Source organism: Asparagus officinalis, chromosome 3 (assembly GCF_001876935.1).
Source record: "Asparagus officinalis chromosome 3, Aspof.V1, whole genome shotgun sequence".
Classification (NCBI taxonomy): Eukaryota; Viridiplantae; Streptophyta; class Magnoliopsida; order Asparagales; family Asparagaceae; genus Asparagus; species Asparagus officinalis.
In genome coordinates this window covers 99,804,313-99,864,033 of record NC_033796.1, presented here as the reverse complement: position 1 = coordinate 99,864,033, position 59,721 = coordinate 99,804,313, and the positions used below count along the sequence as shown (strand labels likewise).

Below are 59,721 nucleotides of genomic sequence, written 5' to 3'. Positions count from 1 at the left end.
TGTTACACTGAGAGTGATCTATTAAATGTCAGTTTCTGGACTTAGCCAACAAAAGGAGGAGGTGGGGAATTTTTTTTTTTGGGTGTGCGTGAATTAAAATTTGGTTGATCGAGTTAGGTGGGATCATAGGGACATCACTTGTGCAACGCAACACGTACAATTGGCCTTGCTAATTAAACCCTTTGACACTACTAAACACCCAATTATCATTAGTATTAATCAATTAGTGGTTGACGAGATTGTTAGCTACCTCGGAGAAAAAAATGGATGGGGATCAAAACCAAAAGAAAAGGTAATAAAAGATCATGATGGCAAGGCAAGGCGGGGGCAATGCCAAAAATTTCCCCCAAAGTGCTTTCTCGCTCTAGTAAAACTTTTTGCCCTTTAAGTAGCATGCTCGAGTGCATAGGAGAATGTTGCTCAAAATTTAAGCTTCAAAAGTATATATGTTTATATACATATTTTAAACTATCAGTATATAAAGAGTTGTCCATGCGTTTAATGTATGTAAATTATTTTTCTTTTAATATAAGAATAATGCCTTAGGGACCCAAAAACATGGGACAGGTGAGGTGTCGGCTCCCTGTCCCATGATACAGTGTTTTATGAATAGTGCATCATTGGACAGGGAGCCGACACCTCACCTGTCCCATTTAGGGTCCCATGTTTTTGGGTCCCTATAGCACTATTATTATCAGATAACCCCGGGGTGGATATCTATAACATTTGATGATTATCAGTTTACCCCCACAAATTTCAAAATATCACAAAACTCCCTTAAGTTTAGGGGTACCAAAATACCCCATTCAACTTTCAATGCTATCCACAAAAGTTTTCCCTGTGCAACTTTACTCACCAATGTGGAAATTGCTCATTACACCATTAGGGGGGTTTTATGAAATATGTTGAAAGTTGAAGGGGGTTTTCTAATAACACCTAAACTTTAGGGGGTTTTCTCATATTTTAAAAGTATGGGGGTTATATAGTAAGCAAGGACATTTACATCATACCCCTCTCATATGTCTTTCTTTGTCATCACTAAAGAGCATTTATATTTCTCTTCAAGAAGCCTATAAAACAGGCTCTACAGCTCAGCTAATTGATTTGGTTAAGATCATTGAGGGGGCACTGATTAATCCTTGATTAGTTATCATTAGTTACGATACAATGTGCAAACGTCCCAATTCTCCCACTGCCACGGGGGAGGCGGCGCAGAATATCAGAAGAACAAGGCTCTACATTGAAATTGACAGAGCAAGCATTTCTCTTTTTTATTTTTATTTTTCCTCCTCACTTTGAAGCTTCCTATATCTCCTCTTGTTCTAAGCTACCTGCTAGCTACAACACTGTACATTAGGAAGATGACTGTCATACTGTAATCAAGTGATGGGGTTTCTTGGAGATTGTTGAATTACAAAATGATCAACAATTCTCACAGAATTGACAGGGTCGGGAGAATTAGAGGCCCTCCATTTACTTGGAAATCTCCTGAGATAGCTTGGTCGAAGTGGCTGTTTCGGTTCCGCATCCCATTGAGGATCTAGCTTCCAGTCTTTAGGAACCTAAACCAACAAAAATTCTTCATGAGAAAAATGTGCCTCGATCGAAAATTAATCGGTTACTTAATTAAAGCTTGAATACAAATTCTGAACGCAAGTTTTCATGTTTGACGAAGATATTGGAGCGATCCTATACAGTTTACTATTTGCTCAAGGATTTTCAACTGTTGGAACCAAAGACTGAGAAAATCAGAGCAAAGTTTTATCACATATAATCGCCATAATTTTATGCTTTAAAAAATAAAAGTTCAAATTTTTGAATCCAATAGTGAAGCTACTACCTTATCGACTGCAAGGGTGAAAACTTCCAGGTCACCACTGTTAGTGATATGAAATCGGGTGAAGGACTTGTAATTTGCAATGCGAAGAGAGGAGAAAGCTTCGTCGAAGTGAATATGGAACCAATTGATGCAGATGTACAAATAGCTCCCGAATACCAGAGATACAACAGGAGTAGACAAAACCCAGAAATAAAGGAACAGAGATGCGTAATATATAATGGCTGCTCCTCGAGATAAAGACTCCATTCCTTTCTTGCAAATATTGCGTCTATTACCACCCGCGGGTGGGACTCATGGTCAGCAGCTCTCCATGGGGGAGTGTATCTCTCCAGGCTATTGCCCGTTGTTGGTCAGGAGTTCGAATCCTCGTAGCCGCATTCACCTGGTTTCCCTTGGTTTAAGGGTGGGGACGAAAACCCGGGGTTTTATTGGTCACCAAATCCAGCTCAGCCCGTTGTATGCTCACTAGTTCGCGTCCCAGTGATCCCCACGCTGCTCGCCCGCGCTCTGCCCGTGGGGATGAGCCCCTGGTATTAAGGGTAGCTCCTTGTAGGTGTGAAGGGAACAAGGGGAATCGAACCAGGGCCGCTGGCGGAGCTCCGAAGGAGTTAAAACTGAACTGGGGTGACCAAGTTTCCCTTGTCATCAAAAAAAATATATATATATATATATTGCGTCTATTAACCGCCATAACCTTTTGAAGCAAATATAACATCATTTAATAGAATCTGGGGAAATAAATATTTGGAGAAGGTATAAAATAGGTGATACCTCTGGGACATCAAAAGTTGACGTAAGATACTTTACACATGCAGGATAGAGCCCAAACGTCAATTGTTCTATGCGAGCTCAAAGACCAGTGGGATCTGGGAAGTGCTCATTTTCGATAGACCGATACCACTCATAAAGGGTGTGAGAACCTGAAATAGTCGCAATCATCATCAGCTCTGTTGTCTGCATAAGGTATCTCAGTCCGAGAAATCCAAGTTAAGAAAAAATGAAAATTGAAATAGAAGATGCTATACTAAATCTGCCAACCAAATTTCATAATCACAGCCTTACTAAGCACAACATTGATGATATAATATAATAATCACAAAGCCATTGTCAGTAATATCAATCTTTTCCTCCAATCAACTCGGCTACTGATTATTTTCTATGTTGAAACTAACTTCAGAATTATTTTTATAGAAATCCAATTAAGTCTTATGATGGCTATATGACACCATTCAAAGGTTGCTATCAGTCAATCTTATATGCATATCTTATATATTGAAGATTATAAAGACCCTATGAAAGAAAGCACACCTGAAGTTGCTAGTAGACGATTGCGTATACACATATCAATAGCCAATTCCAACAGCAGCATTAGTATCAGTGCAGCAGCCATATGTGCAGAAACATGAAGAATACCAAGCATAGCTCGCCTTTCCCGTGACAATTTTCGTAGGCACAAACGAATATGAACATAGAATCAGCATTAGAAATCCTATGAAAGATATGTAGAGTGTTCTATCATGAACATAATAGCACTCCGCATTGTACTAAAGAAGCTCTTCAAGCGGCCAGACCAAGATTCATCAATCAAGATGTTGAAAACATTACACTGAGAGTGAAATATTAAATGTCAGTCCTCAACCAAGCCGGGGGGTAAAAAATCTAAACTTGAATGGACTTAAATACTAATATATAATTTTTATTTTACTGATGATGTAACATCTGCAGAAAGAACATAATTAATCCTTGTAGTTAATAAGAAAAATATTTATATCATCTCTCTCAAAAAACTGTGCTAGATTCAAACTCTTATAAATTGAATTCTGTTCCTATATCTCGATGAGCATTTCAGATTTGAAGCCACAGCTCATAGCCAACCCCACTTAAATAGGGAGCAAAAAAAAGAATAGATGATGAATTGATAATTCTTGTGGGAGAATTGATTCGGCTAGCAATATGCTTAATTCCCATCATTGAGCTGCATATCATTTTTAATGCAACTTAGATTTTATTCAAGTTAATAAAGGCATCAAACATTCAAGAGAACCCAGTACCTGGAAGAATATTACCCAGTGCAATCTGGAAGAATAATCCACGGTAAAAAGAATTAGGTAAATGCCAACATTGGTCTTCTAAGATTTTCTCAATTGGAAGGAGAATTAACAAAGTGGAGCTTACTCTACTAGAATCATCAAAAGATGGATAAGTAACTTCGCTCTTGTAAGAATTTTCACAGAATGTGTTGAAATGTTTGAAGATATGTGTAGGATGAAGGAAGGCCCCACCGCAACCATTTACAAGTAAATGCTGGACATGAACAGGCTTATCTGAGTTAACACAAGAATGCTGCATGTAGTACGGTTCTAATCTCCAGCCATACGAAGCTTACATCTGCCTTTCAAGTAGTCACGAATTATGTGTGATACATTTATCCCACTATTACTATTCCAGTACCAATCAAGAAGCTAATTAGGCTCATGTGTCATGATGATGACCGAGTCATTTTCGCCAACCTGAAAAACTTTTCCAAATCTCGAGTAAACAACTAATATCCATTTTAATGTCCTTTTTTGCAATTTAAGGAACTTGATACTGTGTCTGGATTGAGGGGTGCGCTCCCCTTACATTTGGAAGACTGAAGTAAAACATCATGGAATGATTTGCAACCAAAAAAAAAAAAAAATCCGCCTTCTGTTCTAGGTTGAAAGCTATTTGTATTGACATGGGATGAAATGGCTAAAAAAAGCATTAGCTATTTTAAAAAATGTATAAGGGAGCAAAAGAAGTAAAGTTACCTTGGACTGACATAACTCCACAAAAAACTTGAACTGATAAACATCAATGTCACTATGAAGAGCCTAATCAAGACCAAAAACCCACCAGCCTCTTGGAAGTTGCAAAGCAAAGTAACTCTTTTTCTGAGGAAGAAACCAACCACCCAACCAACTCTTATGACATATGTACCTCATAAAAGTGTGAAGCCCATCAAACCAATCTGTGGAAAATTATCAGATTATGAAAAATAAATATCCATTACGAGAGTATGACACTAAATCTTCAGTCTGAAGATGACTACCAACCATGATTTCCAGGAATAACAAAAGACTGAGGCCCCTTGTATTTCTTCAGTTCTGTTACTCCATAAGGAAGCTCCGGTTTGTTAATTGCTATCTGTTCAGCTTTGTAAGAAGATGGGGGCTGAAGAGCATACTCAAATGGGCAGAAAAGGCGTCTCTCATATGTAAATGCAGAAGGATTAGGATACCTGTTATAAGTTGTAAAAATTATATACATGTAAAAGAGAAAAGTTCATTGCAAATACATTGTCTATCCGAGAGAAACAATGGACTACAAGAGCACACTCCTTTTCATGAAAAACATAGAATGAAGCAGTCACTTCTCATCCAGCCGCATACAAAAAGGAATAATCCTCATTATGCCTGAAAAATATAGTTTAAGAAAAATGTGAGGAAGCGTAATTGGATTAGTAGACTGAATAACCAAGAAAATCCCTGACGAATGTCTTTCTAGTTGAATCTTTTTGATAAAATTATTCAAAGACAAAGAACTTCTTGGTGTATGCAGCCCACAACTTATAAATTAAGATACATGAAAAGGAAACATAACAAGGTTTTTTAGCTTATTAATTGCAGAATAGACCGAATGACCCCAAAAAAAAGGTGCAAAAAATGTTTTGAAGTTCATGCATTCACCAGCACTAGAAGATTTACGATATAAATGCTTCCACAATTGCGGGCCAACTTTGAGACAACAAAAAGGACTCCTGATTCCGTATACAAAGAAACTAGAAAGAAAGCAAAACAACTAGAAGAACTTACGCAAGATCCCCTCCAATAAGAAGTAAGTCTCCATGAGGCAGGTATTTCTTGGAGCCTCCGCATTTAACTTTAAGGGAAGGCCTGGGCCAAAAGTCGAGCCACGGCATATGTTGAGTTTCCACCATCACCTGTCTCTGCCATGAAATCAAACCAGAGCTCGTCTTTATTACCAAAATGGTCATACAAAAGATCGCCACTTTTAGCATCATCAGGTGTCTTGTTCATCACAGCCTGGTCATAGAAAATATTATAGAAAGTTTAACTTTAATAATAGTTCAGAAAAAGGAACATGTCAAGGGAAGATAGAGGATATGTAACAAAATTTTAAAATATGGGAAGACCAAGTAAGGAACTTCAATTGCCATCAACAAACATACTTAGACTTCTGCTTAAATTAAACATTTAAACAAAAACATTACGCTAAAGAAAAGTATGAGGAGAAAGAAGTAGAAAATCCTGAAAGCATACCTGCATCATGCGCATATCAAATCGACCAACAAAAAGGGTAACTGATACCATGAGATCAAATACTGTTTTAAATAAATCAGTTGATGTCCTGCAACATTATATCCATCAAAGTAGTAGTCAGCACGAGGAGAACCACGTATCCATATCCACTAAATCCTGGAGCGAGAAGTGCCTACCCTGAATACCATGGAACCATATCCATGAAATCAGGCTTCATTTGTTTCTTCAACTGCTCATATTCTGATATTGAGAGAGGGTGGGTGAGAGCCCAGATGTCATTTTCCCAAGTGGTAAGTTATGAATCAAATTTATAAAAGCATGAGAGAAAAATCAATACACAGCGATTAGGTATTGCTGAGGAAAATTGTAGATGATAACCATTCTTAAAATACTAGCACTTTTGCAAGCAGACAAAATGAAAAGTAAGCAAATTGAAATAGCAAAATAATTAAGAAGTTCCTCTACTTCGGAGATTTCAACTTCACAAGAAACAAAAAAGAAGGATGATAAGCATGTACCCTGTTGACCTCTCCACCACGTAATTTTCCATATAAAGACATATAAATGTTGCCCATAACGAAAATATGGGGGATATTTCATCTGAAGAACCATCACAGGTTCCGTTGCAAGCCAACTGGAAATTGGACATTACAAATATCAGCACAATAACATCAATACAGCTAATAGAAGGATAGCCAAACAGTAGAAAGAGAAATTTTACCTCTCCATAAATAACCCATTTAGAAAAAAAGGGGTAATCATTGGCAGATCCAACTGAAGCAAACCAAGATGAACACATTTGGTCCTTCCATTCATGTATTCGAAGGAGCTTCGACACAAAAGCATTTCTTTCATGTTTCTTCCACATCGAGAAGAACCAAGATTTTTTGCGATCACAAGATTTTCTCCTCAGAAAAGCACGATTACCACAGTGACTATAGAAAACACAACAAACTATGCTAATGACCTGCATGAGGGCAATACTGAGCACCATTAACCATGCTATATGTAAATTTTTCCTGCAGCAAACTCATCATGAGCACTTACGAAACAGTTTTGGATGATTGTCAGGATTTCTGGTCGCTTTCCGGCCACACGAGTAACGAGACCAACATACCAGAGGCCAAGAAATATGATATGGAACACAAGGAGAAAAAGGACAGACGAAATATATATAGCTAGGATTAAAGAGAGATTCATCCTCAAATCAACTCCCATTGACTGGAAACTCGGAAGATGGTACAAAGCTGCCACAAAAATCCAAGCAATATACGTGCAGTATTCATACAACAATTCTATTTCTTATAACAGTCATAACAACTAGAGTGAAAAAACTGAACTATTTAGAATGAAGTGAAAGAACACATACCAACGACTAAAATTTGAATAGCTTTGTAATAGCCCCAGATAAAAAAAAATCTGCACTGTTCCCTCACCGCCTCACTTATGTTGGTGATTTTTTTTCACCGTCTCACCACCGCCTCTCAACAGTATAAAAGAGGAGGAAAGGGGAGAAGAAAAAAAAAGAAAGAAAAGAAAAGAGAGAAACAGAGGGGAAAAAAAGAAGAAGAAGACGAAGAGGAGGAAGGAGGAAAAGAAAAGGGGGACTTCATCAAAAAATCAAGCTAATCGAAAGGTATAATCACTCCCTTGTTTGATTTCTTTGATTTCTTAAGTAATTGGAACGAAGAAAAAAAAAATATTACTAACCTAGATCCGGGGGAGGGGGCTGTCGTCGGCCGCTCCTAGTCCCCGACGTTTCCCGTCGTCCTCTTGCCACCATGGAGAGAAAGAGAAGTACGAGAGAGGGAGAGGGAGAGAGAGAGAGAGAGATTGAGACGAAAAGAGAGAGGGGAGAAGAAGAAGAAAAAAAAAAAGAATAAAATGAGCAGAGAAGAGGAACGGAGAGGAGAAGAAGAAGAGGGAGAGAGAAAAAGGAGGAAATAAAATAAAATAGAAAAATTATTTTGGGACCCCTAAAAGATTATTAGTTTGTATATGGGTCCAAAAAGATAAAAATAAATGAAAATATCTATAAGGACCCTGTTATTCAGTAAATTGCAACTAGACCCAGAAAAATTTGAACTTAGTTAGAAATTAAGCTGGGTAAATTTCTAAAAATTAGAAAAGAAACCTACATGAAACCTATTTGTGGATAAACTGTTATTTGATCTGATTGATTTTAAACTTTGCAGTGATTATCCTATAATATGTATTGTCCTGAATTAACATTAGTCTTAAATATTTATATTATAGGTTCAGACTGATATCAGGAAAAGTAATATTTTGAGGAAGCAATACTCATTAGAGGTGAGTTCATTTCTCACTAGTATTTTATAATATAAATTGCATGAGTTTTATATTTGATTTATCTTGTGATAAAAAAAATATGTCTTTTCAGGAATATAAAGATTTGACCTGTTTCTGTTACGGTCTATCCTATAATACGATGTAGCCTCGTACAATATATGAAAAGCTAATTTGATCTTTATGTAAAATATGAAAAATAAATTTGGCTCTCGTGCAATTTTCAAAGAATTATGGACTTTGTTTTATCTTAATGTTTTTTGATGAAGTATTTGGAAAGTGTTTCAACAGTTTAACGGATTCAAAGATTTTTCGTGACTTAGTATCGGATAAAAGAAAAAAGTAAATATCCGTAAACTGTTTTAATAGAAATGAGGAGCTTTACCTTGTCGATTTCATTTGAAATTATCTGCAAATTCTGATATGCAAAGTATTTACCTTGTCGATTTCATTTGAAATTATCTGCAAATTCTGATATGCAAAGTATTACTCATTTTACATGTGATCTCGATATTTTCAAATCCTCAAATAGTCCACTATGGATTGTTTCTGCCTGCCATATGGTGAATGCACCTTTATTTGACCCTTCTCTTTTGGCCCTTCTGAAATTTGTTCTGGCCTATCTGTATTTGACCAGTAACCTATGACAGTGTTAGGTACATTCTATTCTCGGAAATTATCTGTTATCTGATGCGGATTACGCATTCCCATGCTACTGGGCTATAATCCGTAGCCTTAGTGTGACATATGAGGTGATTGTTGTGTCTCATGAATTACTAGCCGAAAATATGGAGCTAAGTGCTATACGGGGCTAAGTGCTACACCGTATGGATGCGGTGGGAGCCACCTCTAGAGCTTGTAGGAGTCACCTCTAGAGTCCACATCACCTGGCAGTAATAGATTTGTGATTTTGAGATTTGAGCGTGAGTTTGAAGAATACGATTCATCGAGATTTAAGATTCTGACAATTGACTGTAAAATTGAGAAAATAATAGTCCTCTGGTTTTGTACCCAATTTAGTAACTTCTTTTCTTGTTAATATTTACCTTGATTCGAAAGGGTCTGATTTTAATAAAATGTTACAGTATATTCAGTTACACATAAGAAAGAAAATATAACTGTTATATTCTTTCGTGTAGATGACAATATTATGATATTTGGATCATATTTTGCTATTTTTAAATTCCTGGAGCAAAACTTATAATTCGTTATTCTGAGAATTATTCTTATTATTATTTTGTTAGTTATCTAGGAACTCTAGTGGGAAATGTTCTCACTGAGTTTTTTTTTAGCTTACTCCGTTGTTTTTCAAATTTTTTTCAGATCTGAGTTAGAAAAGTGGAAAAAAAAATTAGATCGTGGGCATGGTTGAGAAGTGCTTAATTGCCAGTGGTGATATGTTCAGCAAAAAGAATGTTTTGCGCTGTAAATATTTATAACGGTAAAGGTTGTGGAATGTAAGTAACATTTATAAGTATATATATATAGATGCTCTGACTTCTATCATCAGCAGGTTTATGAACATTTTGAGATAAACTATGTGATATGAAGTGTCAGGCTTGACCCGTACATAAGACTTGTCTCGTGCACGGGTCGCTGCTGTCGTGCACCCCGTATAATATGAGATTTCGCTGCAGTTTCGGGGCGTGACAAGCTTGGCTTTATAGTCTTCTTAATAAACGGAGATGAGAAAAAAATAGAAAAATCCAATCAAGCAGAAATACATGGACCACCATTTGATGCTATTGTCTAGTTCTTGTATGAGGGTGTGGATATTATCAGATGATATGAAGAATAGGCATCCCACTACCACTGCAAAAAGAGCATGACGAGAATGCTCATGTGGATAGGGATACGTATGAGTGAATATTGCACTGACACTCTCCATTTTGAGGGTATCAAACAAATTCTTGTTCTTCCCCATTGAACTATTCTTGTTCTTCCCCATGGAACTAACACTAGTGTTCACTTGATGCCCTTCTCATACACTCCCTATAGTAGCTGGCAAGAAAATGGTGACTGAAAAGTACCACATAAACTGAATATAAAAATACAAAAATTGTAAGATCTCATCCATCTCGAACAAGATGAATAGTCGTTGCTTTCATGCTACATGAAATGGTTGTCTAAAAGAATAAAAATAAGGAGAAAAACTAATATACGATAGAGACTCATTCTTGACATAAGAAATAAAATTTTGGCAAATGCATAACCACATTACCCACATATAAAACAAAAGGTTTAAAATTGATTCTTTTTTTTTAAATGTTTAAAATTGATTGGCGAGCATGTATCAACGATGTAGTGAGTACAAAGAGAAATACCACACCCTTCTAAGAATTAGAACAATCTTACATTTTCGGCGAGACATCTATGTGGAGTTTAGTTTTGCAATTATTTATTTTCTATATATTAATTTTTTTAATCTGTCAAGCACAATTCTGTATGCATCATGATATGACGAAGAAAGAAAACATAGGAGAAAGGAAAAGAACAATTTTTTAAAACAGACCCTTTCAAATTTTTATTTTTCAAAATCGACCCTGTTTTTTTTTATTTACCAAAACCGACCCGTTTTTTTGATTAGCAGCCTAATCACATTCCTAAATAGTCGGGGTTGCCAAACCCGACTATTTAGGACTTAAATTTGTATGGTTTAAGGCTTCTAATTAGGGTTTAACAACCTCCTAAATAGTCGGGGTTGACAACCCCGACTATTTAGGAATGTGATTAGGCTGCTAATCAAAAAAACGGGTCGGTTTTGGTAAATAAAAAAAAACAGGGTCGATTTTGAAAAATAAAAATTTGAAAGGGGCTGTTTTGAAAAATTGTTCAAAGGAAAAACACCACCATCACCGCTGAGGCCAACAAAAGAAGACCGAAATGGTCTTAAAAGAACTAACCTGACCATACTAGTTCATGTACAGACCCTATAAATATCATATGCAAGCCCTTGAAACAAGGGAAACTAGCACGCAAAGTCATCATTCGAATGCGTTCTGGATAAGTTATTGGATCATGTCAAAACAGGAGCTATTATAATATATTGCCTTGTTTTTAGTGATCCAAGATAGGGAAATTTTGGTAACAACGGTGTTGGACGCAGAGTCACGCCCACCGCCGCGGAAGCGATATGTTCTGAGAGAGAGCCATGACTTTTGTTTTCACAAAAGTACAAGTCAAACTCGATATCTGTGTTTCGCGAAGGAAACCCAGACTCAGTAGCGAAATATCTCAGCGAAGTGAGATATCCACTCTTCCTCTCATCAGTGCAAGGACTGAACTATCGAGGGCACCTGCAAGTAAAACAAATAGTTATGACAATACAAACACAAGATTTACGTGGTTCGGCAAATTAGAGGGCACCTGCAAGTAAAACAAATAGTTATGACAATACAAACACAAGATTTACGTGGTTCGGCAAATTAACCTACGTCCACGGGAGGGGGTTTTCACTATGAGGAGAATACCAAACTTATTACAAGTTCTATCTCAACTCACTCTTTCTTTTCTCTCTAAAGAACTCCAATACAAAAACCACTTAGTATTTTTCCCCACACTCTAACTCCTCCACCCCTTCTCTATTTATAGGAAACCAAAGAAGAGGGGGAACCAAAGTTGGCGGGCTGAATGGGGTGGGAGAAAAAAAAAACGCGCGGAAAAAACCCTGCGCTCGAGAGCTTGCAGCGGGAAAACTCCCGCGCTCGAGAGCTGGCAGCGGGAAAAAGACTCTCGCGCTCAAGGGCACGTGGGTGAGCCCCCCACGACCACAATTCTCCACCTCGTACATCATTTGATAATCCTTAAATTTTGGACGAACACCAGAAGAACCCCAACGAACTTAACTAGAGAGATCCAGGCCAAAAACCAGCTGCGTCACTATACCGCGACTGCCTACGTACCCTCCATCGGGATCAAGCTAACCGTAGTTCTGAAACTATTCTCCAACACAGTCTCCACCACACCTCCATCACCGCCCCGAAGGGCCATATCCTCTTGGGCATATCAACACGGGCTAATATTAAGCAAGTCCAAGCAATGCTTAAACTTGCTACCTGTGACCACCTTAGTTAACATGTCCACGGGATATCATTCGTATGCACCTTCATAAGAGAAATATCACATTCCTCTATGACATCCCGCACAAAATGATATCTGACGTCGATATGCTTAGTACGAGCATGATGAACTTGATTCTTCGCCAAGTGAATCGTACTTTGACTATCGCACCACAAGTTCACGCTCTCCTGCTCAATCCCCAAATCATCTAGAAAACCCCACAGCCACAATGCTTCCTTCACTCCCTCCGTCATGACCATGTACTCGGTCTCTGTTGTAGAAAGTGCCACTGTAGCCTGCAACATCGATCGCCAACTAACTGGAGCTCCATGTATCCTGAATACATAACCAGTAGTAGATCGCCGTCTATCTAGATCGCCCGCATAATCTGAGTCCACATACCCGTCGACCTGACATGTATCTCCACCAAAACACAGAGCCGTATCCGCGGTACCTTTCAAGTACCTCAGGACCCATTTCACTGCTTCCCAGTGCGCCTTTCCCAGATTCGTCATGAATCTGCTAACCACACTAACCGCTTGTGAAATATCAGGACGTGTACACACCATTGCGTACATTAAGCTGCCAACTGCACTAGCATAAGGGACACGATCCATGTGTTCCTTATCTTCCGCTGTAGTGGGAGATTGTTTACCTGAAAGTCTAAAATGTGGAGCCAATGGGGTCACCACTGACTTTGCACTTTGTATCCCGAACCTCGCGATAACCCGCTCTATGTAGCCCTTCTGACTCAAGAACAATCGCCGATTCGTCTGCTCTCTTCTAATCTCCATACCTAATATTTTCCTAGCAGCGCCCATGTCCTTCATCTTGAACTCATTGCTAAGTTAAGATTTTAGCTTATCTATCTCTACCTTGTTTTTCGATACAATAAGTATGTCATCCACATACAACAGGAGATAGATATAATCACCTCCACGAAGCTTCCGAATGTAAACACAACAATCATAGTCGCTTCGGGAAAACCCATGTTTCAGCATGAAGGAGTCAAATCGCTTGTACCACTGCCGAGGAGATTGCTTCAATCCATACAGTGACTTCCTCAAGCGACATACATGATTCTCCTTGTCCTCAACCTTATAGCCCTCAGGTTGATGCATATAGATCTCTTCATCCAAGTCTCCATGCAAGAAGGCCGTTTTGACGTCGAGTTGTTCCAGTTCAAGATCACCATGAGCAACAATACTCAATAGCACCCGAATAGAGGTGTGTTTCACCACCGGAGAAAATATCTCATTGTAATCCACACCCTCTCTTTGTGCAAACCCCTTAGCCACTAGCCTTGCCTTGTATCTCGTACCACCGAGCTCTGAAGGATCTTCCTTTCTTTTATACACCCACTTACAACCAATAGCTTTTCTTCCTACGGGGAATGGGACCACCTCCCATGTTTGGTTCTTCCGGAGAGATTTCATCTCCTCCTCCATCGCAGCCAACCAACTCTCACTATCCTTGTCTCGAATAGCTTCCTTGAAGGAGACCGGCTCATCTTCCTCCACCGAGAGTGTGTACTCAAGCAAATTAACATGCCCATAGTGCTTCAGGGGTTGATCAGCCCCCAGCTTCTGTACCTGCTTGTATACTCGCCTTGGCCTAGTGGAAGCCAAGCTATCCTCGAGCTGCTGTTGTTGTAGTGCCTGTGTATTCTCCTGTTGACCCTCCTCTTGCTCAAGCTCATCATCTACCTGATTTTTCGCTTGAACATGACTACTCAATAACCTGGGACTTGGAAGTCCCAACAGTCTCAACACCACCATCTTTAGGCACCCTAGCAATCATGGACTTCTCATCAAAGGTAACGTCCCTGCTGATCACGAACTTCGAATCTTCTGTACACCAAAGACGGTAGCCTTTTACGCCCTTTGCATACCCTAAGAAAATTGCCTTCTTGGCTCTCGCGTCAAGCTTTCCCTCGTTGACGTGATAGTAGGCGGTACATCCGAAAATCCGGAGCCTCTCATAATCTGCATGCTCCCCTGACCACACCCGATAGGGTGTATCACCATTCAATATCGAATGTGGAGATCGATTCACTATATAGCAAGCTGTAGCAATCGATTCTGCCCACCATTCTTTGCCCATGTGGAGATCGATTCACTATATAGCAAGCTGTAGCAATCGATTCTGCCCACCATTCTTTGCCCAAACCAACATATGATCGCATACTCATTGCTTTCTCCCGCAGTGTTTGGTTCAGTCTTTCCGCGATCCCATTCTGCTGTGGTGTAGATCTAACTGTCCAGTGTCTAGCAATGCCCTCCTGATCACAGAACTCCTTGAAGGCACCATCTGTGTACTCTGTACCGTTATCAGATCTCAGCGTCTTCAATTTCTTCCCTGTCCTGTTCTCAACCATCGCCTTCCACTTCTTGAATGTCTCAAATACCTCATTCTTATGCTTCAGAAAATAAATCCAAGCATACCTAGAATGATCATCTATGAATGAGACAAAATATCTGGAACCACCATTGGAAGTTGTCGAAGCCGGACCCCAAACATCCGTGTGCACATAATCTAGAATCCCTCTGCTCTTGTGCCTGCTCCTCAGAAACTGGACCCTGTGTGCCTTTTCATACACACAATCCTCACAAAAATCCATGCAAGGCTTCTTTAGATTCTTTAGCAAACCCTCTTTACCAAGCAGATCCAGACCCTTCTCTGACATATGCCCAAGCCGCCTATGCCATAACCGTGTGTGCTCATATGGGTATCCACCACTTCCTTCAGTTCTAACTACTGCATCTCCCGTCACCGTCGTACCCGAGAGAGTATATAGATTACCGTGACGAACACCCTTTATCACTGTTAAGGAACCCCGAACAACCTTCTTCACTCTGTTCTCTGTTACGATCTTGCAACCCCCAGAGTCCAAAGCACCAACTGAGATTAGATTCTTTCGCAAGTCGGGAACGTGCCTTACATCCGTCAAGGTTCGAACCACTCCATCATGCATCTTGATCTTGATATCACCTAGCCCTACCGTTTTACAAGCATGGTTGTTCCCCATCAGTACGGTTCCACCATCAATGCTCTTGTAGGTAGTAAACCACTTCCTATTTGGACACATATGATAAGAGCAACCAGAATCAAGAATCTACTTCCCGGAGGTATCCTCGCCACCCGTGACGACATAGCATTCCTTATCGCTCCCTTCCCCTGAAGCGTAGCTCGCCTCTTCCTTGCCTTCTCGTCTTTCAGTCTTGTTGTTGTTCTTTTTCCCACCTACTCTCTTGTTAGGACAATCGACCTTGAAATGCCCAACTTCACCGCATTTAAAACACGCTCGTCCCGCAAGAGGTCTCGATTTAGATCTAGACTTTCCTCCCTTGCCTTTTCCTCGCTCATTGCCTCTTCCTCTGGCAAACAGTCCCTGCTCTTGTTCTTTGTTACCACCAGTGGCCATATCACTAGCTGTAATTTTTCGAAGATCATCCGCTAGAAGCGCCGTTCTAGTCTCATCCATCGACAAAGTATCACCTACAAGCATCAGTGTTTGTACCAGGTTCTCATAAGACTTCGGCAGAGATAGAAGTAGTAGAAGCGCCTGATCCTCGTCTTCCACTGTCACCTCAATGTCTTTCAAATCCGATATGATCCTATCGAACTTGTTGATGTACTCCCGGATTGACGAGCCCTCCTCCATCTTGCAAGTATATAATTTGGATTTTAAATAGATCCGGTTCGTTAGACTCTTCGTCATGAAGGTGCTTTCTAACTTCAACCACACGCCCGCAGCCGTTTCCTCCCCGTCCATCAAGAAAGCTACATCATTTTCAAGGCAAAGGATAATCGACGCCCGTGCTTCCAGATCCTGCTCCTCCCAATCCTCATCAGACATATTTTTGTTCTTCTCTTTTCCAGCCAAAGCCTTGTGCAATTTTTACGAAATAAGCGAATTTTTCATTTGCATCCTCCAATAGGAAAAATTATTTTTTACATTAAATTTTTCAATCTCGTATTTTCCAACTTTACTTGTTTTACTTGTAGAAGCCATTTTCCGCTTGTATTATGTAAATCCGCTTCTCTCAGGAATTTTAACAATTTCTTTGTGTTCACCACACAATAGTCAATTACCACCTCAGATCAGAAAATTTACCATCTCCAGTCTGAATAAGGGGCTCTGATACCAATTGTTGGACGCAGAGTCACGCCCACCACCGCGGAAGCGATATATTCTGAGAGAGAGTCATGACTTTTGTTTTCACAAAAGTACAAGTCAAACTCGATATATGTGTTTCGCGAAGGAAACCCAGACTCAGTAGCGAAATATCTCAGCGAAGTGAGATATCCACTCTTCCTCTCATCAGTGCAAGGACTGAACTATCGAGGGCACCTGCAAGTAAAACAAATAGTTATGACAATACAAACACAAGATTTACGTGGTTCGGCAAATTAGCCTACGTCCACGGGAGGGGGTTTTCACTATGAGGAGAATACCAAACTTATTACAAGTTCTATCTCAACTCACTCTCTCTTTTCTCTCAAAAGAACTCCAATACAAAAACCACTTAGTATTTTCCCCCACACTCTAACTCCTCCACCCCTTCTCTATTTATAGGAAACCAAAGAAGAGGGGGAACCGACGTTGGCGGGCTGAATGGGGCGGGAGGAAAAAAACGCGCGAAAAAAACCCCGCGCTCGAGAGCTGGCAGCGGGAAAACTCCCGCGCTCGAGAGCTGGCAGCGGGAAAAAGACTCCCGCGCTCAAGGGCACGTGGGTGAGCCCCCCCACGATCACAAACGGGTAAAAGAAAAAAACTCAATCATCAGTTCATCACGCAGAGCAGCACCAATGAACAATGTAAATTGGTGGTTAAGCAAATTGAATGACACAAATGAGGAACACTCTTAAGATCAATTAAGCCATAAGGCAGAAGTATAAATAATGATAAATACAACATATGCTACAGCAACTAAAACAATCCTCAAGCCCAAGTCACTATCAAATATTCATATATAACTAACCAAGAAAAATTCATAAAAATTAGAAAGAAAGATTAGCCTAATACTAGAAGAAAAAAATTAAACTCTCCATCTGCGTCTTGCTACTAAAATTCTCGGTAGCACACTTATAGCTACATGCAATTGCGAATCCCAACTTAAAGTTCATACAAACCATAAAAAGGCAGAAACTTTCCTCATCCATAGTTCTTAAAAAAAACCCACAACTTACTACCAAAATCACAACTCCAGATCATAACAAATTTCATAGAAATATCAAAATAGCATGCTAAATTCTGCTCTAATTGAATCAGGTAAAGGAACCCACTTCCTTCCCAGTCAAAAAATTCCCATATGTCAAATACCCATCACTGAATTTTGCACAAAATCAATAATCCCATAATGGGTTTCTTCAAACTAAGCCATAATTCACTACAAACATAAAAAAGCGAGAAATTCACAATGAATACTAAAACCCACGAAGCCAAAGAGGTTACGTGAACTTGAAGAAGAAGAAATGGGAAGGTTGAGAGATTTCTTCAGCTTCTTTTTCTTTTTCTTTTTCCAAGAAACCCCATCACTTCAGGTGTGCTTTCTTTCTTTTTTTTTTAAATTGTGTTGGCTCCCTCACTATTTCAACATCTAAAATCTAACTAATCCAATAAATTTCTAAATTTATAGGGAAAAATGTGTTCAGGTCCCCAAAGCAGAAACTTCATGTGATGAGGCCCCTCATAGTTTCCCCCATGTGGATCAGCCCCTTGAAGTGTGACACTTTGTACTGCAGCACCTTTTTATCAATTATTACATGCCAGCTAAGCTAAAATCCCCAAATTATCCTTATCCTCTCTCCTCAATCTCTCTGACCCAGCACTCATATCATCTCTCTCTCATCTCCTCTCTCTCTCTCTCTCTCTCTCTCTCTCTCTCTCTAAAACTAAAGAGGCTTTCTCAAGCTCGTTGTCTGGCCCTCGCCGCTCGCTCCTCTCCTCGTCGCCGCCGTCCGCTGCCGGCCCCAAGACTCCATCGGTCTCGCCGCCTCTCCCCTTCCTCCTCTCGGCCCCGTCTCGTCACCGTTGTTGGCCTCTTTGTTTGATTGATGTTTAACAATAATTTCACTAGCTAGTTGTTTTCTATTTTGGTATTCTTATATATTAGAGCAAAGAACGTTGTTGAGGTTGGATGGAATAATGCGCTACAACGTAGATCGATCGCAATGAGGTTGGCGAATAGTGGAGTGAAGCCTTGCAATTCAAATGTTAAAAGATCAAGTTGCCAAGGTTCATGTCGCATGTGTAGCCAAGTCAAGCTTACATTGAAGATCAAGATTGTTGGTAATGTTAGTTTTAGATTTTCTATTATGTGTGTTATATACTGGCTAGCTCAATATCCAACACACACATTTATGTTTCTTCGTATTATATATAGTTAATATAATATACAAAGTTTTTGGTTTTATGGCATATATATATAGTTTTTATATATATAATACCATAGTTTGGAGTTTAATGTTATAATATAAATCAATGTTAATTATTTACTATGTTGTTTTGGTATTTATTGATAGAATATGCAATTTTGGTGAAATATTATATTCTTAGTTTTGGATTAACAATAATCATATACATATTTATTAAGCTTATATAATCATTGTGCAAAGTTTCAAAATATGGTTTAGCCAAAATGTCAAAGTTCACATGTTTCCATTTTCGTGTTTTGGACTATTTTGTAAAATGATTGATATTTTTCAATTTGGGAATCTTTTTCGAAATCAGTCATTGTAGCATGTTTATTATCATGTCTAAGCATGCATTCCCAAAGTTTCATAATTTTTGGACTTCATTTGTTATTTTTAACAATTTTCCAAAAGTCAAAAATCTGTTTAAAACTGTTTTTCTGAAGTATCAGTTATCGGTCGACCGATCCGGTCGACCGCTCATATTTTTAGCCGTCACTGGGCTCCAGAGAGTTTGTCGGTCGACCGGTGTAGTCGACCGAAAGCTCAATTTTTTATCGGTCGACCGCACCGGTCGACCGACGAAGTCTCTGTTTGTTTCTTTATTTTTCAAACCTGCTCGCGGTCGACCAGATTTTCCGTCGGTCGACCGAATTCCTTCTTTCGGTCGACCGAATGTTCTATCGGTCGACCGCCAACAGAGCCGTTGGTTCTAACGGCTATTTCTGAGCTAATTTTTCTGGGGCTTTTTGGTCTTTCTATTTTGGGGTTTTGGCTGAGATTTCAAGTGAGTATAAATACCCCATTGCTGATCTCTTTTCAGCAAGCTAAGAAGTTTTTAAACAAGGGTTTTAAAAAGAGTTTAAGCTTGTTTAAGCTTGTTTAAGGGTTTGGTTTAAAGCAGTTTTAGCTTTCACAAGTGGAGGAGATTATCTTATTGTTTGGGCCTCAAATCTCCATCTCTCCATCTTGATCTAGAGAAATTTTCCTAAACTCAACTCTAGCTTTTACTTATAATTATTTATTAATTATCAATTCTATTAAAGCTAGTTTTATATTGACGTGCCTAGGGAGAGGTTGTAACCGAGCACTTGAGGGAGACACGGCTAGGTCCAACACTTAGTGGGTGTAGAGTGTGATTGCATAGTGTGAGTTGTAGAGTTTTCGGTTAGCTAGAAAACCGAGTGTGTAGAAGAAGTTCCGGCTTCCAAACCGGATTGTGTTAGTGGATTTCTCCCCGGGAGTGGGGAGCGGAGACGTAGGACGGAAGGTCCGAACTCCGTGATTATATTGCTTGTTTGAGTGTGCTTTGGCGTTCATTCATATTTATGTTCATATCTTATATTGCCATTGTGCATTGCTCATTTCTATATCATCCACTATCTTGTTTAGATTGTTTACCCTTGTGTTGTTTATATATCCTTGCTCATACATTGCCTATATCTCTTTGTTAGAATATATCTTGTTATTCATATTGCTTATCCTAGCTCATATACATTGTTGTATTTCACACTTGTTAGGATAACTCGTTAATAAGTTTTAATTAGCATAAAATCGGATTAGATTAGCATAAGACCCTAATCACCCCCCTCTAGGGTCTAACAACCGTAGATCGCCACCGCTCCCCCGCCGTAGATCACCGCCGCAGAGCTTGAGGAAAACACTCGAAAAGCTCGGGCAATTAAAGACTGTTGAGAAGTGCAAGAAGATGATCCGAATGTATGATGTTAATAGAGATGGCTTTTTATGCTTTGATGAATTTAAGAAGATGATGCTACGAGTAGGTTGGTTTTTGAGATTGATATTTACCGTAAATGATGATGTTGTTGTGACCCGTTGAGATTTGGACATTACTTTTTCTTTTTCTTTTTATTTGAGATGACTTTGATCAATTGAGGGTTCATGTTGATAATATATATACGTTTTTAATTTCTCACATGACTGTGGATTTATCCTTATGAGCTTCTGTATTTACAAATTGTGATCGATTCTGTTGTGGATGTTTTTTTAGTTACCAGGCCGAGACGCACAAAACATTAATCTATTAGCTAGAAGAAGAAAAGAAAAAAAAAAGCAAAAAAGAAAAAAGAAAGGTAAGGAGAAGTAGTGTAAAAAGGGAATGAAGAGAAATGTCATAATTAAGAAAGAATGAAAAAGTGTATTAATGTATCTCTATGAATGAAATTACCACGGTGCCGTCGAGCGATATTCGAAGCAATATAACGAGAGATAAAAATGAGCCCAAATGAAAGGAAGATACCGTGTGATAGACAATATAAAGGGATACACACCGGCGAAGACAGTAGTGAAAACGGAGACCGGAGGTGGCCGTAAAACACGCGCGAAGTCGGCACGGCGCTGCTATTTTCTGCTCGCTGCTGCCGTCGAGCGATGTTTCAGACGTTACCGAGAGAGATAGAGAATGAGTTAGAGCGTTGTACAAATTAGAGGTGATAGGTAACATGTAGGGCTACTCACTAAAGAAGAAATCGGTGGAAACGGATATTGGAGGAGATCAGAAAGTGCGTGCGAAGTCGGCACAAAACTATAGTTTTCTACAGTGCAATTTCTCACCGTTCGGATTTGTTCTTCGCTGTTCGGAGATTTTCGCCGCTGTCCGGGCTTGTCGGAGGTGGGAGGAGGTTGTCGGGGTCGTCGGAGTGTCTCGGTGGGCTCCGTCGGAGGTGGGAAGAGCTTTTCTCCGTTCCCAAGTGCCTAAAACTAAGATGAATTAGAGCTAGAACTAGCTAGAACTAACATAGATGTAGGCTAAGAATTAACAAGTGTGCATGTAAAAACCCTTGTTGGGTTTAGAACTAGCAAGATAGAAACTAGAACTAGCTGTATAGAAGTTAGAACTAGGGCAATAGAAGCTAGAACTAGGGTAGAAGCAAGAATTAACAAGGGTGCATGTAAAAAACCCTTGTTGGGTTTAGAACTAGCAAGATAGAAGCTAGAACTGGCTGTATACAAGTTAGAACTAGGGTAATAGAAGCTAGAACTAACGTAGAAGTAAGAATTAACAAGTGTGTATGTAAAAAACCCTTGTTGAGTTTAGAACTAACAAGATAGAAGCTAGAACTGGCTGTATACAAACTAGAACTGGGGTAATAGAAGCTAGAACTAACGTAGAAGTAAGGATTAACCTAGCTTCTATTACCCTAGTTAATTCTTGCTTCTACGCTAGTTCTAGCTTCTATTACCCTAGTTCTAGCTTGTATACAGCCTGTTCTAGCTTTTATCTTGCTAGTTCTAAACCCAACAAGAGTTTTTTACATGCACACTTTTTAATTCTTACTTCTAGGTTAGTTCTAACTTCTATTACCCTAGTTCTAGCTTGCATATAGCCAGTTCTAGCTTCTATCTTGCTAGTTCTAAACCCAACAATGGTTTTTTACATACACACTTGTTAATTCTTACTTCTACGTTAGTTCTAGCTTCTATTACCCTAGTTCTAGCTTGTATACAACCAGTTCTAGCTTCTATCTTGCTAGTTCTAAACCCAACAATGGTTTTTTACATGCACACTTGTTAATTCTTGCTTCTACGTTAGTTCTAGCATCTATTGCCCTAGTTCTAGCTTGTATAGAGTCAGTTCTAGCTTCTATCTTGCTAGTTCTAAACCCAACAAAGGTTTTTTACAAGCACACTTGTTAATTCTTGCTTTTACGTTAGTTCTAGCTTCTATTACCCTAGTTCTAGCTTGTATACAGCCAATTCTAGCTTCAATCTTGCTAGTTCTAAACCCAACAAGGGTTTTTTACATGCACACTTGTTAATTCTTGCTTCTACCCTAGTTCTAGCTTCTATTGCCCCAGTTCTAGCTTGTATACAGCCAGTTCTAGCTTCTATCTTGCTAGTTTTAAACCCAACAAGGGTTTTTTACATGCACACTTGTTAATTCTTACTTCTACCCTATTTCTAACTTATATTGCCCTAGTTCTAGCTTCTATATAGCCAGTTCTAGCTTCTATCTTGCTAGTTCTAAAACCAACAATGGTTTTTTACATGCAAATTTGTTAATTCTTGCTTCTACGTTATTTCTAACTTCTATTGCCCTAGTTCTAGCTTGTATATAGTCAGTTCTAGCTTCTATCTTGTTAGTTCTAAACCCAACAAGGGTTTTTTACATGCACACTTGTTAATTCTTGCTTCTACGTTAGTTCTAGCTTCTATTACCTTAGTTCTAGCTTGTATACAGCTAGTTCTAGCTTCTATCTTGCTAGTTCTAAACCCAACAAGGGTTTTTTACATGCACACTTGTTAATTCTTTCTTCTACGTTAGTTCTAGCTTCTATTGCCCTAGTTCTAGCTAGTATACAGCCAGTTCTAGCTTCTATCTTGCTAGTTCTAAACCCAACAATGGTTTTTTACATGCACACTTGTTAATTCTTGCTTTTACCCTAGTTCTAGCTTCTATTGCCCCAGTTCTAGCTTGTATACAGCCAGTTCTAGCTTCTATCTTGCTTGTTCTAAACCCAACAAGGGTTTTTTACATGCACACTTGTTAATTCTTATTTCTACCCTATTTCTAGCTTCTATTGCCCTTGCTCTAGCTTCTATACAGCCAGTTCTAGCTTCTATCTTGCTAGTTCTAAACCCAACAATGGTTTTTTTACATGCACACTTGTTAATTCTTGCTTTTACGTTAGTTCTAGCTTCTATTGCCCTAGTTCTAGCTTATATACAGCCAGTTCTAGCTTCTATATTGCTAGTTCTAAACCCAACAAGAATTTTTTACATGCACACTTGTTAATTCTTGCTTCTACGTTAGTTCTAGCTTCTATTACCCTAGTTCTAGGTTGCATACAGCCAGTTCTAGCTTCTATCTTGCTAGTTCTAAACCCAACAACGGTTTTTTACATGCACAATTGTTAATTCTTACTTCTACGTTAGTTCTAGCTTCTATTACCCTAGTTCTAGCTTGTATACAGCTAGTTCTAACTTCTATCTTGCTAGTTCTAAACCCAACAAGGGTTTTTTACATGCACACTTGTTAATTCTTGCTTCTACCCTAGTTCTAGCTTCTATTGCCCTAGTTCTAGTTTCTATACAGCCAGTTCTAGCTTCTATCTTGCTAGTTCTAAACTCAACAAGAGTTTTTTACAAGCACACTTGTTAATTCTTGCTTCTACGTTAGTTCTAGCTTGTATACAGCGAGTTCTAGCTTCTATCTTGCTAGTTCTAAACCCAACAAGGGTTTTTTACATGCAGACTTGTTAATTATTGCTTCTACCCTTGTTCTAGCTTCTATTGCCCTAGTTCTAGCTTCTATACAGTCAGTTCAAGCTTCTATTTTGATAGTTCTAAACCCAACAAGGGTTTTTTACATGCATACTTGTTAATTCTTGCATCTACGTTAGTTCTAGCTTCTATTACCCTAGTTCTAGCTTGTATACAGCCAGTTCTAGCTTCTATCTTGCCTTCTATCTTGCTAGTTCTAAACCCAATAAGGGTTTTTTACATGCACACTTGTTAATTCTTGCTTCTACCCTAGTTCTAGCTTCTATTGCCCTAGTTATGCACACTTGTTAATTCTTGCTTCTACCCTAGTTCTAGCTTCTATTGCCCTAGTTCTAGCTTCTATACAACTAGTTCTAGCTTTTATCTTGCTAGTTCTAAACCTAACAACGGTTTTTTACATGCACACTTGTTAATTCTTGCTTCTTCGTTAGTTCTAACTTCTATTACCCTAGTTCTAGCTTGTATATGGTCAGTTCTAGCTTCTATCTTGTTTGTTCTAAACCCAACAAGGGTTTTTTACATGCACACTTGTTAATTCTTGCTTCTACCCTAGTTCTAGCTTCTATTACCCTAGTTCTAGCTTCTATACAGCCAGTTCTAGCTTCTATCTTGCTAGTTCTAAACCCAACAAGGGTTTTTTACATGCATACTTGTTAATTCTTGCTTCTACATTAGTTCTAGCTTCTATTGCCCTAGTTCTAACTTGTATACAGTCAGTTTAGCTTCTATCTTGCTAGTTCTAAACCCAACAAGGGTTTTTTACATGCACACTTGTTAATTCTTGCTTCTACTTTAGTTCTAGCTTCTATTACCCTAGTTCATGCTTGTATACAGCCTGTTCTAGCTTCTATCTTGCTAGTTCTAAACCCAACAAGGGTTTTTTTACGTGTACACTTATTAATTCTTGCTTCTACCTTAGTTCTAGCTTCTATTGCCCTAGTTCTAGCTTCTATACAGTTAATTCTAGCTTCTATCTTGCTAGTTCTAAACTCAACAAGGGTTTTTTACATTCACGCTTATTAATAATTGCTTCTACGTTAGTTCTAGCTTCTATTACCCTAGTTCTAGCTTTTATACAGCCAGTTCTAGCTTCTATCTTGCTAGTTCTAAACCCAACAAGGGTTTTTTTACGTGTACACTTGTTAATTCTTGCTTCTACCCTAGTTCTAACTTCTATTGCCCTAGTTCTAGCTTCTATACAGCCAATTCTAGCTTCTATCTTGCTAGTTCTATACCCAACAAGGGTTTTTTACATTCACACTTATTAATTCTTGCTTCTACGTTAGTTCTAGCTTCTATTACCCTAGTTCTAGCTTGTATACAGCCAGTTCTAGTTTCTATCTTGCTAGTTCTAAACCCAACAAGGGTTTTTTACATGCACACTTGTTAATTCTTAATTTTACCCTAGTTCTTGCTTCTATTGCCCTAGTTCTAGCTTCTATACAGCCAGTTCTAGCTTCTATCTTGTTAGTTCTAAACCTAACAAGGGTTTTTTACATGCACACTTGTTAATTCTTGCTTCTACGTTAGTTCTAACTTTTATTGCCCTAATTCTAGCTTGTATACAGCCAGTTCTAGCTTCTATCTTGCTAGTTCTAAACCCAACAAGGGTTTTTTTATATGCACACTTGTTAATTCTTGCTTCTATCCTAATTCTAGCTTCTATTACCCTAGTTCTAGCTTCTATACAGCCAGTTCTAGCTTCTATCTTGCTAGTTCTAAACCCAACAAGGGTTTTTTACATGCACACTTGTTAATTCTTGCTTCTATCCTAGTTCTACCTTCTATTTCCCTAGTTCTAGCTTCTATACAGCCAGTTCTAGCTTCTATCTTGCTAGTTCTAAACCCAACAAGGGTTTTTTTATATGCACACTTGTTAATTCTTGCTTCTATCCTAATTCTAGCTTCTATTACCCTAGTTCTAGCTTCTATACAGCCAGTTCTAGCTTCTATCTTGCTAGTTCTAAACCCAACAAGGGTTTTTTACATGCACACTTTTAATTCTTGCTTCTACGTTAGTTCTAGCTTCTATTACCCTAGTTCTAGCTTGTATACAGCCCGTTCTAGCTTCTATCTTGCTAATTCTAAACCCAACAAGGATTTTTTACATGCACACTTGTTAATTCTTGCTTCTACCCTAGTTCTAGCTTCTATTGCCCTAGTTCTAGCTTCTATACAGCCAGTTCTAGCTTCTATCTTACTAGTTCTAAACCCAACAAGGGTTTTTTATATGCACATTTGTTAATTCTTGCTTCTACGTTAGTTCTAGCTTCTATTACCCTAGTTCTAGCTTGTATACAGCCCGTTCTAGCTTCTATGTTGCTAGTTCTAAACCCAACAAGGGTTTTTTATATGCACACTTATTAATTCTTGCTTCTACCCTAGTTCTAGCTTTTATTACCCTAGTTCTAACTTGTATTCAGCCAGTTCTAGCTTCTATCTTGCTAGTTCTAAACCCAACAAGGGTTTTTTACATGCACACTTGTTAATTCTTACTTCTACGTTAGTTCTAGCTTCTATTGCCCTAGTTTTAGTTTGTATACAGCCAGTTCTAGCCCACATCTATGTTAGTTCTAGCTAGTTTTAGCTCTAATTCATCTTAGTTCTAGGCTATTGGGAGCGGAGAAAAGGTCCTCCCACCTCTGATGGAGCCCACCGAGACACCACGACGACCCCGACAACCTCCTCCCACCTCCGTCAAGCCTGGACAGTGGCTAAAATCTCCGAACAGTGAAGAGCAAAACCGAACTGCGAGAAATTGCACTGTAGAAAACTATAGTTTTGTGCCGACTTCGCACGCACTTTTTGATCTCCTCCAATCTTCGTTTCCGCCGATTTCTTCTTTGGTGAGTAGCCCTACATGTTGTCTATCACCTCTAATTTGTATCACGCTCTAACTCATTCTCTATCTCTCTTGGTAATGTCCGAAACATCGCTCGACGGCAGCAGCGAGCAGAAAACAGCAGCGCCGTGCCGACTTCGCGCGTGTTTTACGGCCACCTCCGGTCTCCGTTTTCACTACTGTCTTCGCCGGCGTGTAACCCTTTATATTGTCTATCACATGATATCTTCCTTTTATTTGGGCTTATTTTCTATCTCTCGTTATATTGCTTCGAATATCGATCGACGGCACCGTGGCAAGTTCATTCATAGAGATACATTAATACATATTTTCGTTCTTTCTTAATTACGACATTTCTCTTCATTCCCCTTCTACTCTACTTCTCCTTACCTTTCTTTTTTCTTTTTTTCCTTTTTTCCTTTTTTTCTTTTCTTCTTCTAGCTAATAGATTAATGCTCTGTGCGTCTCGGCCTGGTAACTAAAAAAACATCTACCACAGAATCGATCACAATTTACAAATACAGAAGCTCAAAAGGATAAATCCACAGTCATGTGAGAAATAAAAAACGTAGATATATTATCAACATGAACCCTCAATTGATCAAAGTCATCTCAAAAAAAAAAGTAATGTCCAAATCTCAACGGGTCACAACAACATCATCATTTACGGTAAATATCAATCTCAAAAACCAACCTACTCGTAGCATCATCTTCTTAAATTCATCAAAGCATAAAACACCATCTCCATTAACATTACACATTCAGATCATCTCCCTGCACTCCTCAACAGTCTTCAATTTCTCGAGCTTTTCGAGTGTTTTCCTCAAGCTCTGCTGCGGCGATCTACGGCGAGGGAGCGGTGGCGATCTACGGTGACGAGGACGGGCGGAGGAGGGGAGGGGAGGCGGCGGCGAACTCGATGGGAGTCTTGGGGGCCTGAGCGGAGGCGGCGACGACGACAACGAGGAGGGCGAGGGCCAGGACGACGAGCTTGAGAAAAGCTCTTAGTTTTAGAGAGAGGTAAGAGAGAGAGAGAGAGGAGATGAGAGAGAGAGAGAGAGAGAGAGAGAGAGAGAGAGAGAGAGAGAGAGATGAGATGAGAGAGAGATGATATGAGTGCTGGGTCAGAGAGATTGAGGAGAGAGGATAAGGATAATTTGGGGATTTTAGCTTAGCTGGCATGTAGTAATTGATAAAAAGGGACTGCAGTACAAAGTGTTACACTTCAAGGGGCTGATCCACATGAGGGAAACTATGAGGGGCCTCGTCATATGAAGTTTCTGCCTTTGGGGCCTGGACACATTTTTCTCAAATTTATAAGCGGAAAGCGTGCGACAATGAATCAAGTTGGGAAAGAACATCCCACAGAATATCTTTCACCAATTCCTAGGGCTGAGCACGGTTTGGTGCAAACCGAAAAAATTGACCGAACCGACCCGAACCGACCCGAAAAAATCAGTTTTAAGAGTAGGGCGGTTCTGGTCGGGTTAAAAACTTTTCAACACGAACCGACCCAAACCGACCGAATACCCCATGGTCTAAATATCCAATCTGCTCAAACCTGACCCATCCCTAAAGACAAAGTCTCAGACTCTCAAACCCTAAACACCTAAACTCCCCTTCCCCCTTTCCCAGCCGCCTCCTCAGTTCCTCTCTCTCACTCTCTCTCACTCCTTAGTCCTCAGTTCCACGGTCCACCTCTCTCACTTCCTCTTCATCTTCCTCACTTCCGCAATCTTCATGGCCGAGGCCAAAACATCTCCTCAGGCTTAGGATCTGTCTCTGGCTTTAGGGGGACACCCGCACCCGTCGCCGTCACCGAGACCGAGGTATAAACTTTATCTTTTTCTCTTCTTCAAGCTTCTGACTGCGATTATTCTTTAATTTTGATTTATTTCCTTGGATACAGCAGCTAGTAAGTTGAGATATCGGCCTATCAGTTTCTTGTTCATTTATGCACTCCTATTCTCTTATGATTTCTGAGTTTGTGCTTTGATAACGATCCTTAATTTGTTTTCTGGTATATATGTTTTCATGGATGATGATTTTGTTCCTTTTTTCCCTCTTGTTTTTCCAAATTTAGTCGGCAACCCCTGAAATACTACTATTTAATATTCGTGGGATCCCTTGCCCGTCACGATATATTCTATTTGATTTAGCATTTGGCACGTCTACTGTTTAAGTCATTCTGAAAATAAAGTTAGAACCCAACAAACCGAACCGAACCACACCGAACCGACTTGCAATGGTTTGGTTCGGTTTTGAATTATATGCGGTTTAGTTTGGTTGTTCAAAATTTGGTAAAAATCGACCCGAACCGAACCGTGCTCAGCCCTACCAATTCCAACCCGTTTAAGTTTCCTGCGCCGCTAGGGGCGTTTTTTCTCTCTGATTTTGTTATTTATGTTTTCCCTCCTTTTTCTTGGGTGTTTTCATTGACTTTAACTAGCCTTATAGATCCGACCCGTAACATAAAGTCTGACACATCTCTTCCACCATAGAAATGAAAATTTTGAAGCTTTATTTATTTAAGAGTGCTGGACCCAAAATATAGGATCATAGGAGGGGACAGGTAAGGTGTCCCCTTTCTATTGTATAATGAGCTGGTCATGCTAGCTTATTAATGCAATAGGGAGAGGACACATCACATGTCCCCTCCCTTGGTCCCATATTTTGGATCATTAGGGCTTTTTTCTTTATTTAATTTCTATGTTCATAGCAAATCATTCTTTGAATTGAATATATATAGAGAGAAAAATTCTTGTCAACTTAAGTTGATAAGAGCCATTATCCACCAAAGTTTCTAATCGTTGAATTAAGTTTTAAAATCAGGATCTTGTTAAGATGATGTGACATGAATTAATTAAAGAAAGGGGTATTTTCGGAAAAATAACTCCACACTAAATTGGAAAGAAAAAAGAGGAAATCTCATTTATTTATTCTCCAGCAAACGAGATGATCATCACGCGTCTACAGGTTCCCTATTCTCGTCTGCCTTGAGAACCACCTCCTCCGCGGTCGGATCGAACACCGAGACCAAATACAACATAATCTCCGGAACTTCAATGTCCATGCCTCACCTCAGTGGAGTCGCTGCCTTGTTGAGGCGTATGCATCCCGACTGGTCTCCGACTGCAATCAATCGGCAATCATGAAGACTGCCTTTTCCATCGCCAACGATGGGAACTGGATCCGCGACCAGAACTTGAACTGGGTCCGGCCACATCGACCCTACAAAAGCCAGCAATCCGGGTCTAATCTACGACATCGACCCGAATGACTACACAGGGTACACGGAGAAGCAAGTAAGTGTCGTCGCTAGGCGTTCGATCAATTGTTCGACAATTGAGAGTCGACCAAGTTCGGAGCTCAACTACCCATAGATCATGGTGACGTTAAACGATCGCAATGACTACAAAGTTGTGGTGACACGGACCGTGACGAATGTGGGTGCACCAGACTCGATGTATGCGGTGAACGTTACGGCTCCGGTCGGGCCGACGGTGAGCGTGAGCCCGGAGGACCTTGTGTTCTCAGAGGCTAAAGAGAACCTGAAATTCTACGGTGACTATCACTGGGACACCGAGTTCTTCGGGGAATACGGCGTATTATCAAGGAGCTATGAGGTGGATATCTTCGGATAAAAGTGTAACGGTTAACAGTTCGATTATGATTGCTATTGAGTGAAAAGGTCTGTTCCTTGTTTCATGTGTAGCTTGTTGTAATAATATCTTTTGAGGCTTCATTACCATGGAATATGAGAAAGTGGTCTAGCTCTTTTTCGATTGTTAATGAGAGCTCGCTTTTTCTAGATTAGCTTCTTTTGGATCCCAAATTTACTGAACCGAGCATAACGCGATAATATTATGCGTTATTTTTTTGAAGTTCTGTCAAATTCAAGAAGAAAGCATCTCACTTGTCGAATAGTTACTCCTATAGCTTAATTTGACTACGGAGATGACTTCTCATTTTCAATCAAAACCAGTTATCACCTAGAGAAACTTTATGCTTGTAAATCACCCGAAATGAATGTTGTGCGCAGCGGAATTTTCGGCAGAGTTTCTGGTGCACAATAAGAGAGAAAGATCAATAATAAGAATTCTCGTCTCACCAAGGAGACAAGAATCTGAAGCGGATATCTCAACCAAGTGAGATATCGGCTCTTCCTCTCATCAGTTCTAGGACTGACTTGTCGAGGGATCCTAGAAACTATTACAATGGCCACAAACTCAAACAAACCAATTTTACGTGGTTCGGCAAACTGCCTACGTCCACGGGGCAAGGAGGGGGAGATCTACTATTAGAAAGAAAAAGAATACAAATAGGTTTACAACTCTCACAATTAAACCCTCAATCTAATCTCTTTCTTCCTCTGCTCAGTTGTTTTTCTTCTCTGTCGAAAAGAGACTCACAGCCGCCGTCCTAGCACAGCCGCCCAAACCTCCTTCTGCTCCTCGGTTTGCACGCCGCTTTTCCCCCAGCTTTCGCACTTTTCACCAAGCCCTCTGCCCAACCCTAAACCCTAGACTACAAAGAGATTTATATAGTTGCAGCAAAAAAAAACTATCGGGTGGGCCTTTCAAACTTAGCTGCATTTCTTCACGCGGTTTGATAACGTGGTCCCCACATCCAAGCTTCGCACACGCCAACCAAAGCTCCTCACGCGTCTTGTTGCTGGACCACAAGCCTCACGTCCCTTTCATTCACAATTCTCCACCTCGGTGAAGTTTCTTCCAAAACTGAGCCGACACCAACCAAACCAAATGTCTCACTTGTTGTGTCCAGTACACCATGAAACAATTCACGACAACAGACTCAATCCACAACAAGTCGAGAACCCAAATGAGAGTGCAAACACTCTCCAAATGTCGGTATCAACTCACCAAATCGATCTCACCCCCATCAAAATCCAAACCCGGCTGCATCATAAGACTGCCTACGTATCCTCTTGCCCAAGGAATCAAGCCGAATGTAGTTCACCCAAATGGCCTCCAAAGGCCTCAATCCAAGAGAAGAGTTCGCAACCCTTCTCCAATATCATCTACTCTGCGGCTGATAGCACCTCCAATGGCCTCAAACACCTCCACCTGAGGTGAACCAATGACCATATCCAAACTACATCTATCAGCTGCACTCGAATCAATCATCATCTGCATCAAAAAACAAATGATCTCCAAGCCGTGTCACCTCAACTGGAATCCCAAACAATGCATTATGATCTGGAGTAATCTTCACCCAATATGGAGTAGCATCAATCTCTACCCGCTGCGATACCTCTAAGGTCTGTTCAAAACTTTCCACCTGCTGAGAGTCAATTGGCTTTCTCATTGAAGCCTCAACCAAAGTGACACTACCAGACCTATATTCCAATGGAGTTTTACCTTCAATCACAGCAGTTGACAACTCTTTAATAGAATGACCCAAATATGTCGAAGCCTCTGTCCAGAAACTCTTCTGCAAACCATTGCTCGACCACAAACACCGATCCTCCTCCAACAAGGCACAGTTCTCCAAATTTGCCACCCTATCTAGTTGCCCCAAGATTTCCTTTCTAACGAAGTGTCTCGAAATGCCGTGAGCTCGGCTCCAATACAGAAATAGGTCCATCTTGTACCTCCCACCAGAATGGAGTACCTTCACCTTTCTGTCTATTACACACTTCTTCAATCTGTTGGATACTACTAGGACTTTCTCCAAAGGGGATTTGGTTGCAACCCAAACACGCCTAGAACAGCCACCAACAAAGGAAACCAAACTTCTATTACCTCCCAATGATGCCCCCTTGGAAGGCCCCCAAACATCCACGTGAACTCCTCCAGAACGACCCTTAGCACGGTGAATAGAGGTGCCACACTTCACCTCGGTCTTCTTGCTCACATCAACATGTTCACTGGACTTCAAACTGCAGGTCTTCGCACCCTCTTTCAATTTATGCGAGGAATCAATACTGGAATGGCCAAGCCCCAAATGCCGCAGTCTAGTCGAATCAACAGAAGTCGTCAGCTCTCCACCTGCCACTATACCTCCAGTCAAGTAATACAGGTTATTTCTCATGACGCCCTTCATCAAAATACGTGAGTCTCTCGCAATCTCGAGAACCATGTCCTCAACACGAACCTTCAGACCCTCTCTAACCAAAGCTCCAATCGAGATCAAGTTCTTCCTTAAAGAAGGAACATATCTCACATCATTTAACTCCCTAACAGTCCCGTCAAACATCTTTATGTGAATTCTTCCTATCCCAAGGATCTGGCATGCACGGTTATCAGCCATGTACACTACACCACTATCCACCAGCTTCTCAAAACTGGAGAACCATTCCCTTCTAGGGCACACATGATAGGTCGCACCACTATCCAACATCCATTCAGATTCCTCCGAATAGCTATCTGTAGGACTGATAGAAAGCGAATAAATAGAAGAGTCAGAATTATTACCATCCGATACGATGTTTGCTTCTGATGATGGTTGCTTTCCTTTTCCCTTCTGCTTATTCTTCATCCATTCGTCGAGCTTTGGGCAGTCTTTCTTCTAATGACCAGTCTCCTTGCACCAAGCACACTGATCTTTTCCAATTCTAGGATGCCCTACTCTAGACTGTGACTTCCAATTCTTCCGGTTTGGATTCTTTCCTCTTGCGACTAACGCCTCTGCTACCGACTCAGTCGAATTCTCCTTATCCTTCTTTCGAAGCTGATAATTCACCAATGCAGCAGTGACCTCACTATACGAAAGAGATGCCTTCCCATTAATCAGAGTAAGAACGAATGTCTCATATTCCTCGTCGGGCAAGGAACTCAACAACAGCAACGCCTTGTCCTCATCTTCAATCTTGACATCCACATTCGCCAAATCCGCAAGAAGCTTTGTGTAGTGGTTCATGTGATCTCTAATGGAGGTTCCCTTCTTCAACTGGAAACGATAAAGTCTCCTCTTCAAATGCAAGCGATTTTCCACACTCTTGGTCAAATACTTGCTTTCGAGAATCTCCCAAATCTTCTTCGCAGAAGTCTCATTCATCACATCATATTTTAGATCTTGAGTCAAACAAGACCTAATCACACCACACGCCATTCGATTCATCTTCTTCCAAACATTCTCTTCAATCTCATCTGGCTTGCCATCTAACTCCAAGGTATCCTCCAAATTCTGCGCATTCAGCGCATCTAAAACCTCGCATCTCCATAATCCAAAGTTGTTTGTGCTATTAAATTTCTCCACATCTATCTTCATAGAGTGGATATTCAAACTCTGAATGGTCTTCACACCAGAAGCACCACCCTCGACACCCTAAGCACCTTCTTTCCCCGACATCTTACGCACCAACGAACGAAGAATAGACCCAAAACTGAAAGATAGAGTCTTTACCAAAAGATCCCACCTTTATCACCAACGAAGTCCTAAACGGGCCTCCAAATTGATCTACTCCTCCAACCAAACCCTAGATCTGGAATCTGGGCTCTGATACCACTTGTTGTGCGCAGCGGAAATTTCGGCAGAGTTTCTGGTGCACAATAAGAGAGAAAGATCGATAAGAATTCTTGTTTCTCAAAGGGAACAAGAATCTGAAGCCTAATATCCCATCAAAGTGGGATATTAGCTCTTCCTCTCGTCAGCTCTAGGACTGCGCGTCGAGGGATCCTAAAACTATTACAATGACCACAAACTCAAACAATCAATTTTCCGTGGTTCGGAAAACTGCCTACGTCCACGGGGCAAGGAGAGGGAGATCTACTATTATTAGAAAGAAAAAGAATACAAATAGGTTTACAACTCTCACAATTAAACCCTCAATCTAATCTCTTTCTTCCTCTGCTTAGTTGTTTTTCTTCTCTGTCGAAAAGAGACTCACAGCCGCCGTCCTAGCACAGCCGCCCAAACCTCCTTCTGCTCCTCGGTTTGTACGCCGCTTTTCCCCCAGCTTTCGTACTTTTCACCAAGCCCTCTGCCCAACCCTAAACCCTAGACTACAAAGAGATTTATATAGTTGCAGCAAAAAAAAACTATCGGGTGGGCCTTTCAAACTTAGCTGTATTTCTTCACGCGGTTTGATAACGTGGTCCCCACATCCAAGCTTCGCACACGCCAACCAAAGCTCCTCACGCGTCTTGTTGCTGGCCCACAAGCCTCACGTCCCTTTCATTCACAATGAAAACTCGGAATAAATATATTTAACAAGGATGCACTAATCATAAATGTTTTGAAGGAATTATTATCCTTTTTTTTCAAGAGGAAGAATTACAATAGTTATACACATATGTAGAATTTGATAAAGGGTGCCCTGCTAGCATGTGGCCATTAGCGCGTTCAGCGCTGTCAAACGTGGCATCTTTGTTAGCTTTGCAGCGGGGAACAACGGCCCTGGCTACTCCACTCTAGCAAACGAGGCGCCATGGATTCTAACCGATGGTGCGAGCACCACAGACCGATCCATTTGGACGATGGTCGAGCTCGGCAACAAGGCAAGCTTTGATGGGCAGTCAGCTTATCAGCCATCGAACTTCTCTCGTTCGCCGCTTCCGCTGGTGTACCCTGTTGGAAATTGTGGTTAAATCTGGAATGAAACAAGGAAATTTTATGTGTTGTATTTTTAAACTTTTTAGTTAACTGTTGTGCGTTTGTGAAACGCTGTACTTAAAGCAATATTTGGCCTACTCCGGTGTAAGGATCCCAAGGCCAAACTGCTTCCAGGAACAGCAGTGCAGTACTCTGGTGTGCACCAACCCAGTACTGTTAGATCTCCTCGATCTATAAGACCTTTCGGTCTAGGCAAAAGATCTCCTTGATCTCGGAATCTTTCGGTTCAAAACCTTTCGGTTTCAGGGTTCTTACAGGCACAGTTACAGCAGCAGCAGCACAACAACAGCAACAACGTCAAGATCGCCTTGATCCGACGTTCGTATTCCAAGCTCGCGTGCGTGTACCGATGTTCGTATTCCACGCTTGCGAGTCTCTGATTCAGCAATGACAAAGAGCTGCCCAATGACGCTATTTATAGGCCTCTAAGGCCAGCTCAAGAGTCACTAGCAATTAATGTGATTGTTACAATTCTCAATAGCAATTAAGAATATAACATCAATGTATTAAATTGCTCTTAATGCTGTTGTAACTACTACATTAAGTAACTGCATAATACGAGGCAACCAATGGACGCGTTGCTACGAAACGCGAGGGTCACGTCTCAGCAAATCAGACGAACATCGTCTGTAGGACGAACCTCGTCAAACAGGCGAATCTCATCAAACAGATGACGAACGAACCTCATCGAACAGATGACGAATGAACCTCATCGAACAGAGGTTGAACGAACCTCGTTCGACGAGCGAACCTAGTCAAACAGAGGTCGAACGAACCTCGTCGAACAGAGGTCGAACAAACCTCGTTTGACGAGCGAACCTCGTCAAACAGAGGTCGAACAAACCTCGTCGAACAGAGGTCGAACGAACCTCGTTAAACAAATGACGAACTTTGTCTGATTCCGAGAACGCTAGGGTCACACCCTCATGCGAATGCGTAGCATGAAGTGCACCTAACAAAGCGCCACTTAGCGTCTCAGCCCGATTAGCCCCGATCCCCGGCCCATTAGCCCACGGCTCACGACCCATGACCCACGACCCACTAGAACTTATGAGGGATTAATTAAAACAAAACACTTCTCGACTTGCTGTTGGCAAGTCTCAAACAGAGCACCTTTTGAAACACCAAAACTTTAACTTTCCACTATGCTACAAAGCATTTATGAAAAGTACTTATAGTTAATATATATATATATAGTTTGAAAACTCATTTTGGAAAGCTATTTTTGACCAAAAATTTAATAATCCCCCACAAGTTTTTAAACTAGTGTCGTGTTATGGAGCCGTCGTTTCAATCGTTGTGCATAAGGTAGATGTCGCAAGGACTTGAATCTCCCTTAGACCAACTGCATAGAAGATAGATGCATGATGTCGCAGAGACTTGAACCAGCACATGTCTAAAATCCAGCGATCACACACTATCAAACTCATCTGTGGTAGTTTTCACTTTGAACCACATTTGCCTATGCCTTTTGCACATTTATGGCCTTGTGCTAGTCCTGGTTTCTGCTAGGGCTCTAGATATTGTAGGTAGTAAAAATTGCCTTTATCCCTAGCAGAGATAATTCAGAGCAGACTTTAGTTTTCTACCGTTTTGGTGAGAAACTAGTAAAAACGTAGATATCTCTTAAACCGTAAGGAATTTGGCTAAACGGATGGCGGCAAACCCCCTTTGGGGGTTTGGTCAGCTCCGTCTCATTGAGATAGTCGATTTTTATATATAATTCGTCCAATTCCGACTTATGGTTTGAAAGTTATGGCCTATTCTTCGAGGTATGTTCTAAAGCTCGCCTGAATGAGATTCACCTGCACAACTCCGCCTGCACAGCCTCATCTACACAGCTCGCCTACACCGCTTTGTCTGCACAGCCTCGCCTGCATAGCTTCGCATGCACAACCTCGTCTGCATAGCCTCATTTGCACAACTTCGTCTGCACAGCCTGGTCTGCACAGCTCGCCTGAATGAGATTCGCCTGCACATTGAGCCAAGCTCGCCTAAAGGCTTGAAGCTCGCCTGAAGACTGGAACTCACCGGCATGGGTCAGACCCACCTGTTTGGCCGACTCGCTAGCACGAAGGCTCGAGCTCGCCTAAAAACCAAGCTCGCCTGACAGCCTGCACCTTGCCTGCGTAGACTAAGCTCGCCTGACAGCTAGAAACCCGCCAGCATTATCAGCTACCCACTTGGAGTATGGGAACAGTCACATCAGTGGTCATATCCCATGTTTCAAGGGAGAAAGCATGACGCTTCTCACCTAGCAAGAATAGGATGGCTGACGGGACTCCCTAGGTGGTCACATCCCATAGCTAGGGCGGCTGGCTCCCTCGCCCCTACTAGTGGTCAAATCACACAAATCAAGGGATGGCCCATGCCATCCCTTGTCTATTTAAAAGCCACTTTCAGCCAATGTGAAGGGGGTTGATTGGTTGCCTAGTTTTGGTTGGCTAATCATCCCATTTCTGAAGGTTGAACCTTGGCTCATTTGCTAAAGGCTCCCTTTGTTGAAGGAGACTCGTCTGAACTCTCAGACTCGAGGCTCTTAGGCTCTTTGTAAGTTCTTGCATTGCAGCTCTTTCCAAGCAGTCATCCCATAAGCATGAGCACTGGTTTGGCCTCAGGTAGACTAGAACTCATCCAACCGAGCTTCTACTGCGTACTAAAGCTCGCCTGCAACCTCGGTCGAATCGTCCAAGGGAAGCAAACTCGGCACAAGCACCGAGAGAGACATCCTATCACCACCGAAGTCCCCATATTAAACAAGGAGGGCATTCGCTCCATTTCTATTATAATTTCGATTTATTAGTTTGTAATAAGTTATTCTTATCAATACAAATAAAACCCCTATTTCGGAAGAATCAAAATTCACACGTACAGATATCTTTCCACAAGACACCATAGGAGACGGCCAAATCTCCACCCAGGCATAGGTGAGTTCTTTAAGCATGTTTCCTATCAAACATCCCACATACGAAATGCTTTGAACTCATTAAGGCTTAAGAGCCATCATCTCTCATGATAGGAATCTAGGTGAATCCTTTAGGCGTGTTTCCTATCTAACACCCCGCATCCAAAATGTTTTGGATTCATTAAGGCTTAACAGCTAACCCCTTTACATTATAGGATTATCGGTGAGTCCTTTAGACATGTTACCTATCCAACATCCCGCATCCAAATTGCTTTGGACTTATTAAGGCTTAATAGCCAACCTCTTTATATGATAGGATTTCACTTGTAAATCTTACTTAACTTTTGAACCAAGCATCTTGTTATTAGTAGCGTAAGCTTTGAACTAATAACTTAATGAATGGTAAGTATTTGTAAGACTCACCAAATTTTGCAAATCTTACTTGACTTTTGGACCAGTTATCTTTATTAGTAGTAGCGTAAGCTTTGAACTAATAACTTAACGAACATGGTAAGTATTTGTAAGACTCACAAAACTTTGAGACCCATTACAGCAGACGTCCTTTCGACTATATCCTTTTTCAGACCTTTAGTCAAAGGATTAGCCACATTCTCTGAAGACCGGACGTCAATCACCGAGATGACTCCTTGGCAAATGAGTTCTCTCAAATAGCCATGCTTCAGTCGAATGATCCGCTTCTTTTCATTGAACAACGAGTTTGCTGCCACAACACTCGTCGCCTGATTATCATAATAGATAGTAATTGTGCCTTGCAATTCTGTTAGTGGAAGGTCGCAGAGAATACAACTGAGCCACTCAGCTTCATCTCCTGCAACACAGAATGCGAAGAACTTAAATTCCATCGATGACTATGCAATCATAGTTTGCTTCTTAGATTTCCACGAGATAGCAGCTCCGCCCATGGTGAAGACAAAACCTCCAGTAGATTTACACTCATCTGGTTCTGAGCATCAGCTCGCATCTGAATAGCCTTCGATTATAGTCGAATATCCAGTGTAGAATAGGCCCAGACCCGTAGTTCCTTTCAAGTATCTCATCAATCTCTGGACATCATCCCAATGAAGCTTTCCAGGATTACTTATGAACCTACTAAGCATTCCTACAACGAATGCTATATATAGCCTCGTGCAGCTCATCGCGTACATAAGACTCTCAATGATCTTTGAGTACCTTAGCTGCTCTACTGGTCTTCCAGTGTTCGGTCGAAGCTTTTTGTTATAATCATATGGCACTGACAGTTCTAGCAGGTCGTAGTAGCCATACTTCCTTAGCATGCTCTCGATATAATAAGATTGAGACAATCCAATACCCTCTTCAGAGTATATAATTTTGATTCCGAGAATCACATCCGTAGTTCCAAGGTCCTTCATGCTGAATTATGCCAAGAGAAATTTCTTAGTAGATGTTACTATCTCCAAATCACTCCCGATGATGAGCATATCATCCACATAGAGGCAGATAACAACCACCTTTCCTTCAGCAACCTTGATGTATAGACACTTGTCAGACTCACTGACTTGATACTCATTATTGCGAACAAGCCCATCGAACTTCTCATGACAGAGTTTCGATGCCTGTTTAAGTCCATATAGAGACTTAATAAGTTTACAAACTTTACCAGGTAGAGCATCAAGTCCTTCTGGTTTCTCCATGTAGATCTCTTTTGTAAGGTCTCCATTGAGAAAGGCAGTCTTCACATCCATCTGATGTATGATGAACCTTTTTATCGCCGCCCATGCAATAAGCACTCAGATGGTAGTGATCCTGCAAACTGGTGCATAGATGTCAAAGAAATCTATTCCTTCTCTCTAAGAGAATCCTTTTGCCACCAGTCCTGCTTTATACTTCTTAATAGTACCATCAGGACGAAGTTTTTTCTTGAAGATCCACTTGCAACTGATAGGCCTTACACCTTCAGGTACGTCCACCAGCTCCCACGTATGATTTTGGATCAATGAATACATCTCATCATCTATAGCTTCTTTCCACAGAAGAATATTTGTTGACTGCATTGCTTCTTGGAAAAGTCTGTGGGTCTCCTTCCACATTATTAGTAATGAAGTCATCTCCAAAATCTTTCTGTCTCCTGACACGTTTGGAAGATGGTTCAGTAACTCCTTCATCATTGATACTTTCAGTTTCTCATGAAACTGGCTCCTCTTGTGCATCTGATGTACTAGCATTCTCTACGATATCCTTGAGCAATAAGCATTTATCTTTGATAAACTTATCCTCAAAGAATTCTGCATCACGAGCTTCAATGATGGAGTTGGTTCTAAGGTTCAGGAACCTGCAAGCATCGCAATCTTCAGCAAAGCCAAGAAACACACATCTGTTTGCCTTTGGTCCGAGCTTAGGCCTTCTGATATCTGGAACTCGAACATATGCAAGACACCCCCACACTTTGAGAGCTTAGGCCTTCTGATATCTGGAACTCGAACATATGCAAGACACCCCCACACTTTGAGATTATCCAAAGTATCAGAATATCCTAACCATAACTGATGAGAAGTATTATCAGTTTTAGAATAGGATACTCTGTTTAGAATCCAGTTTGCCATTAGCAAAGCCTCTCCCCAATAGCAGGTAGGTAGACCAGATGTGATTAACATTGAATTAACCATCTCGGTCAATGTACGATTCTTTCTTTCTGCAATTCCATTAGATTGCGGAGAATATGGAGCAGTAGTTTCAGCAATGATTCCATGCTCCTTGAAGTATGCTTCCGATTCCTTAGATCGGTACTCTCCTCCTCTATCGCTCCTGAGTCTTTTCACCTGAAGTCCAAGCTGCTTCTCCACTCGAGTCCGAAACTCGACAAATTTGCTGAAGGCTTCATCTTTAGATTTCAGTAGGTAGACGTGTGTAAAACCCCAAAATTTTATGATAATATAATTAATATGAGATTAATTATGATAAATGGATATTTAGTATGATAAATACCATTAAATGGTATATGAGTATGATACCATATGCTTTGAGTATGAACGAATTCATACATGAGAACGAAAAGAGTCGAAACATGCACAATGGCCAAAGATGTGAGGAACTGGAAATCTCCAGTCCAGTCGACCGCCATGACCGTCGCGATCGATCACGAGACCTGCAGAGAGTTTTTTCTCCTGTTTTGAGTTGATTTTGGATTTCTAAAGCCCATATCCGTTTCTCTTGGTTTATATATCATTTCTTCACGTTTTTCTTAGTATTTCTAAGAACCCTAACAGCCACCAAACACCCCAAACCCTAATTTGATTCTTGAAAAAGATTGGAGGCCTTTAAACAAGATTTTCTTGTGGTTTTTAGCTTTTGGAGTGGAAATCTCCTTCATCTTTGCATCAAAAATGTTTCACTACAACCTAAGGCGAGTTTCATCTCTGTTAATCCCACTCTCAGTTTTTAAAATATTTTAAAGAGTTTTAAACATGTTTTGTAGAGCCTAAATGACTAGTTTATGAATAAAAGTTAAATTCTTTGTATTAAATGTATAAAGACTAGGTCTTTCCATGCTAAAAAGCTTGAGAACGAATCTATAGAAGTGCTTAAGATCTGAAGATGATTTTAAAACGTTGTTAATCTAAAGAAAGATGTTTGGTTGTCACGACCCGGTTCTAAAATGTAATAGTTTGGAACGTGACTCGGCCGACAATACAACCATACGGCCACATTCACACCTCTAGATCATCCTATATACAGATGTAAAGCCAAAACTATACCAAAGAGTATGTAACAAAGATAATAAAAGGAAAGTATAATTAAGAAATATCTATAATTTTCAGAGTTCTATGACAAGTTCACAACCATCTAAAATGAAAGGAAAAATACACTATAGTCTGGAGAGCCACATGTGGCTAAAGAAAAGCCTAAACCAAATAACTATCTAAATCAACTGAACTGGGTAACTGATAGAATTAATGGTGATCACTGCTGATGAGCCTGCCCCCGCGAAATACTTACGATCCTGCAAAGAAAGAACAGTTCCCGAATCTGGGGCACGCAAACCCCAGGGGAGTCAGAAAACTCCCAGCAAGCATGTAAAATAAAGAAATTGTACGCACGTAAGTGTAAGTGGCAGATATAAAGAAAATATAAATTCTAACTTTTATAGTGATAAAAGACAAGGCTAAATCATAAAGATCAAAAATAATGTTCGTCACCAACACACAAGTGTTTTATTATTATTTTAGATGTTATTTGAATTGGAGAAGAATATTTTATGTCCCGTAAACCGTCCCGGGAACACGGCTTCAAGTCAGGATGGGCCCTTAGTTCTCATATATATATATATATACCAGGATATCAAGAATGCGCACAACCCCGCTTATATACATGTTATATTCTCCGTCCAATTTTCCTTTATTAAACCCCATGTTTGTATGTTTAGTCTAAGTAACTGTGCATGAAATGTTATGCACTAACCACAGAGTTACCATGGAACAACTTTCGTAAAACTATGAGAAATAACCGTGACCCAGAACATGTCCAATCAAGAGGGGGCATCGTCTAGTCGATGCTATAGTAATAGTAATAGCCAAAGAAAAATCTCATATCGGGATATCGATATCGAGAGCATAGCCATGCTATGAAACCACACTTACAAATCACATTTTAACAGGAGTCGTCTTCATGCATAGTCTCTCCTATTGGATGACAACTAGGTGATCAACTAACAAATTTCCATAAAGTCATGCATGTTAAACACAGTATTTCTCAACAAGTACAAATCAGTAATTTAGATATTATATGATCGATGACAACCAGTCATGCTTCTAATCCATATCTCAATAGGAAATTTATTTATGCACAACCCACCTAGTAGATGTGACTACATGATCAACACTATTATATAATAAGTCGCTAACCCACTTGCAGAAACTATAGATTTTCCAGCCTTTATACTTCCAGTATGATAATTAAGGCTAATGCAGCCCTATAACAGCGATGAAATCTCATCAAGCCTAAGCAAGTTTCCCACTAAATAATAATCTGAAGTTGACATACATTACAAAATAGTATATGCAATACAATCATGTGTTAATATGTTACGTAGCAACTAAAACATGACGTTGTAAGTTTAGTAAGCAAGGTCAAATGTCATACTTGGGAATCTTGACTTCTAGCACACCTTGGTCTCTTACTAAATACAATATTTTACTAAATTTGTTACTAAAATTATAGGAAAAAGGTCATAATAAAGTACTTTCTACACGATTATGATTTGTTTCAAGTAAAAACAATTCATTCAATCACTTCACACACATCAAGCTTTAATTACCATTATTGATGAACTTAAATCAATATCTCAAGCACAACAAAATCAAATCAGAATCAAATTTGAACAGATCAAAATAACTATGAAAATAATTGAGAAAAAAAACAATGTGTGCCAATCATGTGAAATAAGACGATTATAGAAAGTAAAAAGAGTTGAACGATAAGAAATTCTTGCCAATTATGAAAAATATATATGTATATATACGGCGATAAATGAAAAAGTTAAAGGAAATCTTGCATGAAGGTAAAAATTTTAGAAAAGAATTTGAGCAAAGATATGCTTGCCAATTAACGCCGAAACTCTAAACACCAAGCAAACCCCTTCTCCTCAAAGAGCAAATCGCCCTTCCTTCTTTTCTTACTTTTTTTTCCTTTTTTTTCTAACCAGAGGTCCTCTCTTTTTTTTTCTCGGGTTCTCTTTTTTTTCTTCTTTTTTTTTGAAAGCTCCCGTGAAAAATAAGGGTAGAGGGGATGTGTAGAGTTTTTTAAAGATAATGTGGTTAGGTTGTTAAAGATTTTCTAGGATAAAATTTCTCTCTTTTTTTGGTTAAAAACAAACCAGTTTAAATAAATTCCTAAAACTGACTTTTTGTTAAACATGGAGATAAAGTGACAGAGTTTGTTGGGGAATTATTTTCGGAAAAACAAAGAAAAACTCACGATCCCTAACATTGTAACAAAAGAAAAGATTTAGATGAGCTTTCTAGGTTATAGTAACACAAATGGGCCTTAGATTGTTTTGGTTTGTTTGTTTTTATTTTTTTTCTTTTCAATTCAAAAACAGATGGGCCTCCTATATAATTGATTACTATATATAAAAAAAATAGATTATTACATTGGTTCTTCGTTTTGAGTTTCTATGCATAATTTAGGGCTTTGAATATAAATTTAATGCATAAAATCATGCTACATATGTTGATTTTGGTTCCAGAAGTTTCTATCTGTTGTGACACGCTTGTATGCAAGTTTCATGATGTTTTAATCATGTTTGAATCACAAAAACACACGTGAACACGACACACGAACAAAACTAGAAAATCGGCTCACGGTCGACCGCGCCCTAGCGGCGGTCGACCGCGTGCAGGACAGAGACCTGGATTCGTGCGGTCGACTGCCAAGCTGTTGATGGCCTGTGCATGTTTATTTGGGTTTTGATTTGGATTTTCGAGCGATTCTCTCGACCTTGTGCTGATAGACTGTAATATTAGGAGTGGTTGAACACCTGGGATGATGGTGAATATTAGATATGGACACGCACACCGAGATATGTGCACTTATGCTTAGTTTGTGTTGAATTAACACACTTTTGTCACAAGTTAAATTAATGGATACACATGACTAGTATTGTTTCTTTCACGTATCCGGAAATAGGGAGATGAAACCTATTTACCGCAGAATGATTGAGTAAGAGTATTACAATAGTATTATTATTACATGTATCCGGAATAGGGAGATAAAGAACCTACTGCCACAGAGCGATTGAGTAAGAGTATTGTAGGCATAAAAAATTGCCTATAGATCATCGTACATGGTTCAAGACAGGGAGAAGGCGATAAACGTCATCATCTCAGTTATAGGGGATCATCCAAAATTAAAGATCAACTAAATGGTGTATCAAGAAGCACATCACACGAGTTTCAAAGTGTAAGACAAGCATTGGAAGCATAAAGGAAGATCATAGTTTCCGAGATAGTTACAACTATCTCGGAAACAATAAAAAAATTAACATGCTTCCGAGACAGCTACAACTGTCTCGGAGGCATGAAGGGAGCCCAACACTTCCGAGACAGTTACAACTGTCTCGGAAGCATGAGAGGAGCCAACACGTTTCCGAGACACTTACAACTGTCTCGGAAGCATGAAGACATCCACACGTTTCCAAGACACTTACAACTATCTCGGAAACTAAGGTGATACAGATGATGATTTTCTCGAGATTCGTGTGTGCCACGTGGTTCCATAACTGCCAAAGATCGTGTTTGAACATGGAGGAGTAGTTACAAACAAAAATCACGCCTACAACCGTAGGAATCGTGGTATTAAAATGTGTTCAAAGCAGTTACAAAATGACAGAAAGGAAGCATGCTTCCGAGACAGTTAAAACTGTCTTGGAAATGGAAAGCCAACCATGCTTCCGAGACAGTTACAACTATCTCGGAAATAGAGCTTCTTCGACGCAACTTATTTTTAACTTGTGATTTTAGTTATTATTCCTAAGGGCTATAAATACCCCCTAGGACCATTACTGACGAGGATCCAAGCAGAGAGAGCAGATTAAGTAGAGAACTTGAGTATTTTGGAGCGTTCTTCTCAATCAAGAGAGAGAGTCTTCGTCAAATTTGAGTGTGAACAGTAACTCTGAGGTTCCTTGAGATCTAAGCTTCGACTTGATCTTGAAAAGAGTGTTCATCTTACCTTGATAAGATATTCACTGACTTCATTCTTGCTTCTAAACAAAGGAAGAATACCCGATAACCTTCACAGTCCAATCAGGATCTTGTGAATCGGTGGTTCACGAGCCAAAGCATTCCCGGCACAGGCAAAGTCCCACAAAACAGAAGTCGATAAACGATTTTTATGTTATTTTCTAAAAAAGTTGTAATTTTCTTATGTTTTATTGTAATTCATTGTAAGCGACCAAAGTTTTAATAGATTCAATAATGAAAATAACTTTTGACAAAAACAAACTGGCGACCACAGTAGGAGCTAACAGTCTCGCTGTCGAGACCATCGTGTCGCAGCCATTCAAGATCGTGATTAACGAAGAGATCGAATATGAGTTCGATCAGGTGAAATTTGAGGAGTATCTGTTATCCTCATCTTCAAAATCTTCCTCGTCTCGTAAATACAAGAAGATTTTATTTTCTAAGAAGGTTTTCCAGTCTTCAACTCTGATGAAGGCTACAGGTGAAGCGGTCATTGCTAAGGAATCTACTTGCAACACCTCTGCTCTAAATGACCCTTCTCCAGTTAAGGAGTCATTAGGTCAAAGCTTACCGGTACTAATGAAGAGGGCTCATCAGAGACAACGTTAGCGCCGTGCTCATCAATTGGCCAAGGTCTTGGAACAAACCGACGGGGTTCGCTATTATACGGACCTAGAGTCGAGAAAACATGAAGTGGCTCAGTTGCCTCAATGGAAAATCACCCACATTTCTGCACAACTCACGATGAAGGAATGGACTCTCGTCAAGAGGGCTCGTTCGACCCTCAGAGAACGCATACAAAAGCATCGTGTGAACGCCGCTCGTACCCGTGCCCTCTGTCAACAAACTCAAGAAGGAAAGAAGGAAATGGTGTCTGAAGAACAACCGAAGAACCGTAAAGTTTGGATCCCGAAAGCTGAACTTACGCAAAAATTAAGTCACCATAATAAACCCTTCACCCGAGACACTTGCAACTGTCTCGGACAAAACAGCAGTACCCGAGACACTTGCAACTGTCTCAGACAAAGAGGACACAGTTGAGACACTTGTAAGTGTCTCGGACAAAGGAGTTACACCCGAGACAGTTATAACTGTCTTGGCCAAAGAAAATCCCCCAAGAACTATGTTTCGACGCCATCAACACCCATTCCGGGTCCGTCTACCACGTCCACATTTGCTATATCACCAGTGAAGCCGTGGGTCAGTCCTGACCTATCAAGATTTAAAATTATAATGGCGGATCGCATTGGTCCTTCGTCTGACGATCGAGGCAAAACCTTAATCAAAGAACACCCGGATCCGGCGAATGAACCCCTAGTAGTTTCTTACACCGGAGGTCGTAAATATCCTCCTGTCAGAACAAAACAAGCCCAAAAAGAGAAGATATCAATTCACTCTCGTTTAGGGCCTGTAAAAGCTCCACACCCGCAAGAGGTAGGATTTAAACACACAACTTTGGATCGCTTAGAGGCAACAACAAGTTGTCCTGAGAATGACAACAAAGTTCAAAAGTAAAAGATAGGTTGCTCTAATCATCATGTTGATGAGCTGTACTATCAAACCAAAGGAGGAAATAAGTCACGAAAAAGGACTGTTCAAGAAACAAGTCCTCATTGTGCATGTGAGAGACTCATTAAGGTGGTATTGTCGGAATGCGGTTGTTCCAAAGCTGAACCAACAAGAGTCTCTGTATTTCAAAGATTTTTCGCTGAAACGTCAAAACCCAAGATGAGACGTTTTAACAAAAAGAAGCCCGCAATTCAAAAAAATGAGTTCCCAGAGGTCACTATTAATATGACCAATAGAGGAAAGCAACATTCAGTTAACCCGGATCTTGATTTCTCTCCAGGAGGGAGAGATGACCAGGGTCTCTCTCAAAGGATGTCACGGCTACAATGAAGGGCCAACCGACATCGAGATTATAGGAAAATGCATGAAGGGTTATCTTCAGACGAGGAACTCTCAGACACTTGTTCTGCGGTTGCCTCAGATGATATAGTATCCAGTGTTGGACAAGTCAGGGAATCGTTCGTAATTACGCCTGATCAATTAGCTCAGATTTTGCAAGAAGCGTTAGCTAAACAGCACAAAGAAATCAGAGCTAAAATAAAGATTGAGATGGAGTTGACGATACAACAGATGAGGGATTTGCAGGCTCAACAACATCAACAACAGCCAGAATCAAGTCAAAAGGCTGAATCTAGCAGGCGTGACACTATGCCTGTGCATATAACTAAAGTTGATAGTGGCCATGAGGTGGATGAAACCATCTTTGCTGATCCTCCTCCTAATAAGGACAATTCAGAGGGCGGCCCGGTTAAGTCGTATACTCAATCTTCTCAAATTTACTTGAAAAAGAATACAGAGGAGGACAAGAAGATGCAAGATCTTGAGAACAAAGTCAATGCTCTGATGACAGCTTAGGAAGTAAAGAAAACGGGCATCCCGTACCCATACCCAAGGGAGTGGGATTTGATTCCTTATCCCCAAAAATTTAGTCTAATTAACTTTACTCCTTTTGATGGCTGAGGTTCACCTACTCAATATCTAATCTATTTCAAATCTCATCTTGGTGTGATTTCTGGAAATGAAGCCTTGATGGTACGGTCATTCGTAGGGACCCTTCGTGGGCCTGCCTTCGATTGGTACAATCGTCTTAAGCCTGGGAGTATCAGTAGCTGGGATGATATGGAAAGATTGTTCCTTACTAATTTCTTCGATGATGATACCGAGGTCTCAATTAGCACTTTGCTGGATGAGAACCAGAAAGACGGGGAGTCAGTTGATGTATCTGTCAAGCGATTCCCGAACAAAATTGTGAACTGCCGAGATCCACTCACGGAGGAGTTTATCCTTCAGACATGTCATAATAACTTGTCTTTAGATGTGCTAGAAGTCATGGGGGTTGTGCCTTCTAAAACATAGAAAGAATTGAAGGTGAGGGGTGAACAAGCCGAACGATTCCTCAAGAGGAAGAAGCTTGAGAGAGGCCAACTCACAAAAACAGAATTTTAATTCTCGAGGTAGAGGAAAGGGACTTGTGACTGCTGTTGTTGCTCACCAGACGTCACAACAAGCGCAATAACAACCGTAACAATCATCCTTCCAGCTAGCACAACATCAGACTCAACAGCCTCCAAGGCAGCCCAAAACTACAGAACCTAGATTTCCGAAAGAATATTCTTTCAAGGAAGATAATGTGCCGGTCATCTTTAAGTATCTTCTGGACAACAACAATATCAAACTTCCACTGGTCACAAACCAGGAAGAAGCAAAGAAGACTAATGACCCAAAATATTATGCATACCACAGAAGGGTCCACCATCCCACCAATGCGTGTTATGTCTTAAAAGACAAAATACAAACCTTGATCGATGTTGGTGTCATGACTGCGAAACCAAAAGAGAAGAAAGTTGGTGCAAATGTAGTATCCATTAGTTTCGGCTTGGTTCCTTTATCTTGGTTTCAACCCAAACCTGTTTCATAGGTTAGGATACAAATTGTTAACAATGACCCTCATGGACAGCGCCAAAAAGGACTTGTGTCGCATACAACTCCAAATGGCAAAATCCTCTGGGTTCATCCCGATTTGCTTGAAGATGAACAGTGGACGACATCCGTGTCCAAGAAGAAACTGAAAGGCAAGGGAAAAGAGAAGTCCTGTTACGGAGCCTTGGCAATTCCCGAAGAGAATGATGAAGAAATCCCAGCTCTACCACTTTCTGAAGAGGAGCATAAATCTTTCACTAATAGGAGTGAAAATGAATACCATTTTAATTACCCAAGCGCATCTGAGAAATTAGCTGAACAGGAGGTGGTAAAAGCTGTACCTTCTAAAACCTTGACAGAGCTGGGGGTGGTTACAACTATGCCCGTAGCAACCAACAAATCTCAAAAGGCAGCTAAACAAAAGGAAAAAGAACCTCAACACAAGGAAGTTCAAATTCCAAAGCAGCCTCGTTTCAATCGACCAATTGGAAGGGATAAACCGGAAAGTTCAAATTCTCCATACCGTTTCGACGTCATGACTCAGTTAGCCAATATCCCAGCAAGAATCACGTTGTACGAGTTATTGCGTCTTTCAAATGATACCAGAGAAGCTTTACAAGAAGCCTTAGCTGATTCTAGTGTATTTCTTACTCAAATTAAGCCAGCCCCTAAAGAGCCAGAGTGGTTCAGCATTGCAACTTAGCAGCCACGAAATTCCCTTGCATTGCTTTCACCAAAGAAGATATGCAAGTAAAAAATTCAAAGCATGATAGGCCTCTATATTTCACTGGATATATTAGTTCAAGCGTTGTTAATCAGATCTAAGTCGATCCGGTTCTGCTGTTAGCATCATGCCACTTCGGTTGATGTACCATCTTAGCATTCCCGCCAGCAAGCTAACTTCCACGGGAACCGTCATTTACGGATTCAATACTAGTGGGTCTAGGCCATTGGGAAAAATCCGGGTGAAGTGTCAACTCGGAGACTTGAAGTCAGAAGTCATTTGTTATGTGATCGATGCGGAGACTTCTTATAACTTACTGTTGGGTCGCCCATGAATCCATAGTAATCTTATAGTTCTCTCCACCCTCTATCAATGTCTGAAATATGTTGACACTAACAACGAGGTCAAGACGGTGGTCGTGGATAAGCAACCATTTAAGTGGTTAGAAAATTACTTTACTGATTTCCTTCTTTATGGTGCCGAATCTGATACTGAACCATCGGCCCATGGTACAGACAACGAAGAAGAAGCTGATACCGAAGCTGGGCTCGATTATAGTGAAGGTCTTGTATTAAATGATATTGAACCTCTTATAATCGATCTTGACGGTGGTGAATCGTCGGATGAAAGTTGTAACTGGCAACTTACCGATAAAATAATAAATGAAGATTTAGAGTACTCACGTGGTCTTGATAAAATAATGCAAGAATTATATGATAATCCTGATATACACATGCCACTTCGTTCGTCTTGCACGACGACGAAATACATCCAAGATTCATTCGGAACGACTGTAATCCTATCTGCAAGACAAGGGGTAAAAAAGAAATAATCTTCGGAAAAGGGGAGTCATCCCCAACCCCCGATCTCTTCTTGGACATTAATTCAGATGATGAAGGACCCGGACGGTATTTCTCTAGGTATAGTTCACAAGCAAACGACTACATGAGGGTTCCACCCCGTCCTACCTATGTACCAAAAGGAAGACCTGATAATTACTACAGCCATAAGAGGGGTCTGGATTATGTTTCGTCATCTGATGATGAATGTTGCTAGCAAATCATCAACCAGCTAACAAATAAAAATGTGTATTCATCCGATTCTTCAAGTTGGGATTCTGACACTAGCATCAGAGAAATATTCAAAGGGTTAATGTCGAGCATGACCACGGTCGATTCTTCTACTACTGAAGAAGATGATCAATTGCTTGGGAAGACCCCTGGATTCATTACATGAATATTCAATATGGCGATCGATTCGAACAAAGGGAACCTCCTACTGAGGATAGAGTAGTCCAGATTAATATGGGTGACGAAATCAATCTGAAACCTATATTTATTAGTGACAATATTTTGTCAAATGAGAAAGAAGAATTAATTGCCCTCATTAGAGAATATATCGACGTTTTCGCCTGGAATTACAAAGATATGCCGGGACTTGACCCAAATGAGGCAATACACAGCCTTAACATTAAACCGGATGTCAAACCCGTCAAACAACAATAAAGACGGTTTAGTCCACAAATTATGGAGGCGATAAAAGCTGAAGTTAAGAAATTGATTGATCCAGGCGTCGTCAGAGAAGAACAACATCCTGATTAGTTGGCTAATATCGTTCCAGTCCTTAAAAAGAACGAAAAAATCAGAATCTGTATTGACTTCAGAGATCTGAATACCGCCTGTCCTAAAGACGACTTCCCTCTACCAATTACAGATGTCATTATTGACAACACATGCGAATTCGAGAGAATGTCATTTATGGATGGATTTTCTGGATATAATCAAATCAAGATGCACCCGGATGATAAAAAGCATACTGTATTCAGAACACCCCTTGGTGTCTTCTGTTATACCGTTATGCATTTTGGTTTGAAGAATGTCGGTGCCACATACCAACGAGCAATGACGAAGATCTTTCAGGAACACCTTCGGAAGACCGTTGAATGCTATGTTGATGATCTGGTTGTTAAAAGCCGTGATAAGAACAACCACATTAACGATCTGAAGATGATGTTCGATCTTATGAGGAGTCATCAGTTGAAGATGAACCCCACTAAATCCTTCCTTAGAATGTCCAACGGTAAATTTCTTGGATTCGTCATCACTACAAAAGGTATTCATATCGATCCTGATAAGGTGAAAGCAATACATGAATTGCAACCCCCGAGAAATCTTAAAGAACTCAGAGGGCTACAAGGTCGATCAGCATATATCCATCTGTTCATATCGAACCTTTCGAGAAAATATCAGTCATTCTCTAAACTCACAAAGAAAGGCGTGTCATTCATCTGGGATGAAGCCTGTTAAAAAGCATTCGAAGATATCAAAACATATCTAGCGAATCCGCCTATTCTCGTTGCACCGAAATCGGGCAGACCATTCTTGATTTATGCCAAAGCGACGAGCCATTCGTTAAGTGTATTACTTGCACAAGACGGCGATAACAGTCACGAACAAGCTGTGTATTATCTAAGTCGTACACTAGTAGGAGCTAAATCTCGTTATCCAATGATCGAGAAAGAATGTCTCGCCCTAGTATTCGCAATCCAAAAAATACGGTATTATTTAGTTGGACAGACAATTTATGCCATTTCCAACGTAAACCCAATTCGAGTATTCATGACCCAGCCGGCTTCTATGAATTGGCATTTAGCCAGGTGAGCCCTACTCTTATCCCAATATGATTTGCATTTTAAACAATAAAAATCAGTTAAGGGACAAGCTATTTGCGATCTTTTGGCGATAAACCCTACAAAAGATACAGCCGAATTGTACGATGATCTGCCAGATGAAACTCATGAAGTTAACACCACATCACATCGACAAGTGTGGAAATTATACTTCGATGGAGCTTCCCGGGCAACTAATGTAGCGAGCACTCCCGGATGTTCTAAAATCTCTTCAGGAGTGGGGTCGTTTTAGTTTCCCCGGAGAAGCACGTATTGCCCAGAGCGTATTCGTTGACCGAACCATGCTCTAATAATGTGGCTGAGTACAATGCATTAATAATCAGACTTAATTTTGCTAAAGAGCCGGGGTCGAATATCTTGAAGTTTTTGGTGATTCTTAACTAGTAGTCAACCAAATACGAGGAGAGTATGAGGTCAAAAATCAATATCTGATTCCATACCACCAGGTAGCCATCGAGATGACAAACTCGTTTGAAGAATTTTTCATCGAGTACGTTCCACGTCTCCAAAATGCATATGCAGATGCATTGGCGGCATTGTCGATATCTTTGGCTCAGCCTCCCGAGGTATAATAATTAATCACAGTGAGAACTCACCAGCTCATTGTGCCAATCTACAATTTGATTGTCAAAGAAGCACACTCAACGAGAGTTGAACCCGAAGCTTGAGATTGGCATTCCCTATCATCGATTATGTCCTACATGGTATTTTACCTGAAGATGTAAAAGAAAGGGATTCGATTCGACGAAGAGCACCGAGATTTTACTACAACGCTACGACACAAATATTGTATCGACATTCGTATGATGGTCTATTACTCCGTTGTCTATCTAGTAGAGAGGCGGAAGAAGCACTCAAAGAAGCGCACGATGGAACGTGCGGTGCACACCAACCCTATCCCAAACTCTGTGATCGACTTAGAAGAATAGGGTATTACTGGCCAACCATGGTAAAAGACGCTGTGGACTATGCCCGACAGTGTCATGCGTGTCAAGTACACACGAACTATATGCATCAGCCACCGGAGCATTTGCACCCATCGGTAACGTCATGGCCATTTGAAACTTGGGGAATGGATATTGTAGGTCCTATTTTCCCGCCTTCAGTCAAAGGTAACTGTTTTATTCTGGCAATCACCGATTATTTCTCAAAATAGGTCGAAGCAGTCCCGCCTAAAGAAGTAAAGACGAGTGATGTTGTCAAGTTCATTAAACACCATATCATATATCGATACTGTGTCTTGAGATGAATAATGCATGACAATGACCCTCAATTCGTCAGTAACGCATTCATCAAATTCTGCAGTAAATTCGAAATTCAGAATATTTCGTCGACTGCTTATAATCCCATAACTAACGGATTGGCTGAAGCTTTCAATAAGATAATTATCAAGATTTTAGCAAAACTTGTAAAAGTCAATAAGCGAGACTGGGACGACAAACTTGATGAAGCTCTGTGGGCCTATCGTACTACTGTCCGTACGCCAACTAGAACAACCCCATATTCTTTAATATATGGGTGTGAAGCTGTCCTTCCTTTAGAAATACAAATTCTCTCTCTCCACATTGCCCTCGCAACGGGAATGACGACAGAGGAACAACATCAGAAGCGTCTTGAAGAATTAGAGATTTTAGATGAAAAGCGCTTGGAAGCTCAGCAACAAATCGAGTTTTACCAGGCTAGAATCTCTCGGGCTTTTGATAAAAGAGTCCAACAACGAAGCTTCAAGGAAGGAGACTTGGTTCTTGTCGTTCGGAGACCCATGATTCTCAATTCCAAGAAGAAAGGAAAATTTTAACCCAAATGGGAAGGACCATTTGTAATAGAAAGAGTCTATTCAAACGGTGCATATCGCTTGATCACCTAAGATGGCAACAAACTTATGATGCCGATAAATAGGAAGTTTCTGAAGAAATACTACCCTTAGTATGTTCAGGATAACCTATTTAAATGAGAAGTTCCTAGAGAATACTATATAGGGTATTTTAAGGATAACCCGAAATCAGTTTTTGTTCAAAAAAAACTGATTGTTCGAATAATTCATTCTTAATTAGCATAAGATGATTAAGAGTTTCTCACTGTGGTTGTCTAATTATTTACCACTATGATTTTTCCAAATATCTTTTCATTGAGACGAGATTCAACGACTGCATACAGTCGATCTTTCCTCATTGAAAACCCCACTGAGTGAGTTGTACAAATTAACATCACCACTGTGATTTGTACTCCCACTCCTGCTGCCTACCTGGTCAAACCTTCTTATAGTTAGGGCCACAACTAAAACTCTCTTTCGATTCATCACACGAATGAGAGACCTAATTTCGAATTGAACGATCAAACCTTCATACAGTTAAGATCGTCTCAAACCTCCTACTCGGTCAAACCTTCATACAGTTAGGACCAAAGTCAAAATCCCCTCTCGATTCCTTTCATCAACGAGAGGTTCACTTTCAAAACTGAGATTCCTTTTCGACAAACGAAAGGGGCTCAATTCCATTTGAACAATTTAGCCTATTAAAGGTAAAATTATCTCAACTCTCATTTGGTCAAATCTTACTACAGTTAGGACCAAAACCAAAATCTCCTCTCGATTCATTCCATGAATGAGAGGCCCACTTTCAAGTTGAGTAATCAAACCTTATGACAGTTAGGATTATTCAAACCCATCCAGATTCTCTAAGTGGAAATCCCACTTTGAGTTTTCTTTGCATCAGGAGATAGAATATAAAATTCTTTCTCTCTGATTTTGGGTTCATCTCTACCAACAAAAAGAGACCAGGAGATAGAATATAAAATTCTTCCTCTCCGATTTTGGGTTCATCTCTACCAACAAAAAAAAAGACTAGAAGATAGAATATAAAATTCTTCATCTCCGATTTTGGGTTCATTTTCTACCAAGAAAATATAACTAATTTACATTTCCTAATCCATGCATTCCACGCATGGGGGACGTTATCTCGATCCCTTATTAGAGATAAGCCTACATCTAACACATGTAGCCTACATATTTAACATTATAGTTTAAAGCCTAAAAGAGCTTAATTCTTTTAGCTCAACGTTATATGTGAAACGAATTTAGAAAATTCACATACTAGCCTGACTCGAACGGTAGTCGGTAAAGGCACACCAAATCCGTTGATGGCAGAGGGTTTGCCGAAAATCCTATGAGTATTGTGGTTATTTATTCGAAACAAGAATAAGTAATCATAATAAAATTTTGATAAACAAAAGAGTTCACTTTATTCATAAAAAAAAGTTCTAAACACGAGAAAAGTGTCATTACAAGTGAATTGTTCTTAATCTAAACATAACTTGTAATTACAGATTTTCCCTTCGAGTTTTGAGAGCTCTTTTGCATAAGCTTGTTCAAATTAAGCTTTCAAATCAGCTCGTAATGATTCCTCGTTGGTATTCTGGGCTTGAAGAACCACTTGTTCTGTCTCATTGAGTCTTTTATCCTGAAGCTCCAGCTGTTGGGATAAGTCTGTTTCGACACGCTCAGCTTCAGCCAAATCAAGTCCTAGGATACTCTCTGCATCTCTATCTTCTACAAGCTCCTTTTCTAAGCGGGCTATATGGGCTCAACAGAGTTCTAAGGATCGGAGCAAGTCAGCCTTAGCTTGTACTTTCTTGGCGATACCCGATCTCATCTAGGTTACGCGATCTCTCAACTTTTAAAGCTCGAGTTCTGCCAATTTTTGTGAGGCATGCCACTCTTACAGTTTGAGATCCATTTGAGCTGATACATAAGAAGAAACGCCGCTGATCTTAAGATCCCTCAGGTGTTCAACTTGTTGCCTTAGCTGAACCAAGTATGCTTCAATGGAGTCGGCCAGTTCGGGATATCCATCTTCTCTAATTCCCGCTATATGTCAATCAAGTGACCTCCTAAAGCTGTCAAAGGATGACCTTTGATGAAGAATTCGATCAATCATGAGATTCAGGAAGTAGACGAAACTTTGGATATCTAAGTAGATAAAGGCTTTGTTCGGATCCTTATCAGACATCAAAACTTTGATAAAATCAAGCAATGTTGAGGAAGGCACTGTAATAAAAAATAAAGAAGAAAATGAGTGCTCGAGACTTAAAATCCAAGAGCAAGGGTGAACTGAAGCGTACTAAGTTTATCAGTAGAGCCTTCAGCATGGCTTTCTTGCCCGAAGGATGTCAATCCAGCTTCTTGAGCAACTAAGGTTGACTCAGGAATAACAGCCATCGACTACCCGCTACATCAGTTGAAAGTACAGTCAGGACTTTCGTCAGTGTCGGGTCCGAATCTATGAAATTCTCAGAGGGAAGGAGTAAAGATTCTGCAAACAAGAGAATCACAATGGGTATGCTGGAATATTAATCAGAAGTTTAAAATAAACAATTGATAAAACTCACCAACTCTAGATGCAACAGCTGTTGACGTACCAACTTCTTCGGTTGGTCTCACATTTGTTGTAACAGGGCTAATTTACGGGGTGGCAGCAACTTCTATCATCATGGGGTCTACACGAGTGAGAGGTTGAGATTCAGGAATTGATGACTGAATGTTGGCTTTGGTTTCTGCCGACGACAAGAAGTCACGACCCTCAGGCTGATCAGATGCTCCAACAATTATGGCAGTATCAGTTTCAGCAGCTGGTCCTATAATTCAAACACTTATATGATTATTCAAAGTTGAATGATGAGAGATGATGGAGGTTACAAAATAAAATCCTTACCTTTAGAAGAACCAATTTTAGTTGGGCTAACTCCGACGGGTCATCCTGTAGCTGTACCAGGAGTTTTCCCCGACAATAAGTCTATATACTGATGGTCATCTTCTGAAAGATCGAGATTGAGGTTGTGCTTATTAAGATCCTCAACCTCATCAGCGTGAATAGCCTCTCTTTCGACCGGTTCATTCGTAATGACATCTACAGGGTATACTGAATCATGAACACAGATATGCGCATATAGTTCTATACCAAATGGAAATTAGCCTTATCTTCAATGATCACGGTTGGTTCGACAACTCCCCTATTCGCACCCGCTTCCGTTAGTTTCACTAAAAGGAGATAAAGTGCACAGGTCATTATAAGAGGTACGCATTCTGACTCATTCATCTCTCGGAATTGCCCTCCGAATGGAGAAAGACCCATACCTGTGCTTGGAGCAGGTGGATTAACATCAGTAGAAGTTGTTGGAGCACTAGCTGGTTCGTCATCCATCGCGTCGTGCATTGGTTGAACAAAGCTAGGCTCCTCAATTTCCATAACATTAGGAGAAGCTGTGTCAATCTGAATTTCTCCTTCTTCTTGACTCCCTATGAAAATCGAGTGCGGGATAAGTTCAAGTATTTAAAAATATAAGAACAACAACATGGAAATAAGAATGAGTCATTACCTTGTTCGCTAGAAGGAGCGTAATGGGTGGATTACGCTTCTAAGGCAGATAGAGAAGTGCGCTGTCGATGTACAACTTTCTTACTCCTCTTGGATGGACATGCTTCTCCAAAAGCTCCAGGCCTCTCATGACGGTGCTTGGTGTGCAATTCGGCTCTTGGAAAATTTTGAGCCTAAGCTAAGGATTGAGGTCTCTGCCTCTGAACAAGAGGCATTGTATCTATTTCCTCTTCTTCTCAGCTGAGGACCTCCACCGTCATCCGATTAGGATATGTCAGAACAACCCTCTCCCTCCTTCTTTTTGGAACGTCTGGTGTCTGACACGGATCAGCATGATGAGTACGGCAAGCAATGGAAGGGTTAACATATCCTCTTTCAAAGAAAGAGGAGGGGAGACCAACCCCCTTCTCTACATCGTCAGTATCAGGCTTGGCATCCTCACCCTCATCTTCGGTCTTATTATCATTTGCGCCTTCTTCTTCAGAGGTCTCCGCTTCGTCCGTTCGAAATTCCTCTTCACTGTCATCTGAACGAATTGGTGGCTTTCTTCTTCTTGAAGACTCTCTATAGCACGTCGAGATGTAGCCTCCACCTCTAATTCAGATATCTTCTTTTTCTTAGTAGGAGCGCTGGCAGCTATCAGCCATTTACAATATAGGAAAGTCGTCAATAGAGGAGGAGTTGACAACGGAAGATCAAACTGAGCATTTGTACATCCAGCTATGCTCCAAAACCAAGCTCTTGCTCCGTCGATCAAACCCCCACAAACTCAGAAGCACTTGTTTGGATTCCCAACATAAAGCTGGTCATATCCAAACTGGCGATCAAATCTGCAAGGTGAATATAGCTTAATACTGCATATATCCTTCACTCTGAAAACCAGGTAACCAGGACGGATATTCATCAACCACCTGAAACACCCGACATCCAATACAGACCTGTCCTGCCTTGTCTTTTCTATATCCAATAAGGCATCATTGTAAGTACCGAAAAATTGAGGAAAACACGGGAAGAACTCCCAACACGTATGATTTCTGAATTGCGAGGACACTTCATTCCAGGGTTTCACTGCCCACTTGGATTCCTCTAAGATTTGCAGTAAGGGGAGGCTTGGATTAACGTTTTCTAGAGCTCACGTCAGATCCGGTCGGTGAAGAACTAACCAAGTCATCAAATAAGTGTATGGCAGTTCTATTTTAGGAATCGGAATCTCTGTAGAAGGTTGCTTTCCCTC

The 59,721-nt window shown here is 40.4% G+C and overlaps 1 pseudogene; it reads right to left on the bottom strand.

The window, feature by feature from the left end:
* On the bottom strand, positions 3,797 to 42,883 carry LOC109835485 (annotated as a pseudogene).